General features: G+C 43.3%; 2 protein-coding genes across 2 annotated transcripts in view; one reads left to right on the top strand and one right to left on the bottom strand.

The window, feature by feature from the left end:
- The window catches only part of PXMP4 (peroxisomal membrane protein 4), a 10,724-nt gene extending 8,120 nt beyond the window's left edge, over positions 1-2,604 (bottom strand). The window contains exon 1 of the mRNA XM_077111156.1: positions 2,356-2,604. Within this exon, the coding sequence (XP_076967271.1) occupies positions 2,356-2,468 (113 nt within the window). The 5' untranslated portion in view covers positions 2,469-2,604. The remainder of the gene's footprint in view (positions 1-2,355) is intronic.
- Positions 2,605-14,938: 12,334 nt separating this feature from the next.
- On the top strand, positions 14,939-70,857 carry ZNF341 (zinc finger protein 341). The gene is made up of 15 exons (XM_077111140.1): positions 14,939-15,199; positions 22,173-22,283; positions 24,192-24,388; positions 27,683-27,832; positions 31,053-31,304; positions 36,125-36,320; positions 37,672-37,762; positions 39,349-39,542; positions 41,154-41,344; positions 46,835-47,043; positions 53,160-53,256; positions 55,265-55,397; positions 67,658-67,769; positions 68,043-68,113; positions 69,626-70,857. The coding sequence occupies exons 1-15, from the start codon at positions 15,169-15,171 to the stop codon at positions 70,153-70,155; spliced, it is 2,565 nt and encodes an 854-aa protein (XP_076967255.1). The 5' UTR covers positions 14,939-15,168; the 3' UTR covers positions 70,156-70,857.
- Positions 70,858-72,089: the final 1,232 nt, after the last annotated feature.

Genomic DNA, 72,089 nt, shown 5'->3' with positions numbered 1-72,089 from the left:
TTCCCCCTTTTGGTCGAGAAGGTTTTCTCAATCTCTTGAAGCTGAGTCTCAGCTCATTTTAGCATTTCTGTCCTATGTTGCCAGGAAGGTCCACACCCCTGGGAGTCATGTCCCACGTAGACAGGGCAAGGGTGGTGAGTTTGCTTGTCATGTTGGCTGGAGAGAGAGGCCACATCTGAGCAACAAAAGAGGTTCTCTTGGGGGTGACTCTTAGGCCTCATTTTAAGTAGGTTTGACCTATCCTTTGTGGGGTTAAGTTTCATATGAACGAACCCCAAGACTTGGGGCTCAGCCTATAGCTTTGGTTGTCCATACTGCTTGTGAGAATATCAAGAATTCAACTTAGGGAGGTTGAATTTTCCCCTGTTCTCACCATTCCCCAAAGGGGACTTTACAAATACTTTTCTACTCACTGATCAAATCGCTCTGGGATTCATCGGCGCATCTCAGTGGCAGAATTCTTGCCTGTCATGCCGGAGACCCGGGTTTGATTCCCGGAGCCTACCCATGTGAAAAAAAACAAAAAACCAAAAAACTCTCAAGAATAGATGTGATTGCTGTAATTGTCACTGTCGTTTAATTGTCTGTCTCCCCTCTTGGACTTAAGTCTTTACTGATGAGGGCGGCATCTCACCACTAACCACTAATGTGACTGCTACCTTAGAGCACCCCTGTGGGGGTGCATTTATTGTTTCCATTTTTCAAAGGAGGAAACTAAGATCCAGGAGAGCTGAAGAGATTCGCCCAGGATCACCCAGCTTTTAAATTCTGAGCCCAGGGTCCTGACTCCAGCGATTGCCTGTTCTGGCTGGGAAAGTCTCCTGGGATCGCAGGAAGACTTGGAGTGAGGGCAGGTATACAAACTCAATATTGTGTAATGCCTGCAGGCACCAGGGCCTGTGTGGCTCCTGCTTTTTCCTGAGAATGCCTTGGCAATCATACTAAGGTGTAGGTGATAAGGCTCAACAGGTAATGGTTTCTCTCTGATTCTGGGTGCCCACAGATGCCATCCTCTGGAGTCAGGCATCCGTGTTTTGAATCCTGGCTTTGAACCCTGACTAAGTAATGTGACCTGGGCAATGAGTTTACATCTCTGAAGCTCAGTATTCACATCTGGAGATAGGGACAATGGAAATACCTTGACCACTTCTTCACTGACTCAATAAATATTTATCAAGAGCCTAGTATGTACCAGTAGCCAAGAATACTATCTTTAAGAAGCTCCCTTTTTATACTGAGAGAAAGACAACGAACACGATTCATAAGGGAACTCTTTGGTGTGTCAGATGGTGACAAGTACTGCGGAGAAAAATAAAGCAGGAAGAAGGTGAAGAGTTGGGGATGGCCTCACTGAGGAGGTGACACTTGAGCAGAGGCCTGAAAAAGGTGAGGCAGACACTGTGGATATAGCAGACATAATAGCCAACAGCTTATTATAAACCAGGACCTGAGTCACACGTGTTGAGTCACACATGTTGACTCAGTCCTCTGACAGTATGTTATATGTATATTATCTTCATTTTACAAAAATTGAGGCTCAGAGAGGTTAAATGACCTGGCCTAGGATGCCACAGGCTGGTGGCACCAGGATTCAAATTGAAGCAGATTGCTCCAGGGTCCACAACCTCACCACCATGCTGTACTGCCACTGGGACTCAATTCCAAGAGGACACAGCTCTTTGGTTAGTTCTCTGCTGTGTCCCCATCATCTGGCACAGTAGTCCTTTAATAAAAGGTAGCTCTTTTGCATGAGGTTTAAAGGAGGCTGAGCTCTCCTCCAAGTACCAATAATCCCAAGACCTCCTTCAGATATGGTGGCCAGGGCATGAGCAAGTATTTGCCACTTCTTTTACATATGCTGTCACTCCTGAGGCGCAGGAGCCACGAGTCCCCGTGTCATTTGGGAAACTTAGCACTGGAGTCATACAGAAGAGGCATGAGAAGTGGGATGAAAGCCCATGGGGCAATTCATTGGGGAAGCACAGACAGGAGGCAGATCGGACCCCTGAAGCCACAGAGGCCCACGAGCACATAGCAAAGCAAAGGCAGGTGAACTGGTCCAACTCGGAGGAGAGAGAGAGAGGCTGGCATGGAAGGCGATCAAAGCAAGAGGGACAGGTTGCAAAGCACGGAGTATCCCAGATACACGGAGTGGGAGTCACAGCTCAAAGCTAAAGAAGGCGCTTGGAAGCTAAAACCTAGCACCCATTGAGCACAGAGTGGACGCTGAGACCTAAACACACACGAAGGCTGCCCACGGGTACTCAAGGCAGCGGCGCCTGGCCTCGAACCCGAGCCTCGGATCCCATCCAGACCCGTCCCTCAGCTCAGGCCCGGCGCGACGGCCCAACTCACACCGCCCCGTTCCGGAAGCCCTTGACCACGGCCAGCGCAGCGTGGTAGCGGCGCTTGCGCAGCAGTAGGTTGATGGCGAAGAGCAGGGCCTGCAGCTGCCGCGGAGCGTCCATGGCACCGTTTGCTCTCCGGGCCAGGGGCACAGAACTGGACGCGCACTGACAGCCCCCTGGCTTGACAGCCCCCTGGCTTCACAGCCCCACAGAGCCGTCCTCCCTGCCGCGGCGCTGCACCCACTGTCAATCACTCGTAAAGAGCCAATCCAATCACTCAGCGCTCTCGTCTCAGGAGGGAATGGTATGTCGTCTTATCGGAATAGCGGTCTGATTGGAACAGAAGGGAGAGCTTGTAACCAATCACACAGGGCCCCGCCTCTCTCGGCCAGAAAACCATTTTTCGGTTTACTTGTAGGCTTGCTAGGAAGGAGGCGTGTTGCCTGCGGGCTTGGAAGGAGGCAAGTTTCCTGAAAGTGGACAGCCCCTCTCTGGAGTTGAGATGGGGTGACTCTTAGATGGTCACAGGGGAAGGAAGCTAAGTCTCATCTTTACACATGCCAGCTCTGATTGGGTAACAATGACCATAAGGCACCCTCCGTGTATTTATAATAAATAAATTTAGTATTAAAATCTAAACCCCTCCTCAAAACCCAGCGTGATCTGGCTCCTGCCTCCCTCTCTAGTCTCACCTCCCACCACTTGCCCCCATTCACTCCTCTCCAGCTAAATAGCCTCCTTGCTGTCCTTAGAGCATGTCAAGAACTCTCCTGCCTCAGGACATTTGCACTTGCTGTGTCCCTGCTTGGTATGCATCACCTCCAGCTCTGCCCATGGCCAACTCCTTCTCAACCTTCAGGTCTCAGGTCAGATGCCACTTCCTCAGAGAGGCCCTCCCAGTTATCCCACCTAGAATAGCACTGCTGGCTCTGACTCAATTACACTGTTATATTTTCTTCATAGTACTTTTGAATTCTTTGAAATTATGGTTGCTACATGTTTGCTGCCTATTGCTCCTACCACACTGTAAATTCCACAAAGGCAGAAGCCTCTTTTGTCTCATTTTCTGCTATAATTCCAGCACTTAGCACATGGTAAATGCCCCAAACACGCTTGTTGAAGCAATATACAGTTTCAGGCTGTCATCTCCCAGAGCATTGAGGGATGACATTTACCTATGACACCACTGTGTGATGGCTGTGACCCCTGAGGGTGACCTGGGGCACTTGTGCCATGTGGTATTTATCCCTGATATTATTGTCTGGGTCTGGGTCAGGACTGTTAGTGAAGAAGGTAATTGTGCTGAGCCTTTTTAATCACTAAACAAAGACTTTCTGGGTTTTTTTTTTGTTTGTGTGGGTGTGTGGGTGCATACACGCGTGCTTGTGAGCTAGTTTATTCTGTTAATTCTTTCTCCGAAAATAATGAAAATACTAGATAAAATATAAAAATATCCTCTTAAAAACACCAAAATACTTAAAAGCTGGGGAATGTCTAGGCCAATTGTTGGATGAAAGCCAGTAACCAGACGGTTATTAGGAAGATGGGAAGATTGGAATTATGGGGCACCAAAGCCACATGTGGGCATTTGCCAGTTTTGAACCAGTAGGCTTCAGTTCATCGATCACACAGGGCGAGAGGGACAGAAGTGCAAATCTTGGGCCTGCCCATGGGGAGGCTTATAGCAGAGTCTCTTCATATTAAGCTGAGATTTCAAAGGATTTCACCCTCAAATCTAATGTGATATGACCCTGCTGCGCACATGACACCACTGGCCCAGAACTGCTGAAAAGGCTGCCTTGCTGCTGAGCAGAACAGTTGAAGAAAAAGGAAAGGGAAATTTTTTCAAATCCCTTCCTTGGGCGGGTGTGACTATTGATAAGGCCTTTTGCATCCTAAGGACAGAAACTGGTAGCCTAAGAAATCTCAAGCCATGAATTGTGGCCTGACTTGAGGTGATAACTGGCAGGCAGAGCCCCCAAACCCTTGGCTAAAGCAAATGGGAAGTATCTCTGGAGAAGGCTATATCCATCTTTGACTTGAGGAACCGCTACAAATAATTTTTTCAAGGGTAATGACCAGCACACAGTCAGAGATAATCAAGCCTCCAGCACAACATGAAGAAGATTCAACAAGTACATCAGACAGCAGAAACAGGTCAATACAGATTTCAAATACTATATTTCACACACGGGCTTTAAAAATTGTGCTCACAAGATTTGATAACTGCAAGGAACAGAAAACTCTAAAAAGCAGTATGACAAATTTGAAAAGGAACCGAACAAAACTTCTAGAATTATTACTTGCTACACCTACCAAGAATCGCTCACCAAGTTCTGATATAAGGCTCACCATGAGCAGAGGGTGTTTGAAAACTATTCAGTTCGGCATGTTTTTCCTGGTCTTATATTTTATTAAGCCATTTATCACAGTGTTCTAGTTTGCTAGTTGCCAGAATGCAATATACCAGAAACAGAATGGCTTTTAAAACGGGGAATTTAATAAGTTGCTAATTTATAGTTCAAAGGTTGAGAAAATGTCCAATTAAAACAAGTCTATAGAAATGTTCAATCAAAGGCATCCAGGGAAAGATACCTTGGTTCAAGAAGGTCGAAGATATTCAGGGTTTCTCTCTCATCTGGAAAGGCACATGGCAAACATAGTCACAGTTTCTCTCTCAGCTGGAAGGGCACATGGTGAGCAAGGCATCATCTGCTACTTTCTCTCCTGGTTTCCTGTTCCATGAAGCTCCCCGGGAGGCGTTTTCCTTCTTTATCTCCAAAGGTCACTGGCTTGTGGGCTCTCTGCTCTCATAGCTATGTCATTCTTTTCTGCTCTCTCTCAATCTCTTATTCCCCAAAATGTTTTCTCTTTTATAGGACTCCAATAAATCAATCAAAACCCACTCAAATGGGTGGAGACATGTCGTCACCTAAACCAGTTTAACAACCACTCTTGACTAAATCGCATCATCCAGGGAGATGATCTGATTACAGTTTCAAACATACAGTATTGAATAGGGATTATTCTACCTTTAAGAAATGGGATTTTGATTAAAAGCTGGTTTTTCTAGGGGGCATACATCCTTTCAAACCAGCACACACAGTGATGAAGAACATTTTCTGCCCTCAAGCAGCTGCCAGGGTGCAAAGGTTAAACAGTTACCACAGTGGAAACACTTATGCTCAGTGATGCGTTTTAATTTTTTACGACTCTGAGTTCCTCAGGGCAAGTTCTGTTTATTTACCTAAAGAAAGTCCATTTATTTATTTAACAAGCACATACACATGTATGTAGGGCTTGTTTCCTAAGAGCTTTATTAGCACTTCATACGCATAACAACTCTATGAGGAACGTACTATTACAATGCCCTTTTAACTGATGGGGAACTGAAGCACAGAGAGGCAAAGTAATTTGCCTAAAGTGATACAACTGACTTGGAGTCAGGATTTGAATACAGGCCTTTTGGCTCCAGAGTCTCCCACCTTAACTGGTAGGCCTTGTGGCCTCCTACCAAAAACAACAAACCTGACAAGATTCCAAGACACAGCTTTGCTTTGTGTGTTCTTATTTTCTTCCCCTTGCAGCTGGGAGTTTGGTTGAAGCGGCTTATGCTACCGTAAGAAAACATGGTCTTTAATAGTTAGGCCCACCTGATCTGCATCAAACAGAGAAACAAGTCTCTTTGTCTGGGTGAGAAGGTGAGTTATTACAGGTGCACATTTTAAGGAATGGAGGGAAAATTTTCCAAGCCCAGTCAACGGTGAGAAAAGGGGTCTTGGGTTTTTATAGTCCAAGGAGACAAAGAATTGACAAGGGTCCAGAGAAAAACAAAATAAGAAAGTACCTCCTTCATTCTTGTTTGGTCAGCACGTACCTGTTTTAGGGCCCCATTTCATTCCTGCAAGCAGAGCAAGGGAGGATTTTATTATTGTAACAGAAAAGGAACAGAGACCAAGTTAAATCAACAGCAAGCTATATCAACAAGGACTTTTTATGCTTAAAATAACTCAAGGCTGCTTGAGTGAAAAGATCTATTGAGTATTTTTCTTAACTATCTGGCTATCCCTAGAGAGAAGTTACATTTTCTGGAGTGGCTAGAGCACTCATTGTGGAAGAGAACACTGGAAGTTCCCCAGACTTTCCCTTCTCTATACCTGGTCCCAGGCTTTTGAAATAACCACATTACTCACCTCAGTAATCTCTAAGCTGTGATTTATTTGCTCAATGCCAACCAATTGGCCCTGGGAGAGTGGGACAAAGAACTGGCAGATATGGGTAGAGAAAGAGAGGGAAGTGACAAGTGGAAAGTCCTAACCTTCTACCTTAATACACTGGAAAAAGAAGAGCAAATTAAACCCGAAGTAAGCAGAAGGAAAGAAATAAAAAAAGAGTAGAGCAGAAATTAATGAAACAGACAACAGAAAAGCAGCAGAGAAACATCAATGAAACCAAAAGCCAGGTCTTTGAAAAAATCATATCTTTAATTGGAGTGACAAAAGAGAGAGAGAGAGAGAGAGAGAGAGAGAGGGAGAGAAGACTCAAATTGTTAGAATCAGAAATGAAAGGGGGGTTACTATTTCTTACCCTACAGAAATTAAAAGAATTATAAAGGAAATTATCAACAATTGTATGCCAAGAATTAGATAAAATGGAAAAATTCCTAGAAAGACACAAACTTCTGAACCTATCACAAGAAGAAATAGGCAATCTCAAGCTGTAAATAATGGAGTCAGAGAAATTTTCAACCAGCTTTGCTCTGAGGATATAACAAGAAAAGTATTGAAATGAATTTTAAAGAAAATAATTTAATCCATTTCAGAATTTAAATGAATTTCATCAGGTGAAATGAGCCAGGACAGGTATTCAATCTTGAGAACTACACAAGGCATCCTAAAAGTCTAAGTGCAGTTTAAGCTCTAACTACTTAAAAGGTTACTATCTGCTATCATCAAACATAGCTACTTAAACTAAAAATTTGTTATCCAAAAGACAAAACTGAAATTTAAACAGCTAACTTTCCAGACGATGTCTTCTGTGACTTTGCAACATTTGTGTTTCTGAGGTTATTAAGTTTAAAACTGTTCTAAAACTTTTGGGATACCTTTGATGTGGTAGAAATGTTAAGAACAAGAAATTAGTTCCATGGACTTACTGCACTCTTTTTATAAAGGCCTTCTTCTATGAGTACCGAATGAAAAATCAGCCGCATGAAACTACTTCTTGTCTCATCTCATGATTCTTTGGCTGCAGAAATGGATCAGCCAATGTATCAGTTAATTTTGTTATTCTAGAAATAAACTCGTGTCCACTTTTCAAAAAAAAAAAAAAAAGAAATAGGCAATCTGAATAGGCCCATAACAAGTGATGAGATTAAAGTAGTAATAATAAAAAAAACTAACCACATTATCACCACTATTATTCAACATTGTGTTGGAGGTTCTAGCCAGAGCAATTAGACAAGAAAAAGAAATACAAGGCATCAAAATTGGAAAGGAAGAAGTAAAACTATCACTGTTTGCAGACGATATGATACTATACGTCGAAAACCCCGAAAAATCCACAACAAAACTACTAGAGCTAATAAATGAGTACAGCAAAGTAGCAGGTTACAAGATCAACATTCAAAAATCTGTAGCATTTCTATACACTAGTAATGAACAAGCTGAGGGGGAAATCAAGAAACGAATCCCATTTACAATTGCAACTAAAAGAATAAAATACCTAGGAATAAATTTAACTAAAGAGACAAAAAACCTATATAAAGAAAACTACAAAAAACTGCTAAAAGAAATCACAGAAGACCTAAATAGATGGAAGGGCATACCGTGTTCATGGATTGGAAGACTAAATATAGTTAAGATGTCAATCCTACCTAAATTGATTTACAGATTCAATGCAATACCAATCAAAATCCCAACAACTTATTTTTCAGAAATAGAAAAACCAATAAGCAAATTTATCTGGAAGGGCAGGGTGCCCTGAATTGCTAAAAACATCTTGAGGAAAAAAAACGAAGCTGGAGGTCTCGCGCTGCCTGACTTTAAGGCATATTATGAGGTCACAGTGGTCAAAACAGCATGGTATTGGCATAAAGATAGATATATCGACCAATGGAATCGAATAGAGTGCTCAGATATAGACCCTCTCATCTATGGACATTTGATCTTTGATAAGGCAGTCAAGCCAACTCACCTGGGACAGAACAGTCTCTTCAATAAATGGTGCCTAGAGAACTGGATATCCATATGCAAAAGAATGAAAGAAGACCCGTATCTCACACCTTATACAAAAGTTAACTCAAAATGGATCAAAGATCTAAACATTAGGTCTAAGACCATAAAACAGTTAGAGGAAAATGTTGGGAGATATCTTATGAAACTTACAATTGGAGGCGATTTTATGGACCTTAAACCTAAAGCAAGAACACTGAAGAAGGAAATAAATAAATGGGAGCTCCTCAAAATTAAACACTTTTGTGCATCAAAGAACTTCATCAAGAAAGTAGAAAGACAGCCTACACAATGGGAGACAATATTTGGAAACGACATATCAGATAAAGGTCTAGTATCCAGAATTTATAAAGAGATTGTCCAACTCAACAACAAAAAGACAGCCAACTCAATTACAAAATGGGAAAAAGACTTGAACAGACACCTCTCAGAAGAGGAAATACAAATGGCCAAAAGGCACATGAAGAGATGCTCGACGTCCCTGGCCATTAGAGAAATGCAAATCAAAACCACAATGAGATATCATCTCACACCCACCAGAATGGCCATTATCAACAAAACAGAAAATGACAAGTGCTGGAGAGGATGCGGAGAAAGAGGCACACTTATCCACTGTTGGTGGGAATGTCAAATGGTGCAACCACTGTGGAAAGCAGTTTGGCAGTTCCTCAAAAAGCTGAATATAGAATTGCCATACGACCCAGCAATACCATTGCTAGGTATCTACTCAAAGGACTTAAGGGCAAAGACACAAACGGACATTTGCACACCAATGTTTATAGCAGCGTTATTTACAATTGCAAAGAGATGGAAACAGCCAAAATGTCCATCAACAGAAGAGTGGCTAAACAAACTGTGGTATATACCTACGATGGAATATTATGCAGCTTTAAGACAGACTAAACTTATGAAGCATGTAATAACATGGATGGACCTAGAGAACATTATGCTGAGTGAGTCTAGCCCAAAACTAAAGGACAAATACTGTAAGGTCCCACTGATGTGAACCGACATTCGAGAATCAGCTTGGAATATATCATTGGTAACAGAGACCAGCAGGAGTTAGAAACAGGGTAAGATAATGGGTAATTGGAGTGAAGGGATACAGACTGTGCAACAGGACTAGATCCAAAAACTCAAAAATGGACAGTACAATAATACCTAATTGTAAAGTAATCATGTTAAAACACTGAATGAAGCTGCATCTGAGCTATAGGGTTTTTTTTTGTCTGTCTGTTTGTCTTTTTTTTTTCTTTTTCCTTTTCTTTTCTTTTTTTTTACTATTATTATTATTTTTATTTTTTTCTCTATATTAACATTCTATATCTTTTTCTGTTGTTTTGCTAGTTCTTTTCCTAAATCGATGCAAATGTACTTAGAAATGATGATCATGCATCTATGTGATGATGTTAAGAATTACTGATTGCATATGTAGAATGGAATGATTTCTAAATGTTGTGTTAATTTCTTTTTTTTTCTTTAATTAAAAAAAAAAAAAAACTAACCACAAAAAAAAACCCAGGTCCAGATATCTTTATCAGTGAATTCTACCAAACATTTGACATTTGAAGAATTAAAACCAATTCTTCACAAACTCTTCCAAAAAAATAAAGAGGAGGAAATACTTCCAAACTCATTCTATGATGAGGCTATTATTACCCTCATAGGAGAACCAACCAAAAACATCACAAGAAAGGAAAATGACGACCGATATCTCTTGTGAACGTGAATGCAGAAATCGTCAACAAAACACTAGCAGCCACAGCCTTCTTTTGCAGACATGGAAAAGGCAATCTTCAAATTCATATGGAATAGCAAGGGGTCCTAAATAGTTAAAACCATCATGAAAAAGTTGGTGGACTCAAACTTCCCAATTTCAAAACTTTTTACAATTCTGTTCTGTCAGCATTATGGGAGACCTGCCAGTGTGTGGATAGAGGCTGCAGTCACATGTTCTCACCCAGCTAAGCTCCTACCTATGTCCCTGGCTGGTCTGGGCTCTAGGCACCGCCTCCATGGAGACCCTGCCACTCTGGCCAGGCCACAGCCAGCACCACAAGAATTGGTTTCATGAGGCATCTACTTATGCCGTGGCCAGTTGCTGCAGGGCTCCAAGCAACTGTGCATCCCCACAGCTACCCTTCCTAAACAAATAGGGGTCTTTCAGCTGATGTGTCCACTGGCATTTATGATGGCTGGACCAGCATTGGAAGTGGACATGTCCATAAGACGGTGGTGAGCACAAGTTGGAATCCATACTACAAAAACATGAAAAAGTCAATGGAAACTCCTATTGTGCATATTTGAAGGTGTCATGCATAATACCTTCATATTTAAAGGTGTAATAGGGTTCTCTAGGGAAACAACTGAAAGGATACATATGTATGTGTGTATGTAAATATTACGAGATTTATTATAGGAATTGGCTCACTGGACTGTGGTATTGGCAAGTTTGAATTCCTTAGGGCAGGCTACAAGTTGGGAACTGAGATGTGTTTTTTCATTTGTTTGTTTGTTTTGCGTGGGCAGGCACCAGGAATCGAACCTGGGTCTCCGGCATGGCAGGCAACAGTTCTAACCTGCGGAGCCACTGTGGCCCATCCAACTGTGATAATTTTGATGAATTCCCCAGGAGAAGCTGGCTGGCTGCAATATAGACATTTTCTTTCTGACTGTTGAAAGTGTCAGTGTTCCCTTTAAAGTCTCCAACTGACTGGATGAGACTACTCCCCTTGCTAAAGGTAATCTCCTCTGATGATCACAGATGTAATCATCTGTAGATGCAATTAACTAATCCATGAAATATCTTAACTGTAACAATCAGGTCAAGCTTACTTGACCACTGGACACTTAGCCCAATTGACCCATGAACTTAACCATCACGGAAAATATCATGCATGCCTTCAAAGAGGGGAAATCCTCGATGCTGAGCCACCGTGGCCCACCCAGAATTACCAAAACTTTTGAAATTCAAAGAAGACAATTTCTTCCAGGTTCATAAAAGCAAAATAATGGCCAAAGCTGAAAATTTATCTTATTTATTCATTCATTGTTTTCTAGTATTTCATTGCTCATAATTATGCAGTTTCATCTTGGTTATATTTTTTAAATCAATTATTTTTCTATAGCTGTGAATTAGTTTAAATAATACAAAGTAATTACTATATTGTGATTCAACTGTTAAACCCATCATGCCACAACACTAAGATGATTCAGTTAATATTCAAAATTCTTTTTTAGGGCGGGCCGCGGTGGCTCAGCGGGCAAGAGTGCTTGCCTGCCATGCCGGAGGACCCCGGTTCGATTCCCGGCCCCAGCCCATGTAAAAAACAAACAAACAAACAAACAAAATATAATAAAAATAAGAAAATGTTTAAAGATGTTTCCCTTTCTTCCTCCCTTCCTTCCTTCTATCCTTCCTTCCTTCTCTGTCTTAAAAAAAAAAAAAAAAAAATTCTTTTTTATGTAATATGTTGATTTTAAAAAGTCTTCCAAAGCTCTCTATAATGTACCACTAGACAGGTCTTAAGTCTTCTAAAGATGGGAAATAAAATGTATATAAGTGTATGACTGAAAGACATGTCACTATTTTGAGATAACATATATAATTCTCATGGTAAAATACCAGTATTATGTACTTGTATAGCATATGCTGCTAAACAAAGAAGGCTTGTAGAAGTAAATGCATTAAAAACAGGTTTGGGGTAGGCCATGGTGGCTCAGCAGGCAGAGTTCTTGCTGCCATATCAGATAACTGGGTTTGACTCCCAGTGCCTGCCCATGCAAAAAAAACAAAGACAGGTTTGGTGGTTTATTAAAAATTCATACTTTTCACCCCCAAGAGAATCTATTTTGTTGCTCAGATGTGGCCTCTCTCTCCAGCCAACACAACAAGCAAACTCACCATCCTCCTCCTGTCTATGTGGGACATGACTCCCAGGGACGTGGACCTTCCTGGCAACGTGGGACAGAAATCTGAGAATGAGCTGGAACTCAGCATCAAGGGATTGAGAAAAACCCTAGAATGAGCTGAGACTCAGCATCAAGGGATTGAGAAAACCTTCTGGACCAAAAGGGGGAAGAGTGAAATGAGACAAAGTGTCAATGGCTGAGAGATTCCAAACAGAGTCTAGAGGTTATCCTGGAGGTTATTCTTATGCGTTAAGTAGATATCACCTTGTTATACAAGAGGAAATGGAGAAGCTGGAGGGAACTGCCTGAAAGTGTGGAGCTGTGTTCCAGTGGCCATGTTTCTTGATGATGATTGTATGGTGGTGTAGCTTTCACAGTGTGACTGTGTGATTGTGGAAACCTTGTGTCTTGTGCTCCTTTTGTCTGCCTTGTCAACGGATGAGTAGAACATGTGGAACGAAGGTGGATAATAAGGGGAACAAATGTTGGAATGGATTTGGTTTGAAATGCTAGTGATCAATGGGGGGGAGCAGTAGGGGGTGTGGTGTGTATGGTTTTTTTTCTGTTTTCATTTTTATTTTTCTGTTGTCTTTTTTTTATTAATTAAAAAAAATTAACACAACATTTAGAAATCATTCCATTCTACATATGCAATCAGTAATTCTTAATATCATCACATAGATGTATGATCATCATTTCTTAGTACATTTGCGTCGATTTAGAAAAAGAAATAGCAAGACAACTTTCTGTTGTCTTTTTGTTTCTTTTTCTGGGTTGATGCGAATGTTCTGGGAGGTGATCATGATGATGAATCTGCGGCTGTGTGATGATATTTTGAATTACTGATTATATATGTAGAATGGAATGATCACATATTGGGAATGTTTGTGTTTCTTTCCTGTAATTTTTTTCTTTTTTAAAAATCGGTAGAAAAATTGGAAAAAAAAAGAAAGTGCCTAACCTCGATATGAACTGGAAGTCCTCAGGAAGCCTTTATGTACCTGTTTCTCCTAGGGAGCAGTTCTCACCTCTGTTGAAATTAAGGCCATTAAAATACGAGTTGTTTCCAACCAAAAAAAAAAAAAAATCAGACTTTTGAAATAATTATCCATTAATATAGTTTATTCTAGACAAGAGGACCTGTGAAGTTTCACTTTAATTAGCTGTTTCCTTCATGAGGTGAAATCATTGTGCTGTGTTCCTCTTTGTATAGACCTGCCTCCGTTCTAAATGGTCTTGAATTGAGGGTCCCTCCTCCCACTGTTCTGTTTGTCTATTAAGGCAAAGACAAATGAGTGTTTTTCAAATTCAAAATGCGGTCTCATTTTGCGTTGGGCAACACTTTTCTCTTTTTTAAAAGGAGATTTCTTATCACCAATCTGCAGTAACCAAAACAATGTGGTACTGGCATAAGGATAGACATATAGAACAATTCAATAGAATTAAAAGCCCAGAAATAAACCCATTTATCTGTGGTCAATTATCTTCAACAAGGGTGCAAATCCATTGGGTGGATTAGTGCTTGGTGCTGGTGCTAGGACAAGTGGAGAGCCACATGGAAAAGTTGGACCCTGTTTTCGTTTTCATGGCTGCCAAAGCAAGTACAATGCAAACGAGTCAGCTTAAGCAATGGCAATTTATTGGCTCACAGTTTTGAGACTAAAAGAAAGCTCAAATGAAGGCATCATCAAGGCGATGCTTTCTTCTTTTAGACTGGTGTTCTGGGGCTGGCTGCCAGCAAACCTTGGTCACTTGCTCCTCTGTCACATGGCAATGCACATGGCAGCCATTCCTACTGCCCTCTTCTCTTCCAGGTTCTACTGACTTCCAGCTTCATAGCTGGAAGTTCTCAATTCAAGACCTTTTAGAACTGAGGCAGGTCCATACAGAAGTGGAACACAGCATAATGATTTCACTTCATGAAGGAAACAGCTAATTAAAATGAAATTTCACAGGTCCTCATGTCTACAATAAACTGTATTAATGAACAACTATAAAAGTCATAGCTTCAAAGCTTCTTTCTATGGCTTTCTCTGTGTGAATTTCATTCTCTTACAATTAACTCTAGTATAGGATTACGATCCATCCTGCAGGAGGTGGGTCGCACCTTAACTGCAGTAACCTCATCAGAAGGTCCTATTTACAATGGGTTTACACCCACAGGAATGGTGTGTTTATCTGGGGTACATAGCTCCAAGCTGCCACAAGGTGGGTCCTGTGTTAAGTAGAGATTGGGATCCCCATGACAGAGATGAACGTTCTGCATGAGGTCGAATCGGGAGCGGGCGACGATTTGGCAAAAGTGGGGGGAGCATGTGCAAAGTGAGAAGAGGTCCGTGTTCCAGAGTTCAAGATCTCACATGCAGTAGGGACAGTGATCTGCGTCACGCAATTAGCGAGACAGGTCGCCTGAGGCAGGATTGGGGTCACAAATAACAGCGTTAGGAGATCCCGTGTTGCGCAGGGACGGGGTCGGTGTTGCAGAGCTGGGGGGTGGGGCTCCACGGAGCCAGTGTTCCGGTCACCGGGGCTGGTTTTCCAGAGGTGGGGGCTCTGCGGTGGCTCCCGGGCGCCCCCTTGTGGGCCCGACCCCGCCGGGCCATCGCCTCGGTTCCCACAATGCTCGCGTAATCCCACTTTAGCTCCGTGGCTGCGCCGGCAACAGTAGCTCCAAAATGGCGCAGACGATCTTCGAGGCCCTGGAGGGTGAGCGACTGCGAGGCCCGGGAGGCGGCTGTTCCGCATGGCGCCCCCTCCCGCCGCGTCCTCCCAGCGCCGGACCCAAGGCGCGCGGCGGCCGCGGGGCGGAGGGCGCCGGGAACGGAACAGCCGCGGGGCGGGAGGGGCGCGAACGGGGAACAGCCGGGGGAGCCGAGGCCGAGGGTGGAGGGCACCGGGACCGGAACAGCCCCGGGAGCCGAAGCTCGGCGCGGGGGTGGGTGGGGTGGCAACGAGTCCGGAACAGCCTCGGGAAAGAAGGCTCAGCAGGGAGGGCGCACTGGGACCGGAACAGCCGGGAAAAGAAGGCCCGCCGTGGGGGCAGGGGCGCACCGGGACCCGAACAGCCTAAGAGATTAGCAGGTCGGGAGTGGGTGGGGCGCGCCGGGCCGGGACGCCGCGGCGTGAAGGCCCCGCCGAGCGTGTGCTCTGAGACCTTTACGGCCGCGCCTCTGAGGCCCCAAGCCCGGTGCCGAGAGAGGGTTTCCCGGAGAGAACCGTTGAGGATGGGGTTGGAGAGCAGTCTGGGTCTGGAACTTTCCGGTGGCTGGGGGTCACTCCGCGTGCCGGGAGGGCCCCTAGTGACTGCTCTGAACTGGGCGGTGGCGCGGAAAGAACTCCTGAGCGCCACTGTGCCCTGTGCCGGAGTGCAGTCTCTTAAATGCAGAATAGGAGCGATGAGGCATGTGCTAGGCCGGGACGCGGTGCTCACAGACCCAAACCAGCAAACTGTGCACCATGGTGAAGTGCAGTGTTACCCAAACGAAGAAACGATGGGTGCCAGCGGTGTGCTCTGCCCCTAGGCCCAGAACCAGCAAGCTCGTGCATACCGACTGATTTTCCTGCGCTCTGCAAGATCTTGGGAGGGAGGTGCCCCCAGGCTCAGAGAGTTGTGCAAAGCCTTGAAGACAGCATCACTGAGGCCTTTCTGTGCACCTTTCGAGGAGGAAGGGCAGCCTTAGCAGCTTAAAGGGTGTGACACAGAGCAGACACCAGAAAGAACACAGACACGAGAAATTTCTTGGAGAGAGTTGATGAGTGTACAGATCAGTAGAGTGCAAATTGAAAGTGGACTGAACTGCAGGAATGTGGCCCAGGCTTTGATTCCTGCCATCCCTTAAGAGATCTCAGCCACATCCCTTCATTTCCTGGAAGACCAGAGTTTTTCCATGAAATGGGTAACCTCACCACCCAACTGGAGGGATTCGGTTTCCAGGAATATTCATTGAACCAGGCACAGTCTCCTAGACACAGCCTGGGGTTGGGGCAGGAGGAGGTGGGGAGAGAAATTAAAGGAAAAACAGAATAATAGGCAAGGTAAATAGTACAAAATGATAACTTCAGCTGGCACTTAGTGCTATAGCGCTAACAAGTAGGGATTCTGGGGAGCCAGAGTCAGTTTATGAACTGGAGAGACAATGAAAGGGGATGAGGCCTGTTGTCTCAGACTCCATGGACTTCTTCGTTTCAGTTTTTTCTACAAGAATGTTTTCATGCATTGAGTAATGAAGAAATTAAAAAGTAGAATCTGTTCCCAGGATAGTGTAATGCGTACTGGGTTAGAAGAGGAACCAGGGCTGTGGAAATCCAGAGATGACCCAGTGAGAAAGGATATCAGAAAGTCCCAGGAAGTGGGAACTGCATTGGCAAAGCCCTGGACAGGGCAGGGTAGAGGGGACCTTTTCGGATTCACAGAAGTCCAGTGTGGGCAAGCAGTGAGATATGAGGCCTGCGTAGATTTGATGAGCCTTCTGAATTTTATCTTGGAATCAGCAAGGAGCTAAGGAAGCAACACAATCTGATGCATGTTGTATAAACTTCACCCTGGGTGCTCTGTAAACAGACTGGAGGGGGCCAGGGTGACAGTTGGGAGGCTATTAAGGAGGTTGCTCCTGTCATCCAGCTGAGAGCTGCTGGTGACCTGGGCCGGGGGGGGCAGCTGTGGGGACGGAGGGAAGCAGAATAGGCAGACTTGCTGAAGAATTAGAAATGGGAGTGAGGAGAATAGGTTGAAGGAAGAATCAAGAGGGACCCCAGGGATTGTGGCTGGGGGACAGTGGTATCCTATAAAGAGTCCCAGAAGAGGAACAAGCTTAGGGGTGAAGGGATGAATAGTTTGAGTTCAGTATTAGGCTGCATTTTTTAAAACTACATTTCTTACTTTAAAATAATTATAGATTCATATGTAGCTGTAAGGAATAATTCAGCAGGATCCCATGTACCCCTTATCCAATTTCCTCTAATGCTAATATCTTGCAACACTGTAGTACGTCAAAACCAAGATATTGCCACTGGTATAGTCAAAATGCAGAAGAGTTCCATCACCGCAAGAAGTTGCCCTCTTAGAGCCATGACCAACTCCCTACCCTACCTCGCCATCTTTCGCCTCTAGCAACCTCTTTATCTGTTCTCCACTGCTAACATTTTGTCATTTCATGACTGTTACATAAATGGAATCATGTAGTATATAACCTTTTAAAAAATCTTTCAGTGTAATTTTATTGAGATATATGCACACAACATATAATCCATCCAAAGTAGATTCAGTGGCTCACAGGGTCATCACATAGTTGCGCATTCATCACCATAATCAATTTTAGACCATTTTCATAACTCTGGAAAAAGAAATAAAAATAAAACCCCAAACAGTCCATGCCCCTTAACACCTCTATTATTATTAATATGTTATATTATTATTGTATATTATTTGTCTTTATTACTCATCTACCCATACAGTGGGTAAAGGAAATGTCAATCACAAGGTTTTTACAATCACATAGTCACATGATAAAAGCTATATAGTTAATATAATCATTACCAAAGATCAAGGGACTACAGTTCAATAATTTCAAGTATTTCCTTCTAGCTATTCTAATATGCTAGAAACTAAAAAGAAGTATCTATATAATGAGTCATAGTCATTTGTTAAATCCTAATTTCTCAGTTACACCTCCCCCCTCTCATTTGATGATTCTCTCAATCGTCAGGGATATCTGGGTAATAACCATTTTCACTTCTACGTGCTGGAAAAGGGTGTTCAGTATGTAACCTTTTGATACTGGCTTTTTTTCACTCAGCATATTTTCCTGAAGATCCATCCAAATTGTTTTTATCAATAGTTCCTTCCTTTTATTACTGAGCAGTATTCCATGGTATGTATGGATGTACCACAGATTGTTTACCACTCACCCATTAAAGGACATCTGGAATGTTTCCAGATTTGGCTATAATGAATAAAGCTGCTCTGAACATTTGTGTATGTGTTTTTCTGTAAAGGTAAGTTTTCATTTCTTGGAACAAATGCCCAGGAGTTAATTTGCTGGATTGTATGCTTATTTTTGTAAGAAACTTCCAAACTATTTTCCAGAGTGACTGTACCATTTTACTTTCCTACCAGCAATGTGTGAGTGATCCAATTTGTCCACCAGTATCTGGTGTTATCACTATTTTTATTTTTAGCTATTTTGATAGGTGTGTTGTGATAATTCATTATGATTTAAATTCTACTTCTCTAATGGCTGATGATGTTGAACATCTTTTCATGTGCCTATTTACCATCTGTATATCCTCTTGAGTGAAATGTATGTTCATGTATGTTGCCCATTTTCTAATTGGATTGTTTGTTTTTTTTACTATTGAATTTTTTGTTTGTTTGTTTTTTGGGAGGGTGCATGGGCCTGAAATTGAAACTGGGCTGGGTCTCCCATGTGGCAGGTGAGCATTCTACCATTGAACCACCATGCATCCTTTACCATTGAGTTTTATGAACTCCTTATATATTCTAGATACTAGTCCTTTGTCAGATATGTGGTTTGCAACTGTTTTCTCCATCTGTAGCTTGTCTTTTTATCCTCTAGGCAAATAGGCCTACACCCACCTTCATGGAGATGGTACAAAGTTGTTTCATATTTGGAATGGAAGGATGGGAGGAGTGGTCTGGCTGGGAATAAAGATTTGGAGCTGTCTGTATTGGTTATCTCCTGCTACCCAACAAACCATCTCAAACATAGTGGGTTAAAACAACACTCATTTACTAGCTCATGATTCTGTGGGTCTACCATTTGGGCTAGGCTCAGCTGGACAGTTCTTCTGCTGATCTCACCTGGGCTTAGTTATACCACTGTGTCACTGGACAGGTCAGCTGGGAGTTGATTGGACTCAGATATGCGTATTCACATATTGAGTATTTGGCTGGGGCTACAGGGCTTTATGTCTAGCATCTAGCAGGCTAGCCCAGGTTATTTCACATGTTGGTTGGATTCCAAAAGCAGCCAGCCCTGTGCACAAGCACTTTTCACACTTCTGCTTCTGTCATGTTTGCTGATGTCCCATTAGTCAAAGGAAATCCATGACCAAATGGATTCAAAGAGTGTGGAGATAGACTACACCTTTCAAGGAGAAGAGTGGCGAAGGTGTGAATGCATTTGGAAGGGAGGAGTTTGTGGCCACTTTTTGTTGTCTGCCACAATTTTGCTCCTCTTTAGAGTATGAGGAAAATGCTCACTTACTCGCAATTTTGTATAAAATGGTAGATTTACTGAAGTTCATTCAAGGGAGCACAAATCCCAGAGTAGAACTCTGGATGTTGAGCTAGACTGGGGTTGAGTAAGGCTGCCCAGAAAGAATGTCAGAGGGACCCCTAGAATAGGAACATTTAGAGTGTGAACAGGAGAAGAAAAATAGAGGCTGAGAAGGAGCAACCAGACAAATGGGAGAAGATCCAGGGAGGATGGTGTCCCAGAGCCAGGTGAGGACTGTCAGATGCTGCCAGATGGTGTTTGGCATCCATGGGGAAAGCAGTTTTGGTGGAATGGCAGAGGCCTAGGCCCCACTGGGGAGGGTGGAGGAGGGTTGGGAGGTGAGCAGAAGAGCCAGAGGGTGTAGACCCTCACTGGATGCTTGAGATTGAAGGGACGAGAGATGGGAACATGGTTCTGGAGAGACCTGAGCAGGTGTAGCTGTGGTTGGGAAGGAGAGGTAGCAGGCATAGTGTGGGGAGAGGGGCCAGTTGGTGGAGAGCGATTACTGAAGGGGCAGGAGAGGATGGAGGGAAGGCACCCTCTGGGTTATGTGGAGGGAGGCGATGGGCCCTGCTGGACACTTAGGAGAGAGGAGGCCTGTCTGCCACCCAGTGACACAGCTGGACAGTGGACTAATGTGAACCTCAACAGTGATGAATGATTGGAAACCTGAAAGAAGTCATGTCTTGAGTCCCCAACCAAAAATTTCATTTGTGCTGTTTATTGAGGAACTGAATAGGCAAGAAAACAAGGAAAGCCTTGAGTGCCAGCAGATTTATGGGGTATGGATGGGAGACTCAAGAACATGATTTCTGGAGGGGCTGTATCACTTAGGATTAGACTTAGCCGTGACTGAGAGGGAAGCCCAAAGTAGCAGTGACTTAAATAGCATACAAGTGTATTCTTCTTGTGTGAAAGTCCAGAGGAAGGCAGTCCATTCTCTGAGGTTCTCCAAGTCCCAGAATCCTTCCAGCTTTTTGCTCTATAATGTGGCTGCATGGTCTAGGAAGGTGGCTCAAGTTCCCATCATCATATTCTTGTTCTAGAAAGCCAGGAGGAGAATGAGACAAAGAAGAGGGTAACAAAGCAGGCAGCTTTTTTTTTTCTTTTTTTAAATTAAAAAAAAATTTTATTTATTAATTAAAAAAATAAATAAACCAAATAAAACATTAACATATATAATCAGTAACTCACAATATCATCACTTAGTTGCATATTCATCATTTCTTAGAACATTTGCATTAATTCAGAAAAAGAAATAAAAAGACAATAGAAAAAGAAATAAAATGAAAACAAAAAAGAAAAAAACAAGATTACACCTACCATACCCCTGACCCCTCGCTTTCATTGATCACTAGCATTTCAAACTAAATTTATTTTAACATTTGTTCCCCCATTATTTATTTTTATTCCATATGTTCTACTCGTTTGTTGACGAGGTAGATAAAAGGAGCATCAGACACAAGGTTTTCACAATCACACAGTCACATTGTGACAGCTGTATCATTATTCAGTCATCCTCAAGAAACATGGCTACTGGAACACAGCTCTGCATTTTCAGGCAGTTCCCTCCAGCCTCTCCATTACATCTTGAATAACAAGGTGATATCTACTTAATGCATAAGAATAACCTCCAGGATAACCTCTCGACTCTGTTTGGAATCTCTCAGCCATTGACACTTTGTCTCATTTCCCTCTTCCCCCTTTTGGTCGAGAAGGTTTTCTCAATCCCTTGATGCTAAATCTCAGCTCATTCTAGGGTTTTTCTTAATCCCTTGAAGCTGAGTCTCCGTTCATTCCAAGATCTCTGTCCCACGTTGCCAGGAAGGTTCACACCCCTGGGAGTCATGTCACACGTAGAGAGGGGGAGGGTGGTGAGATTGCTTGTTGTGTTGGCTGGAGAGAGAGACCACATCTGAGCAACAAAAGAGGCTCTCTTGGGGGGTGACTCCCCAATTTTAAGTAGACATGACCTACCCTTTGTGGGTTTAAGTTTCATATGAACAAACCCCAAGACTGGGGGCTCAGCCTATAGCTTTGGTTGTCCACACTGCTTGTGAGAATATCAAGAATTCAACTTGGGGAAGTTGAATTTCTCCCCGTTCTCACCATTCCCTGAAGGGGGCTTTGCAAATACTTTTAGCAGGCAGCTTTTAAGAAAACTTCCCAGAAACTGCCAAATAGCATCTCTACTGACATTCCTTTGACTAGAACTTAGTCACTCTAGCTGGAAGAGAGGCTGGGATATGTAATCTTTATTCTGGGCATGTTTCCAGCCAAAAATCTTGGGTTCTCTTACAATAGAAGTAGGAGAGAATGTATTTTGGGGCAGAGCCAGCCATCTTTGCCACTAGGGCCTTGCGCTGGGTCTGGCTCCTGAGGGTAAAGTCTGAGTAGGATGCTGGGCTTCCTTCCAATGAGGATGCATTCCTTTTTTTCAGGGATGGACAATCAGACTGTCCTGGCAGTCCAGTCGTTGTTGGATGGCCAAGGAGCTGTCCCTGATCCGACAGGCCAGAGTGTCAGCGCGCCCCCTACCATCCAGCCGTTAGGTGAGTATCTTCTCAGATTCAGCAGCAGGAAGGGTGAGTGTCCCACCCCCCACAAGAAACAAGTGGGATTTACAGTGGGGGCTGGGAGTGAATTGCCCATTGTAGTCCCCAGGAGGTCCTCTGGCTCTGAAAGTCCTCAACTTCCTCCTGGCTGCATTACCAAGCATACACCATCCTTAGCTCTGAGGACACTGTCTCTGGACCATTTAGTGAATATTAGGGACATGGGATCATGACACAGGGAATGGCCAGGAGCCCTAATGCTTGGCAGTTCTTGTACCTTTACCCTGAAAGTCATTTCTCAAACTCCCTTCTATAGGAAGAATAGCTGGGAACAAATCTCTACAATTTATAGCCCAGGCCACTGAGACATGGAGAGAACTCCATGTGAGTTTGTGTATTCATTTATCCATGCCTAAAACTTTTTTTTTTTTTGGGTGCATGGTCCGGGAATTGAACCCAGGTCTCCCACATGGAGGGCGAGCATTTTCCCACTGAACCACCTGTGCACCCCCCAGAACATTGTTGTGACCTTCCTGGGATCAGTGCTGGGGAGAGAGGTATATGTATGGGCTTGCTTACATATTCCTGTAGTTCCTAGCTCTGTGACCTTGGATAAGAGAGTTAACCTCTCTGTGCTTTAGTTTCCACATTTGTAATATGGAAATAAAAATGCCTACCTCATAGGGTTCTTGTGAAAGTACTTGGGATTTAGTTTCAGCTGTTATGATTGAGAAATGCAAAATAGTGGTATGTACAAGATTGAAGTTCATTTCTCTGTCACATGAAAGTTCTGGGGTGGATATAGTGAAACTCAGACCCCTTCTGGGGTGGGTATGGTGAATACCAAACCCTTTTCTCTTGTGGCTCTGCTGCCTTCAACATGCAATCCAGGATGGCTGATTAAGCTCCTATTTTCATCTCCACATTCCAGCCAATGTGAAGGGAAGAAAGAAGTAAAAATCATGCCCCATTCTTTTAAATAGAAGTTACATAGACAGTGTACATCTGCTCTTGTCCCATTGGTCAGAACTCAGTCACATCAACACACCTAGCATCAAGGAAGCCTGGGAAATGTAGTCTTTAGCTAGGTGGCCATGTTCCCCACTAAAATCTATATTACCATTTAAGGAAAGAGTGAATATTGAGAAACAATTAGACTTTCCTGTCACACATGTCAAGCTATGGACACAGTGCATGGTTGCTGGTTGGCTTTCAGTAATGGGTGGTGTGAACTGTAGCTAATTGTTCAGTTTTTCATTCATCCAATCAACGTCCATTGAGCACCTCCTATGTGTCCAGGAGTTATTGCAGTTATGGCTATAAATAAGATGTATTTCTTTCCCTCAGGGAACTCAGTCTGGTGGTGATGGGGCAACTGTGATAACAGAGGCATGCCCAGAGAAAGGATCTGTGGTCTCTTGGAGCAGGGGACATCCAAGCTGTGCCTTGCCAAGTCCATTGTGTTGAGAGAGGCATTCTTAGTGTGTGTGTGGGGGGGAATGGAGGACAGTGAGTGCAAAGACATGTACAAGGTAATCCCGTGGCCTTTTAGGTACTGATGAGTTAATTCAGGCAGGATAAATATTCTACATTTCTCAACTTTGAAGCAAATCCATTTTACTATTTCCTGGATTGTTGATACTTTGATAAGTGTGTGCAGATAGTTGGATATTCCTGCAGGTGCCTGTGTGGTTTTGAAAGTTCCTAGGAAGTACAAAATTGATGCTCAGTGCACTCATGTTGAGTCCTGGAGTGCTGTTCAGATTTGCCATTCTCAGGTCCAGCTGCAGGTATCCTCCCCTTTCTTACTGCAATGCACCCTGACTTATTCTTGCTTTTTTCTTTTTTTCATTACTCCCCTTCTTCTGCGGCCCCTTCCTGCTACTCTGCGGGTGTGGCCCCTAGATGACGAGGATGTCTTTCTCTGTGGGAAGTGTAAGAAGCAGTTCAACTCACTATCGGCGTTTATGACCCACAAGCGGGAACAGTGTCAGGGGAATGCCCCACCCCTGGCCACAGTCTCACTGGCCACCAATAGCATCTACACTCCTTCCGTGGCACCCACAGCAGTCCAGCAGGCCCCGCCTCCTGCCAATCGTCAGGTATTCATTCATTCATTTGTTTGTTCATTCATTCATCCAGTAAATATTTTTTGAGTGCCTGCTATGTGCCAGGCACTGTCCTGACCACTAGGGGTGCAGCAATGGACAAGATGGGCAAGACAAACAAAGTCATTGCCCTCGTGGAGTTGATGAGATAGACAGTTCTCAAACAACTGTATAAAGACATACTTTTTTACAGGACGTTAAGTGCAGAGAGATAGGTGGTGCTCAGACAGGGGTGGAAGGTTTTGCCGTTTTGTGTATGGTGCTCAGAGAAGGGCTCTGTAAAGATGTGACGTTTGAGTGGAGGGGGAGGTGAGGAAATGAGCTGTGTGGCTAGTTTGGGAAGAGTATTCCAGGTGGAGGGGTCAGTACATGCAAAGGCCCTGAGATGGAAATGTGCTGGGTTTATTTGAGGAAAACAAGGAGGTGCAAGTGACTGGAGCTGAGTGAATGAGGAGGAGAGTAGGAAGCCATGAGGATAGAAAGGTTCGCCTGAGGACTTTTACTCTGAGTTAGATGGGAAGCACTGGAGGGTTTTGAGCAAAGAGAAGACAGGGTCTAATTTACGCTTTAACTAGTCACTCTGGCTACTCCTTGGAGAATAGATTTTGATGGAGCAAGAGAGAAAGCCAGGAGACCTTAAGGCGGCTGTTGTACAAATCCAGGCAACAAGTGAAAGTGGCTTAACCAGGATGATAACAGTAGTAGAGTTGGGGAAGTGAGATTTGGGGAACATTGTGAAGGTGGAGCAGACAGAATTTGCGGGTGGATTGGGTATGGAGTGTGAGACAAAGAAGGTTCAAGGGTGACTCCAGAGTTGGAATTCCCATTAACCGAAATGTGGAATACTGCAAAAAAGGTCTTTGGAGGATGTCAGGAGTTCAACTAGACACATTGGATTTGAGATGCCTATTGGACTTCTAAGTGAAGCTGGCAAAGATGCACAAATATGAAGGTCAAAGGAGAGGGCCAAGCTGAAGGTATCTGGAGAAGCTTCTGGAATCTTCAGTGAGGAACACAGTTCTGGAGCAAAGACACCCTGGCGGGGGGCTTTTCAAAGGGTTGAAGAATTCCTCATAAAGGAATCTGGGCATGTCCCACGATGCCAGGTCAAGGGGCTGAATTTTGAGCTTCCTCTTCTCTCCTTATTCCTTAAAATATTATGTTCATCCATTAATTTCTACCATAAAAATAAAAGTATCCATCCCCCTTGACCTACAGGATGTGTAGACTGAAACTTTCAAGTTGCCAAGAAGCTCTTTCCTTACTTTCAGTTTTTTTCCCTTGGTGCACAATCCAGAAGCATGATTTCTGGGTCAAATGATAAGACTTTTTGTTTTCTGATATGATTTGCTTTCCAAAGGACAGGGCAATTTGTACTGCTGGTTTTCCAGTACTCTTACAGTATTAGCTACTTTTAAAATGCATAGCTTGGTTTATTAATTTTTTAATTAGAAAAGTAACACGGGCTCATTATAGATGAATAAATAAAATGCTACAATAGTATATAAAGGAAAAAATCTTTCCCCAATTATGGTTCCCCGGCAGTGCCATCATTATGTATATGTACAAATAAACACAAACGTGTAGGATTTTTTCCGTCCTCAGAAGTAGGATCATGCTATATATGCTATTACCCAGCTGGCTTCATTCACTTAGTGAGATATTCATATCTCAACCTCAATCCTGATTCACATATTAACACAGTGTGTACTGTTAATATCACCTCCTCTTGCTTTAAAGGTAATTATAGTAATGTGTAGGTTGTTTCTAATTTTTTGTAATCACAAATACTAGCTTTTAACTAGGTGTGTGTTAATAGTTGTGGGAACATCTCCCACCCATTTATAATAGGGTAAATGTCCCCTCATAGCCCACCTGGTAAATTACTTTTTGACCTTTGGGGAAGCCACATCTGCTTGATCGTTGATTATCTTTTGCAAATTCCATTTCCTCATCTGTAAACTGGAAAAAAAAATACTACAGAGGAGAGAATGCGGTAAAGATTATCCAAGACTCTTTGAGAAGACGGTACAAACATAAGGTTGAAGACAAAAGAGAATATAATAATTTTCTTATTCCTTAATTATAAGTTTTATTAGCAAAAAATATAACCCCCCTTTTTGTTTCCCAAGATAAGGAGAGAGGGAAATCCCCCCCAGTCCTGGATAAGGAAATAACTTTGCACACAGTAGGTTATGAGCTAATGCGAACACCCCTGCTGCAGTGGTTTGGATGACAGTGATGTGATTGCCCGTTGTTCATCTCAGCCTGACACATGCGACATTATAAAAATATGAACGGACCAGGTTCTGCAGGGCCTCTCTTGGCCATAACCTGAGCCATTTCTCTAGCCTGCTTGGCTGAGGACATCCTGTCTCAGAGCAGGAACTCTGTGCTGTGCTGGGGCTCAGTCACTGCTGTGACCTAGGTGATGCCAAGGGCCTGCAGGTAAAACAAAATGAAGGAAAGCACCCTTTCCATCTGCTGAGAGGAACAATCTCTGCACAGTTGGCGCTTCCTTTATGATAGCTACCTTTCAACCTTGCTGTACCCCAAGAGCAATACTATTATTGTTATTATTAATTTCCACATTTGCAGATACTACCTCTTTCCCTTTTCTTTTACAAAAGTTTCATGTTACAAATAAAGGGCCCTTAGGCACTCTTCCTCCTCACCCCACCCCCCAGGTAACTGTTGATGATTATCCTGCTCAACCTTTTCAGATACTTTCACGTACTTATGGAAGTACCTGCAGGAATTATAAGGTATTTCTTATTTTAGGTTTTTAAAAAATAAGAATGTATAGCCTATCTATTATTATGCAGTTTGCTTTTTCATGCATTATTATTATTTATTTATTTTGCCTGCTGCATAGTATTCAATGCCATGACTCTGTTGCATTATTTTTGGAGCCATTCCCCTGTTTTGAGCATTCAAGTTATTTCCAGTTTTCATTATTCCAAACAAGGCTGTGTGAAATATCTTGCTCATGGGTTCCCTGTGGACATGTGCGAGTGTTTTTCCAGGACCGTTATCAGCGAGTATTTCTGCTGGTCATAGGATATATGCCTTACAGGGAGGTGAGGCTTGTTCTCCTCATTGGGCAGGTGAGGAAATGGAAGGTTAGGGAAGCAGGGTGCCTTGCTCTGGGTCCCACAGCAGGGAGCAGCGGGGGTGGAAGGGGAGCTCAGGTCTGTGGGCCTCCTGAACCCGGGCCTTTCATGTCGCACCCTCAGCTTCCTTACGTGGGTGGCGTAGTCACATCCGCTGTCCTCCTCTCGCTGGCAGATCTCCACGTACATCACAGTGCCCCCGTCCCCGCTGATCCAGACCCTGGTGCAGGGGAACATCCTGGTGAGTGATGAGGTGCTGATGTCAGCCATGTCGGCCTTCACGTCCCTGGACCAGCCCATGCCCCAGGGCCCCCCACCCGTGCAGGTAAGGAGGGGCGGCTGCTGGCGAGGTCTTGATTCCAGGTCTACATGTTGATACCTGCAGATTCCAAATCTTGTGGAAAGAAGGGCGCTTGGTCCCAGCTCTGCCCGATGATGAGGGACTGTCAGCCTCCCCTTGGCCAGCCCGGCTGTGGGTGGGGAAGCTGCCACAGTCAGCTGGGGACCCAGAACATGACTCTGGGTTTACAGCTATGCCCCAGGGGTTTTGATTCCTGCTTTATTTTTAACAAAAATGGTCCATGTCCATTAGAGAAAAAATTAGAAAATACATACTAAAAAAATGAAGGAATTTTAAAAATCATTTGTAATCTGGAAACCAAAGAGAAATGGAAATTATAACGTGAAATTCTTGGTTGGATCCTGGAAAGAAATACTATAAAGGCATTATTGGCACACTTGGGGCAATTGCAATACGGAGGAATTGAATATTTTAGATAATATTGTAACGATTTTAAATTTCCTGATCACCAAACTGTGGTTATATAGGAGAAAGTCCTAGTTCTTAGGAGATACCAACTGAGAACAGTAGTGAGGAACAGAGTACCATGACACCTGTAACTAATTCTCAAGTGACTCAGCAAGGCACAAATATATATGTCCTCGTATGTGCGTATCTACAAAGAGGGAGAATGCAGATATGGATGGCAAAGTGGTAGCAGTTGGTGAATTAGGTGAATTGTAAAAGGGTGTTCATTGTATTCTTCCTGCAACCTTTCCGTAGGTCTAAAATTTTTCAAAACATAAGCTGGGGAAAGAAATAAATAATTAGGTAAGCCATAATCTCTCCACCCAGAGAAAATACTACCAAAATTTTGATATTGGCTTTCCTGACTTTTGAATGCAAATAGGGATATAAACAGCCTTTTATATAAATATATTTATAATTTACATGTCTATATAAATGGGTCATGCTTAAGCACCATTCCTAAACTTGCTTTTTTTACTTTACCTTTCATTTAATGTCATTCTCTGCCTATGCTTATAATTCTGTATCTGTGTTTCCTAAAATGTTCCTCAGAACAGTGGCTCCTTGGGGTTTTTTAATAGAAAAAGGCCCTCTCATCAAATCCCTGTGATGGAGGTATTCTGTACTACTTCTTAGGGTATTTATTGCAGTAAAGACATATTTTTGATTTTTGTCTACCCAAACTTTTTCCCAAATATTTGACCACAGAATCTTTTCCCTATTGAAACAACAGTTGTTAGGAGCACCTTTTATGAAATACTGCTCAGCATCATCTTATAAAGGGCACAAAGAATTCCATTGACTAGATGGGAACTCTTTTTATTTAGCCAGGTTTCTATGCACCTGTAGGTCATTTCCATATTTTGCTATTATAAAAATCTGTGATATCTAATATTAGGGATTCCCAAGTCAATAAGCCAAACCCTTATCTTGAGGCTTGCTCTTGTAAAGCTAATTTCTATAGCGGAGAAGCTAAGCCTGCCTATAATTATCCCTAAGAGTTACATCCAGAAAACCTCTTTTGGTGGCCTCTCTCTCTCTCTCTCTCTCTAAGCCTAACTCTCCAAGTAAAATCATTACCTTCTCCCCTACATGGGACATGACATCCAGGGGTGAAAGTCTCCGTGGCAACGTGGGACATGACTCCCAAAGATGAGCCTGACCCTGGCATGGTGGGATCAACAAGGGAGTCGCCTTCCTGACTAAAAGGGAGAGAAGAAATGTTATAAAATAAGGTATCAGTGGCTAAGAGAGTTGAAATAAAGTCGAGAGGCTATTCTGGAGGCTGCTCTTATGCAAGCTTTAGCTTGATATTGCTAATTACCACATTTTGCCAAACCCCAACCAACATTATTCCTCTTAACCCTAAAGAACACCTAGGGCTCTATCTGAGATTCTATAAACGTTTCACACTCTGAGATTACTTTTGAGAAACTCCAACCTCCAGATGGGTTCCTAGGCCAGATAGGTTTGGCAACCCAGAGGGGGCCAGCTTCACCAAGAACATTAACTAATTCCATCCCCCTATCCCATGTTGTTGACACCCCTTTCCAACATGAAGAAGTTAGAATGCACATAGCCCAAATACCCCTAAAGATTAGGGGAAGGATCAAAAGAAAATGAAGAGTTATAACAGAGAAGATAGGTTTTTAACAATGAGTATGACTGCTCAACCATTATATTGATACTTCTTTTAGTCTTCAGTGTCTTAGAGCAGCTAGAAGGAAAAACCTAAAATTGTGTATAACCCATACCAAACTCTGATATCTGTTCTGTAACTACTTGCTACAATGTACTTTGAAATGTATTGCTTTTTTGTATATATATTTCACAATAAAAAATGTTTAAAAAATAATAAACACAAAAAATTGAGTATAAGATTTTTTTTTAAATCCTTGATATCTTTATACAGATATCTTTGCCCACCTGTTTTATTATTTTTGTAGAATAACCTCTAGAAGTCAGTGACTGTGTTTCAGGAGTCCCAAGACGAGCCACACATTGGAACCCAGAGCAGGTGGTGCTCGCAGCTGTGGTTTATTACAGCGAAAGGATGCAGAGCAGGATCAGCAAGGGACAAAGACATATCAGATGGAGTCTGGAGGAATCTGGGCACAGGGTTCCAAAGTCCTCCCTCCTGGGGAAGAAGGGAGAAACTACACAAAATGTGCTTTTTCTCTAGTAATGAAGTGCAACAGCGTGTGTGCAGGGTTTCTGCCCAGGGTAGCCTGCTTAAGACTCAAAATTCGGGATTTTTATTGAGGATTGGCACATAGGTCGCCAGCCACAATTACCAAAATTTCAGATTCTCGGAAGGGAAAAATCACCGTAAATCACATTGTTTGTACAAAGAATCTAGTCAGGCTGGGTTCAGTGCCCTAGGTGGGTAGAACAGCCATATCAGTGTGTAGGGAACTTGCCAAAAGACAAGTTCTCAAATGCTAGCTAAGGGCCAGTCCTGCAAGCAGGCCTTCTAAAAATAGCAACATATGTTATATTAACTCTTTCTTACATGGGCTGGGTCTGCTAACTTTCATAGAGAAGAGGGATAGCAACCCCAGTCTGACACCTGAATTCTCCCATGACTTTGTTTCCATGCCTCTGTCAGCCTGGTGCTCTGAGCTGTCCTGTGAGTTCTTTCCACATGGCTGACTGAGGCAGATATCCTTGCTCACTAATGAACAAGACAGCTGGTATCAGGAAGCTATGCCACTTTCATTTTCTCTTCTGATTTCAGAGCAGCCTGAACATGCATTCTGCACCCAGCTACCTCACCCAGCCTCCACCCCCTCCTCCACCCCCTCCACCACTGCCCCCACCCCCACCTCCCCAGGTCCCCCCACCCCCACCCCAGAGCCTGGGCCCCCCCGGGCGCCCCAACCCTGGTGGGAATGGCGTGGTGGAGGTGTACAGTGGCACTGCGCCCCTGACTGGGAGTGGAACAGTGGAGATCCAGGCATTAGGGATGCAGCCCTACCCGCCACTGGAGGTGAGCAGAGGCTGGGGGGTGGGGGGTGGAGGAGGAGAAACTGGTCATGGTCATCATGGGTAACCTTGACCTTTCCTGAGTACCAGCTTTGTGCCGGACATTGTGCTGGGGATACCGTGGGGCGTAAAACCAGACCCAGTCCCTGTCCTTGTGGAATATACTGCATCTTGGGAGAGAAGGACCTTAAAGCATGTGATACATGTAAACACAAACCATGATAAGGCAGTATGAAGTAGAGGTTGTAGCAGAAATATAAGTTGCCTTCAAGTAATATTCAGAACAGTCAGGGAGTACCTGCCATTTGGGAAGAAGATTCCAAAAAATTATCTGCCTGAGCGTCTTTTATACTTTTTAACAAACTAGATGTATCAGTTAGCTATTGCTGCGTAACATGTCTTCACAAAATCTCAGTGGCATATAGCAAAAAGTGTTTATTGTTCACGTGTTTACAGTTGGTCAGCTGAGCAACTCTGCTGATCTTGACTATGCTCACCCATGTGTCTGAAGGTTGGCTTGCCATCGGCTGTTCCAAGATGGCCTGGGCTGGATATCTCAGCTGTGTTCCACATTTCTCATCCTCCAGCAGGTTAGCCTAGGAATGTTCTCATGAAAGTGGTGGAGGTACAGTAACGCAAGCAGAAATTTTCACAGCCTCTGGAGGCTTAGGTGTATAACTGTAACACTGTCACTTTTGTTGGCCAAAGCAGATCACAAGGCCAGCTTAGATTCAAAGGGTAGGGAAATAGACACAAAGAGAAGTTGCAAAGTCACACCACAAAAGGCGTGAATTCAGGTTGGTGTAGAGAAGTGAGCCCCTTAATACAATTCGTCTCCCATATTAATTCCCCTCTGAGGTGAGCTATAGGCAGTGTGTTCTCAAAAAGCTGCTAGTTCATAGGGCCTTCCAAGACACCAGTGCTAGAGAGTATGGTTATGATAGAAACAACCTGCCTACACTTGAGGTCACACTGGCCCAGACTCACCCAAGAATTCAGCCCTACAAATATACCCTGTCACACAGTATCTACATGTAGAGGACCCAGGTTAGTGGGAAAAGTCCACCACAAGGCACATGCTATTGTGAACACCTGAAAGGGGATTTGCTGTCGCATAGGAAATAAAATAGGCTTCCATAAGGAATTTGTTGAATTGAGAAGTTAAGTTGGTGTGATGCTGAAAGGACGATGGTGACCTGAGGGGGATGGGGAGGGCAACTCAAGGAAGCTGCCATTGTTTATTTTTCTATGCAGATGAGGGTGCCGCTTCTTTTTTTCCCAAGCCAAACTGTATCTGGGCTCATTAAAGAGACTTTTCATAAACAGTCATGGTATTCCAGGCAGGACATGAGTAGACAATCATTAACAGTATAAAACAACTTTTATACTGTTATAAAACAGTATGAAAGTCTTCATCTGAATCTCTGAACAGGGAAGGTTTAGCATGAGGGTTGACATTTCACATTTAGCATGTTGTTTAACAACTTTTCACAAGCCAATCCTCACTTTCAGGAAATGAAAATAGCAGAATTTTCGATTTGAAGATCCACAACCTAATCAGCCACTCACTGCTCTTTTGAGGGATGCCATCTCAGGGGCCTCACTGGAAAGTCCAGATTGCCTGGCATTCTTCTAACTGATTTTTTGGGTCAGGCCTCAACAGATGTCTGGCCTTAAGGGAGTTAAATCTGTGCTGAAGGCTGGGAGGGAAAAGGGGACATGAGGACATAAAACTGAATTTTCATTTTTCTATACCACAAGCCATTTGTTCCAAAGTGGCTAATGTGTGTCAACATCAGGGAATCCCTTCTCCTGGAAGTAAAAAGAAAATCTCTCAAAACCAGGAGGGGGAAGGTGTTTTCTCCCATATCAGTCCAGTTCCGGAGACCTTCTTATCAGTGACATTTGCCCCTTCTCCAAAAAACAACAATGAAATGTTCTATGTGTTAACAGCATAACTTAAGAAAAAAGGTAAAATAAAATTCTGCATTTTTATAAAATAATAAAAAATAGCATTTCAAACTGTGCAGTTGTCAGAAGTAGACAGCTATCAACAATGCACATCCTTCAGTCAGCATCTTCAGCACCTTCGGCTTTCTGTGCCTGGTCTGTTTTGGCATCTCCATCTTCTACAGGGTTATTCCCACCCTTGCTAGCATCAGCTTTTCCCTTTTTCCCTCTGGGTACCTTCTTTCCCTTCTTTGCAGAGGCATTTTTAGGCTTGAGGAGCTTTGGAGTTCTGGCTTTGGAGAAGCAGGTTTAGCAAATAACCTTGTAGATCTTCTCTGTGGTTCATCCTTCACCTTGGCTTGATCTCTTTTAGCATCTCCTTCAGCCTTTTTCTTGGCATAGTGGGGACAGTGGCGGGGGCAGGCACTGGACATGAGCACTGGTGCCTGGATTTTGGCCGGTCCAAGGGTTGTTCTCATCTGTTCTTACATGGGCAGGCACTGGGAATCGAACCCAGGTCCTCTGGCATGGCAGGCAAGCATTCTTGCCGCTGAGCCACCATGGCCCGCCCTCATCTGTTCTTTTTCACACTGCTCTGAGGGTGTTTTTTGAGGGCGGAGCCTGAGGCTTATTTGACTTTGCATCCTTAGCATCTAGCAGAGCACCTGGTCTGTGCTACATCTGTAGTAGGCATCTTAAATAGAGCCCTCTGACCTCCATTTCCTATTCTCTGAGATGGGAACTCCCCTTGCAACGCTGTTATGAGGAGGATAACAGCCTAGCCCAGGAGCATTCATGCAGTTGCTCTGTAATGGCTTGTACGAGTGAGTATATTCACTCATGTGACAACTATTGATCGAGTGCTGTATCGATCAAGGTTTGGTTAGGAAGATAGAAACTATTCTAGGAATTTCTGGAAGAGTAATTGTAATACGGGAAGTTAGGTGCTGACAAAGCTGATGGAAGGACTGGAGGAGAAAAGTTGGGATAAGTAGGCACCACGAACTGCCAAAACAATGACCCAGGAGCCTTTCTGCACCCAGAGGTGGGAAAAGTGTGGGACTCTGATGAACTAGCTGCCCTGCAGCCCTTGGGAGGGGAACAGGGAGTCCAGCCAGCCACTCCACAACTCATGACTGCCAAAGCCTACAGCATCCCACCGCAGCTGCTGGAGAATAGTTTCTGCCTCTCACTGCTTTCCACACTGCATGCAGATGCTTCTCATGGGCAGAACCCAATCTGTGTGCACAACGGCTGGCAAAGGAGTCTGGCATTGTAGTTCTCAAGTTACCAGCCCCTGCATTTCAGGGGAGAGGAGAGGCAGGTGTAGGAATGGCATCAAGGGCCAGCCAACAGGGTCCCACAGAAGTGCCTGTTGGTGCCATAGCAGAACCTCTGTAAATGAATTCATTCATTCAACAAATATTCATTGTGTGTCCCCTCTATTGTGTGCTCTAGGCTTGAGGATAGAGTGGAACAAAACATAACAAAAATCCCTGCTCTAATGGAAAAGATAGATGATAGACGAGATAAATCGGTAAAAGACCTAGTTTGTAATAGAGTGGCAAATCTAAAAAGAAATATAAAGCAGAGAAGGATAGGATGTGGAATTTTGGATAGGAGAGCCCAGGAAGGCCAATAAACAAGGAATAAATTAATGAAAAAATGACTTCACACTATTTCAGTGTCATGACGTAAGCTTATTGTTAAACTGAGTTTGAATGCCCGATGTCCATTACCAGTGCTGGAAAACCGTTGGTGTGTGTTCTAGTTTGCTAGCTGCTGGAATGCAATATACTAGAAATGGAATGGCTTTTAAAAAGGGGAATTTATTAAGTTGCTAGTTTATAGTTCTAAGGCCGTGAAAATGCTCCAATTAAAACAAGTCTATAAAAATGTCCAAATTAAGGCACCAACAAGAGGTCACTTTCATTCAAGAAAAGCTGATGAAGTTCAGGGTTTCTCTCTCAACTGGAAAGGCACATGGCGAGCGTGGCGATGTCTGCTAGCTTCCTCTCCAGGTCTCTTGTTTCATGAAGCTTCTCCAGGGGCATTCTCCTTCATCTCCAAGGGTCACTGGCTGGTGGACTCTGTAGTTCTCCTGTCTCTGCTGCTCTGGTCATTTTCAAGCTTTCTCCAAAATGCTTCCTCTTTTAAAGGATTCCGGTAAAGTAACCAGGATCCACCTAGAATGCCTGGAGTCACATCTCCCTCTATTCAAAATCTAATACCCACAATTGGACAGGCCGCATCTCCGTGGAGATAATCTAATCAGATTGCCGCTCTATAGTGCTGAATAGGGATTAAAAGAAATGGTTGCTCCCACAAGACTGATTAGGATTAAAATATGAATTTTCTAGTGTACATAAATCCTTTCAAATCAGCACAATGTGGCATCTAGTGGTTAAGAAGTAGAGTAGGTGGTAAGGGTGCAGACCTGTCTTTGACTTCTTGATTCTTTTGGCTAGCAAACTAGTAATAATAATAGTGATAATAACAGCTAATGTTTATTGATTGCTTACTATGTACCAGGCACTGTTCTAAGATCTTTACGTGTTAGCTCATTTAATCCTCACAACAACCCTATGAGAGGGGTATGTGATGAATCCCAATATACACATGAGGAAACTGAGACAGAAATGAAGAAACTTACCCAGGATCACTTAGCTGATAAGTGGCAGAGCCAGGGTTTGAATTTGTGCAGTCTCTGGTGTTGGGGGTAATTGGAGTGGCTGAGCCAGGTGAAGGGGTTAGGATGGTGGCGGTAGGTGGCGAGTGGCTGCGATCGGCCAGGGCCACAGTGGGCCCCTGTAGCTGGGGCAGCTCTACTCCTCCCTTCCCAGGGTCCCTTCCCTGACTGTGTTGTCCTTCTAGGTGCCAAACCAGTGTGTGGAGGCTTCAGTGTACCCCACGCCCCCAGTGTACAGCCCCGGCAAACAGGGATTCAAACCTAAAGGACCAAACCCCACTGCCCCCATGACCAGCGCTACCGGGGGCACAGTGGCCACCTTTGACTCCCCATCAACGCTGAAGACCCGACGGGCCAAAGGTGGCAGTGGACTTCCAGAAGGTGGGACCTCAGCCTGCCTTAGGTGTCTTTCCTCAGCATCAAATTTCCCATAGTCTGCTTAGTTTTTGTCTTTTCCTTTATGGCAGTTGGGATTAAATTTGGCTGCAGGTAATAGAAAATCCAAAACAACAGCAACTGAAACAAAATGGAATTCTGTTTCTCTCTTGTGTGAAATAAGGCCAGATGCAGGCAATTTGGAGATGGTATGACTGTTGGTCACCAGGCCCCCTGTTTTTTTCTATCTTTCTGCTCCTTTATCCCAAGGCTTTTATCAGGATGCCTCATCATCTGAAATGGCTGCTGCCACTCCCGTCAGTTCTATATTCTAGATAATAAGAATGAGGGAGAGCAGAAGAACACATGGATATATCTCCCAGCCATGTTGGTTCTTTCCAGAAGTTCTGTGAGATACATTTGCTTGCATTTCATTGATCAAAAAGTAGTCACATGGCCATACCTAACTGCAAAGGAAGCTTGGAAACATCTCTTTTAGCTGGGAACATTGATGTTCCCATTACATAGGGAATTTATGAGGAAGGAAGAAGGGGAGAGTGGATATTGGACAGGCAAGCAACAATGTCTGCCACACTTCGGAGATGCTGAGTATGAGGGTTGGACTGGTATCAGAAAGCAGGAGGGGGAGAGAAATATGGAATTTTCCAAGGGCTTTCCAGTCAACCGACCTCTTCCTTTCCTTCCACAGATGTGTCGAGCATCTGTGTGCCAGGCTCAGTATGAAGCATTCAGAATCCAGTATCTTGGTTTATGATTTATCTGCCCATACATTACTCACAGTTTAATAGGAGAAACAGGCAGGGAGTAAATAAATATTTATGGGTTGTATTAGGAAGGAGATTAACAGGGCACAGTGATTGAGAATAACTGGGAGGAGGCTGGGAAGTGATGCTACTTAGATAGAAAAGACTTCCCTGAGGATGAAAAGGAAGCAAGCTTGTGGATATCTGAGGGACAAGCATTCCAGATAAGAGGGAACAGCAGATATAAAAGCCCTGAGGTGGAACCATGCTTGGAAAACTTTTAAAAATTAGCAAGGTAGATGGATAAACAGAATTGATGAGTAGGAAGCAGGGAATGCAGGACCCAGCCGGCCATTACAGAACTTCGGGTTTTATGCTGGAGCAGAGGAGAGGCTTTGAGTTACTTGGTCTGTTCTCCAAGCTGGAGCATGTCCTGAGCTTTTCTATCCTGGGCACCACTGAAAAATGTAGACCTCCTGGGATGTGAGCTGTCTGGTCCCAGGTCCGGGGAGTAGAGTGGCTAGTGGCTGCCCTTGGCTCCTTCAGCTGTGCCCCCAGCCTCATCATCCCTCTCTTCTCATTTTCTCTCTCAGCTGCAGGGAAGCCAAAGGCTCAAAAACTCAAGTGCTCATACTGTGACAAGTTGTTCACCAAAAACTTCGACCTGCAGCAGCACATCCGAAGGTACTCAGGTGTGGTAGGGCAGGTGGCCCCTGGGCAGCCCTGGCTGGGGCAGGGCGCCATCTGCAGTGGAAGCGAAGCTCACTTCTCAGCCTCTCAGCCTGGGTGGTGGCCAATGCTGTCCTGGTTTTCAGGCCTGCAGTCCAGTTCAGAATGGTTTTCCCTGTCCTCACGCGGGAGCAGGGTAAAGAATCTTTGAAAGCTATGGGGCCTGTCCATTGACCTGGGGAAAGTCGGAGAAGGATGGTGGGGGATTTACATTGCTAGGATGGTTAGGGCCTTGGCAGGTGTGTGGGGTGCCTTCGTCTTTACCTCTGCTGGAAGGCCTGAGCTTCATGGGCCACTATGCCCTGTAACTATGACCTTCAGGGTTAACCACAATACCAGAGTTCCTGCAAGGAACCACTCTGAGCCTCAGATTTTCCATCTGTAAAACAGAGGGGTGGACTTGTTTGGTGTTTCTTATAGAGTGGGATACCCTAAATCACACAAGGTGATTTTTAGATGGCTCACGGATATGGTGTTGAAAAGTTCGGAAAGACATAGTGAACAAATTATTCTCCTTTCTGTCCTTGGAGAATCAAAGGAGTCTCAATTTGACTGTAATCTACTTTCTAACACTTGCTGCATATTTGCTAATCTCCTTTTATAACACAGTAGGAGGCTACAACTTCAGATTCCAACCGTAGCAAGCAACAGCTTTTCCCTAGTCCAGGGTTTTTCAACCTTGGCGCTATTGATGTTCGTAATCAGATAATTCTCTACCATGAGGTGCTGTCTTGTACACTGGAGGATGTATAGCAGCATCCTGACCTTTAGCCTCTAGATGCCAGTAATCCCATATCTCCAGTTGTGACACCTAAAATTGTCTCCAGACATTGCCGAATCACCCTCGTGGGAGACCCCACTGTCCAATAGAACTTTCTGCAATGAAGGAAATGCTCAAATCTCCACTGTCCAATATGGTATTTACTAACCCTATATGGCTTTTAAGCACTTGAAATGTGGCTAGTGTGACTGAGGAACTGAATTGCTAATTTGATTCACTTTGATGGACTAAAGTTAAGTAATTCCACGTGGCTTGTGCCTACCATATTGGACAATGCTGCTATTGTCTTAATAACATTATTTTATGATTGCTGCATTTGTATTTTATGTTTATAGCAGGTGATTTTCCATGTTCAAAAATAATAAGAAGCTTCCTTTTAAAATTACTTGTAAGTTTTTAAAAAATGAGTTTTTTGAAGAAAAACATTAAAGGATGATACAAGTGCTGTGCTGTATCAGCTAGGATGTTTTCTCCTGCAAATAACAGAAACCCTCATTTAAGTGGGTTTAAACAACTAGGAAATGTATTATCCCACTGTATGAGAGGGCCACAGAGGTCAGCTCCAGGGCTGGTTGATTCAGCAGTGTAGCAGTGTCATCAGGGGCCCAGCCCTTCCCCCTCTTTTGTCTGCATTCCTCAGCACGAGGCTTATCCTCTTGGTGTCGGGGTGGTTGCCAGCAGCACCTGGATGCTCTGTTTGCATCGTCCCGGCGACTCTGAGCCCCTGGTCTGATGCTGACAAGCCTTGTCTCTCCCACAGCCACACTGGTGAGAAGCCCTTCCAGTGCATTGCCTGTGGCCGGGCCTTTGCCCAGAAGTCTAATGTCAAGAAACACATGCAGACCCACAAAGTGTGGCCCCCGGGGCGCAGCGGTGGCACTGTCTCTCGGAACTCTGTGACTGTGCAGGTCATGGCTTTGAACCCCAGCAGGCAGGAGGATGAGGAAAGTACAGGTGGGTGGAGGTGAGGGGTGCCACTCTTCCCACCCCAATCTTCGGTAGCCTTGCAGATTTTGTTGCTAGCTGTGTGACCTTTGGCAGACTTGGCCTCCCTGAGCTTCTGTGTGATTTTCTACAGTGAAGTGGAGGATAAAGGGAGGGACAGCAAGTATGCAATCTGTGGTGTTACTCTAATCCTGTATCGGAAGTAGACATCACTAATCAATCACCCACCTTCTCTGCTGAGCCTGGATCCTGCCTTAGAATCTGTTTTTACAATGCTCTGAGCAGTCACTATTCATTGATCAGTAATTGAAAACCTATTTGACTCCTGTGGGCAGATGGTCTCCAAGATCCTCAGTATTTGGGAGGATTTTCATCTGAGCCATCACTTGTCTCTGAGCTAATGATTCTATCCCTGATGTTAGTTTAGATCCCCTTTTACATGGGGGCTGTGGACTTACTAGGTAAGTCCAATAGAAATACAATACAAGCATATAATTTAAAATGTTCTAGTAGCAGCATTAAAAACAGCAAAGAAGAGGATGAGATTAATTTTAATAATACTATATTTTGTTTAGAGACCAGTATATAAAAAATATTATCATTTAAACATGTAATAGAAATTGTTATTGAAATATTTTACATTCTTTTCTTTTAATGCTAAGTTTTCAAAATCCAGTGTGTATTTTACATTTATGGCACATCTGAATTTGGACTGGCCACGTTGCAAGTTCTCAGTAGCCACATGTGACCCACAGCCACCACAATGGAGAGTGTAGGGCAAAAGAAGTCTCTTTGTAGCCCCTTCCGGTGCAGCCCCAAGGCTCAGCACCACCAGCCACGTGCCAGCTAAGGAAGGGGGTGTTTTGTTGCGCCACTTTTATTTTATTTCCTTCTATCAGTGCTTCCTGTTGGAATTGCCTTAATGTGTGTTTTGCCATTCTGTGTGTTTTGTGAGCTACATGGGGAAGAAACTTTTTTTTTTCCTTTCTTTCAAAACCCCAGCAGTGCCTCACAGCAAGAATTCAACCACTTAGTGAACACTTATGGAGGCCCAATATGTGCCAGGCCCCTGGGCTTCCAGAGATGAGGTGATTCTCCTGATTTCAGAGGGAGTGAGGAATAGCTGAGTGAGGGAGGGACAGCTGGACACATGGTTACAGTTAGAACAAGATGCTGGGGAGGCAGTATATGTACAGCTAGGAGGGATATTCAGAGCTTTTAACAACTGTGGAGAGGTCTGCAAGGCCAAGGGGAAGGACAGGGAGGGAGTTCTTGAGGCAATAACTTTTCCAATCCGTGTGCAGATAATTCAGTATTTTATCATCCTGAACACTGTATCTGTGCATGTCAGCTGAGAACAGGTGCAGTGCCTTGAGCACGGTGTCCAATGCCAAGCACTTAGTGGTGGCGGGAGAAGCAGCAGAGCATACAGTGGGTGCTCTGTGGCTCCTTCTGGAATGGCCTCGTGGTTTGTATCCAACACCAAGCACTTAGTAGGTGGTGGGATAAATACAACAGAGCACATGGTGGGTGCCCTATGGATCCTTCTGGAATGATGTGCCTCTCCATTCTGACTTTTCTGCTCTTTTCAGTGACTTTCCTCCTTGGCTTTCTCCACAGGTTTGGGCCAGACCCTGTCGAGCACCCCACAAGCCCAGACCTTGCCCTTGGCAGATGAGGATGATGGGGACAAGCTGGAGACCAAGCAAGTGGTGTTCATCGATAGCTCCTACCTGTGCCAGTTCTGCCCCAACAAGTTCAGCACCTACTTCCAGCTCAAGTCCCATATGACTCAGCATAAAAACGAGCAGGTAGGTGGGTGGTGGGCAGCAGGGACCATGGCCACCACTGCCACCACTGCCATGAGCCCTGGCTGGTGCTGGGACCCTGAACACTGCCTAGAAGAGGATGGGAAGTGGGTCTCGGTTGCCCTCAGATGCCATCTCATCACCCAGGATGGGCCAAGCCCCTCCTTCTCTCTACCTGGGAAGGGCCAGCTTTGGGAGGAGCCCCTCCTCCTGAGGGTCATGTGATGAAAGGAATCAGGTACAGGAAAAATTCACAGTACCCTGAGAAGATCCAATGTCTAAAAACCTACTTAAGAGGATTCAGTACCCCAGTCTGTTTTTTTAATTAAGATATCCATGTACCATACAATTTACCTCTTTAAATTATGCACTTCAGCAGTGTTTTAGTTTATTCACAAAGTTGTGCAGCCATCACCACTATCTAATTCCAGAACATTTGTGTCACCCCATAAAAAAACCCTGTACCTATTAGCAATCATTCCCCATTCCTCCACCCCTGACCACCACTGATCTACTTCCTGTTTCTATGGATTTGCCTGTTCTAGACATTTCATTTAAATGGAATCTTATAATATGTGGTCTTTTGTGACTGGCTTCTTTGACTTAACATCGTGTTTTCAAGGTTCATCCATTGAGGTAGATATCAGAACTTCATTCCTTTTTATGGCTGAATGATATTCCATGGTATGTTTGTATCACATTTGTTTATCCATTTATCAATTGATGGACATTTGAGTTGTTCCCACCCTTTGGCTATTGTGAATAACGTTGCCACAAACATTTGTGTACAAGTTTTTGTATGAATATATGTTTTTATTTCTCTTGACTATACTCCTCAAATGGAATTGCTGGGTGATACCATAACTCTATTCTAGTCTTTATTTTTTAAAATAACTTTTATTTTTTTTTCTCTCTGTAGAAGTACCATGTACCTGATAGAGAATTGGAAAATTCAGAAAGGTCTAAAGAATGTATGGTTTAACATTTCCTAAGTAACTATTATGTGGTGGACACCCTGCTAAATGGTTTACATTGAATATTTGAGTCAATCCTCAAAACAGCTTAGAAGTTGGTGTTTTCCGTATGTCCATCTTGTAGATGAGGAAACAGAACTGAGAGAGGTGAAGTGACTTGTCTAAGACTCAAAACCAGATCAGTTTGACTCCAAACCCCGTGCCATTTCTTGGCAGTAGGCCAAGAAAACCCCTCACGCATAGCACTGTAACCCGGAGACAACCCTAATAATGCAGTGTAAAATGCGGTATATTTTCTGACATTTCTGTGTTTATTTATTTTTTAATTATCACTGGGATCATGCATATACATATGATTTTGAATTGTACTTTTTTTTGAGATAGCTTTTTTATTTTTTACTGTTTATTTTGAAATAGTTTTAGATCCACAGGAAGTCAAAAAGATGGAGCAGAGAGGTTACATGATCACAGTACAGTTCTAAAACTAGGGAAATGACACTAGTGTAAAGTGTGTGTATAGTTCTGTGTCATTTTTTTACCTGCGTAGGCTTGTGTCGGCACCACCACAACAAGTTACAGAATTATCCCAGCACCACAAAGATCCCCCTTGGCAGTCGTCCTTGTCCTCCTCCTCCCGCTGCCCCTAACCCCTGGCAACTCTGGTCTGTGCCTCATCTTTATAATTTTTTTATTTCGAGAATATTTTATGAAGGGAATCATACAGTATGTGGCCTTTTGAGATTAGTTCTTTTTTTTTAAGTTGGAGAAATTGTAGGTTTATAGAAAAACCATCCAGAAAACACAGGGTTCTCAGATATGCCCCTCACACACTCACAACTTTCCCTCTATTATTAACACTTTGCACTAATGTGGCACCTTTATTACAATTAATGAAACAATATGACTATAATTATTCTATTCACTATACCATAGTTTACATTGGGGTTCACTGTGTTAATCAAGCCCTTTTTTTTTTAAGAAATTAGTTTCTTTCTTTCTTTTTTTTTCCCACTCAGCATAATGCCCTTGAGACCTACACTTTTTTTAAATGCCTGATTTTATATTCTGAGCATTTTCCCATGTCATGATTCCCAAAATCATAATTTTTAAAAAATTTTTTATTGATACAACAATGTACAAGCAATACATTCTTTTTTTAAATTTTTTTTTTTGAAACATAACAACATACAAACACGAAAATTCTTACCATATGATCATTCATTCTTGGTGTTTAATTAGTAACTCACAATATCATCCCATAGTTGTATAGTCATCATCGTGATCATTTCTTAGAACATTTGCATCAATTCAGAAAAAGAAATAAAAAGAAAAAACTCATGCATACCATACCCCTTACCCCTCCCTCTCATTGACTAATTTTTTTTATTAGTCAATCTACCCAGATAAGATGAGATTAGTCTCATCTACCTAATATTTTTTAGCCTTTGTTTCCCCTATTTTTTCTATACTCCTTACCACTCCCTTTCATTGATCACTAATATTTCAGTCTACTAAATTTATTTGAACATTTGTTCCCCCATTATTTATTTATTTCAATCCATATGTTTTACTCATCTATCCATGCCATAGATAAAAGGAGCATCAGACACGAGGTTTTCACAATCACACAGTTACATTGCGAAAGCTGTATCATTATACAATCATCTTCAAGAAACGTGGCTACTGGGACATAGCTCTACAGTTTCAGGCACTTCCCTCTAGCCTAATACACCTTAATCTAAAAAGCTGATAGCTATATAATGCGTAAGAATAACTTCCAGGATAACCTCTCAACTCTGTTTGAAATGTCTCAGCTACTGACACTTTATTTTGTCTCATTTCTCTCTTCCCCCTTTCAGTTGAGAAGTTTTTCTCAATCCCTTGATATTGAGTCCCAGCTCATTCTAGGATTTCTGTTCCACATTGCCAGGGAGGTTTACACCCTGGGAGTCATGTCCCATGTATAGAGGGGGAAGGCAGTGAGTTTGCTTGCCATGTTGGCTATGAGAGAGAAGGGCCACATCGGAGTAACGAAAGAGGTTCTCTGGGGGTGACTCTTAGGCCTAATTTTAAGTAGGCTTAGCCTATCCTTTGCGAGGATAAGTTAAAATCATAATTTTTAATGGCCTATTTTTTTTTAAATCCCCTGTTGTTAGAATGTACAATATTTCCTGAATCTTGCTATTATAGACAGAACCATCTTGAACATCATTGTAATCAAATTTTTATCCATATCTCCAAATTTTCCCAGTGTACTAGATTCTTAGCAGGAGACCTAGTGATGCTAAGATGATGGTCACTCTTGTAGGCAGCAATCCAGCACTGCCTGTGTGCAGAAGAGGTTACCTTTTCTGTATCTTTTTTAGGAATCAGGAAACCTTTCCCAGAAATCCTCCACAAATCTCATTAGCCAGAGCCAGATGCCCTATCATTTAGGAATGCGTTATTGTGCCATAAATAATAGATAATAGGCTTAATTCATAGGATTTATTTCTCACATCAAAAGAAGCCCACAAATAGGCCATGCTAGGCTTGTATAGAAGGTCAAAAATGTTATCGTGGACTCAGACTCTTTCTAGTTTTCTGCTCTGAAATGCACAGTAAGTAGTTTTTCTTTTCAAGGTTGCAGGACAGCTGCTATACCTCTACGCATTGCATCTGAATCCCAGTTAGGGTAAAGGAGAAAAACTGAGGGGATTTCTCCTAGGAAGCGTTTGCCTTTTTGATCTGGGGGTGATGCCCTCAGCAGAGACTACTTACTATATGTCATTGGCAAGAAGGAAGTCAATGGCTGACTCTAGTTGCATGGGAGCGAGGGGGGTCAAGTGTTTTAGCCAAGGATGTTACCACCCTAAGCAAATCAGGGTTCACTCTGTGAGGAAGAAGGGGCGTGTGGAATTGTGTAAGGAACCAAGTTGTGTACTATTTGTTAGAGAGTAATTTTCAAAATGTTAAAAACATAATTCTCATACAAACACAGAGTTCATGAGTCAGGATTTTACTTAATTCACTAATCAGGGAACTGGCAGGATGGCAAAGCCAGTTCAAAAGAGGATATGAGCGATTGAAATCTCTACCTGTATATAACTATAGCGGTGAAAAAAGCAAACACTGAAATAAGACTGCTAAATGAGATTCAAATCTGATTAATGTCTTATAAGGCAGTGAAAACCATGTCCCTTGGAGTATCTTCTCCACCCTAACAAAAATCACTTGTATCTGGTCAGTTTTCTACAAGTTAACGTTTAACCTTACAGAGTCTGGGTTCTAGTGAATAGTGAGTCAAAACAATGTGCACCCCCAGACAGGCCTGAGAGCGCAGTGCCCCTTAGGCAGGCTCATTGATGATGCTCTGAATAACAGTGCTCAGGGTAAGGGGCCAGGGCTGCCCCATCAGCATTGCCTGGGCGCTGTTAGGAGGTGCATTTCAGGGCCCCAAGCTGCTGAGTCAGAAACTCTGGGAGTGGCACCCAGCAATCTGTGATTCTGATGCAGGCTCAGGTTTGAGAACCAGTACTCTAGTATGAATAGAAAGGACATGCAGTCATCTTTTCACCACATATCCAAGTTGTGGATAATTTTTCTAAACATCCTCAGGCAGTTCAGAGCCTGAGGCAAGGGTAATTGGGCCATCATCACTGGCTGAGAAAAGAGGACCCTCTAATCAAAATAAAACCAGGAGAAGGTGCAAGCATAGTTCAGTTGCAGAATTCTCACCTGCCAGGCAGGAGACCTGAGTTCGATTCCTAGCCCATGCACTTCCCAAACAAAAAAATAAGCAAACAAACAAAAAAACCAAGCAAACAAAATTCAACAAATGGTGCTGCGATAAGGTGATACTCACAAGGAAAAAGAATGAAATGTGACCCCCATCATACAGCATACAAAAAAATGAATAAATAAGACCAGGGCTGCAATCAGTGGATGAATGGAGAAACCAAGTGTGATATATGACTATAATGGAATACTATTTAGCTGTAAAAAGACTGAAGTTCTGGAACATACTACAACACGGATGAATCTTGAGAATGTCATGTTGAGTGAAACAAGCCAGACATCAAAGGACAAATATTGGATGATCTCAATTATAAGAAATAACTAGAATATGAAAATTCATAGAGACAGAAAGAAGACTACAGGTTACCAGAGGTGGGGATGGGAAATGGGGAAGTATTGCTTAATTGGGGCAGAATTTCTGTTTGAAATGACGAAAGAGTTTGGGTAATGGATCCTGATGATAGCACAACCCTGTGAGTGTAATTAATACCACTGAACTATATATTTGAAAGCAAGTTAATATGGGAGATGTTATGTTGTACCACAACTAAAAAAAGATACACAAATCCTCCTCCCCTATGTCCTCCCACCTCCCCACCCCTACCCCTACCTCCCGGTTCTTGTGGCAGGGGAGCAAGGGAATGGCATTGTTTGATGCACATGCTACAGGGTAGGGGGCGGCAGTGGAGGCAGCTGTCCTCCACTTCTGTCTCCCCTCACATGCCCTGCATCTTCCCTCAAGGTGTACAAGTGTGTGGTCAAAAGCTGTGCGCAGACATTCCCAAAGCTCGACACGTTCCTGGAGCACATCAAGAGCCACCAAGAGGAGCTGAGCTATCGCTGCCACCTCTGTGGCAAGGACTTTCCCTCGCTGTACGACTTGGGGGTACACCAGTACTCCCACAGCCTCCTGCCGCAGCACAGCCCCAAGAAGGACACTGCTGTCTACAAGTAGGTGCCTGCCCCACTTCTCTCTTCCCTGGAGGGCAGGCAGGGAGCCTGGGGGCTGCGGCCATGGTGGCTCTGCCTACTCAGACCAGCAAGGCATCTCAGAGGGGAAACCGAGGGTTCAGGTTGGGGTCCAGCAGTCATACTCATTTGTTAAACCCAGCCTTCTCTGTATAACTCCACCATCACCTTTGATCTTTCTCCTATTCTTTAGGGGTATTTGGGCTATTCCCATTCTAACTTTTCCATTTTGGAAAGGGCTGTCAACAATATGGTATTGGGGATAGGACTAGTTGATGTTCAGGAAGGGCTGGTCCCTCTGCATTTCAGGACTTATCTGGTCCAGGCACCCATCTGGAAGTTGTAGGTCTTGGTAAGTCACCATAGTGCATGGAATCTTTGTAGAATCTTGAATGATTCCGTAGGTATTCTTTGGGATTGGCAGGAATGGTTTTAGTTCGAGTTTGGCAAGTTATGATAGGTAGCAATGTCTAACTGAAACTTGCGTAGGAGTGACCTCCATAGTAGCCTCTCGACTCTATTTGAACTCTCTCAGCCACTGATACCTTATTTGTTACACTTCTTTTCCCCCTTTTAGCCAGAATGGCGTTGTTGATCCCATGGTGCCAGGGCCAGGCTCATCCCTGGGGGTCATCTTCCATGCCATCAGGGAGACTTTCATCCCAGATATCGTGTCCCACTTAAGGGGGAGGGCAATGATTTCACTTGCAGATCTGGGCTTAGAGAGAGAAAGGCCACATCTGAGCAGCAAAATAAGTTCTCCAGAGGTGACTTTTAGGCATTCCTAGAGGTAGGCTAAGCTTTTCTGCTGCGTACATAAGCTTCAGATTAGCAAGCCTCAAGATCAAGGGCTTAGCCTATTGATTTGAGTGTCAAATCCCTCCATTTTTGCTCTGCATTCATTTTGCAGTGCATTTGCCCTGTGTCGTCTGAGAAGAGCAACCCCACAAAACCCAGTGCACAGTGCATGGGGATAGATATTAGTGAAAACAAGGAGGGCTGGTGGGGGGGACACTCAGCCAAATTCACTATAAATATTTCCACGTTAAGATGGCTTGCTTTCCTGCACAATGTTGTAATGCAGGGACTTGGCTAACGACCTCTGTTACTGGGGCCCACCCTATAACTCCTGGGTAAGGCTCCTGGAGTTCAGAGATAAGCTAATACAGACCTTGAGCTTGAAAAGCATAGGCTGCTCAAGGGAGACGAGCTTGGAAATACACACATACACTATGCTATAATAAAATGTTTTCATAGACATAGTAGGGAAGCTGTCCCACGAACAGTAATACCTGAATTGAGTTTTGAAGGATGAAAAGGAGTTTTCCAGGTTGACATGGGTTGGGATGGAGTGTATTTCTAGCAGGGGAACAGTGAGTGTAGAAATAAAAAATAAAATAGCAGGTGACTTAGAAGGCTTGTTGTGCACAAGGGAAACAGGAGAGAATACATAGATGAGGCATGAGGGAGAAAGTAAAGTTATTCCATGAAGGGTGTTATAGCAATCACAAGAGCTTTGAGAAGTTGGCAGGGGGTTGGGACTCAAAAAAAGAAATGTAGGGCAACTTGCCCTGAGGAGACAGAAATGTGGCCAGAGAGAAAGGGAAAATGGGCGAAATTTTGGCCAGTCAAAAGGCAGTATATTAGTTTCTAGGACTGCTATAACAAATTACCATTAACTGGGTGGCTTAAAACAACAAAAACTATTCTCTCACAGCCCATGAGTCTAAAAAACTGAAATCAAGATGTGGGCAGGGCCATGCTGCTCTGAAGGCTCTAGGGAAGAATCCTCCCTTGCCTCTTGCTGGCTTCTGGTGGTTGCTGGCCAGCCTTGGCCTTCCTTGGCTTGTAGCTGCATCACTCCAGTTTCTGCCTTTATCTTCACATGGGTGTCTTTTCTCCGTGTCTGTATCTGAATCTTCCTTTCGTTTCTCTTATAAGACACCAGTCATTGGGTTTAGAGCCTGCCTTGATCCAGTATGACCTTATCTTAACTTGGTTAATCTGCCAAGACTCCATTTCCAAATAAGGTCGCATCGAGGTTCCCAGGCTTGGGACTTGAACCCATCTTTTAGGGGGACACTATTCAACTCCCTACAGGCAGTGATGAATAATTCCCGTTTGTAGTCAGTTTTTTGCTTTTGCCCTTTGAATCTGTGGATTATCTGTGAGTTTCTGGGGCTGTGTGGATCTCTCAAGTGATGGGCCACTTAAAGAGAAGGACGTACCTACTAGGCACCAAGCTCTGACTTAGGGACACTGACCCACAATTCCAGATTTGGGGTAGTACTCTCCCTATTTGAAGAGGAGGACACTGAGACTCAGAGAAGAGATGTGACCTCACGCCATACAGCAGTGTCAACACCAAGCTGGGATTCGAGCCAAAGCCTGGGCCCTTGGAAGCTTCACAACTCTGGTCTTGGAGTTGGCAGACCAAGGATTGAGCCAGTACTGATGGCTCTGTGCCTGCAGTCACTTCTCTCAGCTTCTCTGGCTGGGATCAGAGTGTCAGAAGCTTCTCTGTAGCTGTTGGGGCTGCTGTCCTGGCTAGACAGTCAGTACTGAGGAGGTCAGCCGCCATCTGGATGGCCTGAGGTTGGAGTGGTGTCATGGGTGAAGATAAGGGCTCTGGAGCCAGCCTGCTTTGTGCTCAAATCCTGGCTGGACTACAGACCTAACAGGTGACCTTGGCAAGGCTTTCAGCCACTCTGGACCTCAGTATCTTCACCTGTAAAATGGAGATAATGACTGTGCCTGTCCTGATTGGATTATTTGCAAGGATTAAGTATGACAAGCATAGACTTAGACATGGTGCCTGGAACATAGTAGATGTCAGTAAATGATATTGCTGCAATTATGATGATGCGTGTTATTTAGATATCGATTTGGCTGCATGCAGTAGAAACCCAAAATAACAAGAAGAGGGTTTATTTTTCTCTCACAAAAACGTTTGAGTGGGTGTGGAAGCATCCTCGCGTTTTCAGAGGTATAGGTCCGTCAGTCTGGTTGCTCTGCCCCCTTGAGCCACACTGCCTTGCCCTTCCTGTCTCCTCGGGTGCCTCCCTAGACCCCCCAAGTGAATTTCATGCACAGCATCCTATATGTGCTAATATTTAATTTTCTTTTTAAAAAGATTTGTTGATTTTTTTTTTACTAATTGCAAAAGTAATCCATCTACAATGAGTAGAAAAGGAACCCCTCCTCAAAAAAAAAAAAAAAACCCTCATCAAAAAATAAATTCTTACCACTCAGAAATGACCACTATTAACCTCGTGGTATGTGTCTTTGGGTGTACATCTGTGTCAAACATGTAGATAGAAACATCACAGGCTGTAGTTTGAGTCAGATCATCTAAGACACAGCAACTGAATTTGGTAAAATTCATCACATCATCTTCCTGTTGCACCACTTCCAACAAACAGACTGAAATTTTAGTGGGATCATTCTAGACTTTGGTTTTGTCACAAAGAACTTTTGTAATGAAAAGTATGTGTTTCCCATGTAAAAACAAAACAAAACATGAAAGTATAATGTGGTGGGGGGACCCTATAACATGGGTATCTCTGCATTTCAGCACAAATAGACCTGCCTTATTCTTTTAAACAGCTACGTAGCATTTCATCATACATGAATGTGCCATAATTCATTTAACTGGTCCCTTATTGCTGAATAGCTGGATTATTTCCAGCTTGATGTCATTACAGATGATGCAGTAGGGAACAGTTTTGGATATACATCTTTGCTCCTTTGTAAATAAGTTCTTAGAAGTGATTTTGCAAGGCCTATGGCCAAAGGTTTTTTTTTTTAAGATAAATTACTTACTTCAAAAAATAATATGTGCACACAAAACAGTATTTAAAAATTACAAAGGGCATAGAGTAAAAAGAAATTCCCTGATCTGCCCTGACCCACTTCCCCATTCACTGGCAGAAAGTTTTTTGTTTTTTTTTACTTTTTATTTGACATAATTTCAGACTTACAGAAAAATTATGAGAATAGTACAAAGACTTCCCATATGTACCCTTAATCTAGATATGCCAGATAATCTAGAAATCTTTACACATTTGCTTAGTCATATTCTAAACTATTAGAGAGTAATTTGCAGGCATGATACCTCTTTCCCCTTTTCTGTCTGTGTGTATTTCCTGAACACAAGGATAATCCCTTACAGTGTAATTATCAAAGTCAGTGAGTTAACATTGTTCATCGATAAAATTCTGTATCTCATTTAAGACTTTCAATTTTTTTTTTTTCAAATAGTTCCAATAATATACTTTAGAAGAAAAGAAAAAGTCTTTTTCTGACCCAGGATCCAATCCAGAATCATACGTTGTGTTCAGTTGTCACGTTTCTTCAGTCTTGTTAAAAACAAAGTTCCTCATTCTTTGTCTTTCAGGACCTTGGTGTCTTTGAAGAAAGAGTACAGGCCAGTTATTTGTAGAATGTGCTCAGTTTATCTGATGCTTGGATTCAGGATACACACTTTGGGCAGGAATATCACACAGTGATGGTGTGTCCTTCTCAGTGCACCATAGCAAGAGGCACAGAATGTTGATTTGTTCCATTTCTGGTAATATGACCTGCATGACTTAGTTAAGGTGGTATTTCTGGCAGGGAATTTTAGTTTTAATAGTTCTTGGTAAACTACCTCCCTAACCAACTGATGGCTCTTCCCTGCTGTAGCATGTGGGACGCCTGTCTTCACATGCTTCACAGCAGCTTGTTAGGTCTTTCTCAGCTCTGCTCTTTCCTCCATTTCCTCTTTCTCTCATGCCACCTGGAAACCTTTAGCGTGTGGTTATCTGAGAAGCCTGTGTAGTCTAAGGGGCTCCCCTGGGCCCCTGTGAGCACAGCCTGCCTGGCCTTGGTGGCAGAAGGCAGGGCCCACATTTCTGCTCTGTCATTTCCTTATTGGTGTCTCATAAACAGGTCCACTTTCTGGCAGGTGTTTTCTTGGTAAGGAGATGGCTGGATCTTTTCTTCCTTCAGGGTGGTTGTAGTCTGAAGCTGCTGTCTTGAAGGCATGCTAGCCGTAGTGATGTTACAAATAAAGATCTTTCAAGAATGTTTGTATGTTTGTTAAGATTTTACAATAAAAATATTACAAGAAAAAAGGACTAAAGATCTTGCTTTTAGTGCTTTGTGGGTTGTGAGCTGTTTGGCCTGGTGTCCTTTGACTCTTGTGAAGAATCTTAAATTGAGTGAGAGGCAGGCCCATTTGGGATTCTTACCCCCATTTTATGTCTGAGGAAACTGAGGCTCAGAGACAGGCAGGAGCCCGTGTGGATCCCTGCTTGTCTGACTCTCATGTGACAGCTTCTCTTGGTGCTTAGAGCCGGGTTGTGGACAGGACAGATAAAGTCCCTGAAACCAGAACTCACTTGTTAGTGGAGGAGACAGATATTAACCAAGTAACAAAATAAATAAAATAACTTCAGATAATAAACGCTAAGAAGAAAATAAAACTGGGTGACTTTATAGGAGTGGCCAGGATGAAGAGTGGAGGAAACTTGAGGCAGGATGGTTGGGGAGGGCCTCTCTGAGGAAATGACGCTTAAGCTGAGACGGGAAGTATAAGGAGGCGCTTCCCGGGGGAAGCCTTGGGGGAAGAATGTTGTGGGAGGTGCAAAGGCCCTGGGGTGAGAATGAGCTTGGCATGTTTAAATGACTGGAGGAGGCCAGGGCAAGTGGAGCAGAGTGAGCCAGGTGGAGAGTGGAGAAAGCTGAGGTCTGACAGATGGGAGAGGGCAGGCCAAGCTGGAGAGTTATAAGCAAGGGCACAACTTGATCTGAGTTTCATTTTTTAAAGGCTGCCTCTGGCTGCTCTGTAGAGAAGGGACCACAGGGGGCAGCAAGGAAGCTAAGCTTAGGGACCAGTGAGGGGCTGTTGCACATGTCTGAGTGACAGATGATAGCAGCTTGATTGGGATAGAGATGGTGGCAAGTGAGAAGAGAGGATGGATTTGAGAATGACATAAATCTAGGCTGGGTTTGTGCTTCCTGATGTTGGCCCTGGAAGTGGACTGGTTCCTGCACCTGCTGGGCAAGCCAGGTCCTCCCATGCTCCTTTCTTACCTCTCCTACTCCTTCCCATTTAGGTGCGTTAAATGCGTCAACAAATACTCCACCCCTGAGGCCCTGGAGCACCACCTGCAGACCGCCACGCACAACTTTCCCTGCCCGCATTGCCAAAAGGTGGGTGCCACTGCCCACTTTCCCAGGGCCGGGCTGTCAGAGGGAGCATGATGGTGCTGGAAGGAATAGCTCACCCTTTCCTTTTCCCTGCCTACCTCAGTGTGTGCCAGCAGTGCTCAGGGTTGCATCCGCAAGTGACACTTCATTTTTGAAGAGTAAGAACTCTGCCTGGCCTGATCTACCCATGGGAGGTAGGGCCAACTGCTGAGCCAGGTTAGGCTAAGCTGCTGCAGGCTGAGACCTCTCCGTGGGCCCAGGTCCAGAGTCCGAACAGAGGCCTCTCAGCTTACTGATTTATTATTATAATTGTTATTATTTGTTCTTCTTTTCAGTGAATTTGGAATCCCTCACTAGGCCTGGCCCTTTAATATCATCAAATATCCAATTGTCTCAAAAACATCAGAATTTTTAAAAAGTTGTTTGTTTGAATCAAGTTCACATTTTGTGATTTGTTGGCATAAGAAGAATTTCTTTTCATCTACAGGTTCCCACTACCGTATCCCCTCCTCACCCCCTTTTTTTCTTTCAATTTATTTTTTTAAGAAAATGGGCCATTGGTCCGTGGAGTTTTCTGCAGTCTGGTTTTTGCTAACTGTATCCCCTGATGTATTAACCTGTTTCCTTGTTTTACTCATTTTCTTACAAGTTATGGGAAGATTTTCCAGGACAGCCCTGGTTTCACTTCTTCAGCCTCATTGTAGCTGTTTCTATGATAAACCTTCACTTGAGGCTTTGGAATGTGTGGTACAAGTAAAAGATGTCATGATTTATGCCAGATGCTGTTCTGAGCATTTTATATGAATTGATTCATTTAGTCCCCACCATAACCCTAGGAGGTAGGTGTCCTGTTATTATCCCTGTTATACAGATGTGGAAATTGAGGCACAGAAAAAAAATCACCTAGCTAAGAAATTGTGGGGCTAATATATAATTAGGCAGTTGGGTCTGTGTTCTTGATCACTTCTCTGAAACAAATGAAATGAAAATATAAATTGAATGAGAGAATGTATGTCTTTCCTATGCCTGGGGAAGAAAAAGATCTTAGCTTTCATGTTTTTTGACTTTTTATTATCTTTCTATTCATTTTTAAAATTAGTTGTCCATTTATTCATTCATTTCTTTTTAAAAAAATTTTTTTTATTAATTTACAATTAAAAAATATGACAAGAAACACATATGATCATTCTGTTCTACATATATAATCAGTAATTCACAATATCATCACATAGTTGTGTATTCATCATCACGGTCATTTCTTAGAACATTTGCATTGATTCAGAAAAAGAAATAAAAAGACAACAGAAAAAAATTCATACATACCATACCCCTTACCCATCCCTTTCATTGATCACTAGCATTTCAATCTCAAGTTTATTTTAACATTTGTTCCCCTATTATTTATTTATTTATTTTTAATTTGCTTTTTAAAATACCGAAAAACACCAGACAAATGCAAACATTCTTATTTTGATCATTCTGTTCTACATATATAATCAGTAATTCACAGGATCATCACATAGTTATTCATTCATTTCTTACTTGTCAGTTGTTTCATTCAGCCCTGTGCTGGGAAATTGAAATCCCTCTCTGCCCTCATGGAGCTCCCTGAATAACCAAAGGGCTGTAATTCAGGGGTTAAATGCTGTCCCTGAGCACTATAAAATGTGGATGAACATTCAGGGGAGTAGTTTGCTTTGCTTGATGCTGCTGGAGTCAGGGAAGATTTTGCAGAAGTAGTGAAGGGTCTTGAAGGATGAGTAGGAGTTTGTCAGGCTAAGAGAGAAAGGCCCTCTGGGTAGAATGAATAGTCTGGACAGAAACTCAGAGCACACATGCTTTGGTTGGGCTTATAGGTGAGTAACAGGAGCCATAAGTTCCTGAACTTACATGAACCCTGGCTCTGGTGTTTCCATAGGTGCTGAAATGAGGGGCCCCTTGAGCTCAAAAGGTAACTAGGGTAGGGAGGCCTAGAGAACCAGATCTGAAGCCAGCGCCTCTCTGTCTCCAGGTGTTTCCGTGTGAACGTTATCTGCGGCGTCACTTGCCCACGCACGGCAGCGGGGGCAGGTTCAAATGTCAGGTGTGTAAGAAGTTCTTCCGGCGGGAGCATTACCTCAAGCTGCATGCTCACATCCACTCAGGTGTGTGCCCGCCTCCCACCCAGTTGCCCCCCAGCCCCCTTCCATCCCACTCCCAGTTCCCCTTCCCATCCCCTTCCTGACCCCTCAACTTCCTGTCTTCTCTTATGAGCCAGGGGTTCCTTGGAGTTGGGGGGAGGATTTGTGACTCTGCCCCCTAAAAGTTAGCCCCGCTCAGACCATTCTGGGCATCAGCCCATTCTAGATGAGGGCACTGCTGTCATTGCAAAACTCTCTCATGCAAGCCTGAACAAAACCCTGGTTTCCCAGTCAAGACACATTGAATTTTATTTTCTTTTAGTCTTTAAATGTTTTTTTTTAATTTTAATTTTAAAACAGTTTTCAGTAAGCTTTTTTAATTGAAAAAGATAAAATATTGAAAAGAATTCAAAGATGGGGAAAACCTGAGGAAAAATTCTTGACCGTAAAAAAGCATATGTAATAGAAATTAACATCCCCCACCTAGATTACTACTTCAACTGTGTTTACTTTTTATTTTAATGATCTATGGTAAAAATAACATTTTATATGGCCGTCCAGTATACACTTATAGGCACTCAGAATATGTTGAAACAAAAGTTTCATAAAGCTGTATTTTCTATTCTGTTCTAATTTTCAATATCAGTTTTTAAAATAACTACCAGCAGGTTGTAACTTGAAGTTTGTGGTTTGAAAAACACTACTAATTTCCCTCCCCAAAGGCAATGGTTATTAGCAGTCTAGTTTGGGTCATTTTAGTGCTGTTTTGTATTTATTTTTAAATACCATGCTTGTTTATTTTTATACAAATTGACATATAATATCTCATATATTGTGTACGTTTTTTCTTTACTTATCAATATACCTTGAAGATGTTCCCTAACAGCACCTTTTTTCAGCTATATGGGTCCCTTGGCAAGCTTTTGGGAGTGTATCTATGGTATATAGTCCTAACAGTAGAAATGCTAGGTTAAAGCATATGCATTGGTAATTTTGATAGATATCACCAAACTGCTTTCTAAATTGTTTTTTTTAACAATTTTTATTGTGAAATATAACATATACACAAAAAAAAGCAATAATTTTCAAAGTACATTCTAACAAGTAATTACAGAACAGATTTCAAAGTTTAGTATGGGTTACCATTCCACATTTTCAGGTTTTTCATTCTAACTGCTACAAAACACTGAAAGCTAAAAGAAATATCATTACAGTGATTCAGCAGTCATACTCATATGTTAAATCCTATTCTTCTCTGATATAATTCCTCCTTCTCCATCGATTCTACTCCCAATGTATATGGATATTTGGGCTATACCCATTCTAACATTTTCGTATTGAAAAGGGGTGTCAACAATATAGGATAGGGGGATGGAATTAGTTGATGTTCTTAGAGAGTCCGGCCCCTCTGGGTTTCAGGATTTATCTGGCTTAGGAACCCTCTCGAAGTTATAGGTTTCAGGAATGTAAACTTAGTACATGAAACTTTTTTAGAGTCTCAGAACACTAGGTGTTCTTTGGGGTTAACAGGAATGATGTTAGTTGGCGTATGGCAAACCATGGCAATTAGCCATATCTATCTGAAGTTTGCATAAGAGTAGCCTCCAGAGTAGCCTCTGGACTCCATTTGAACTCTCTTAGCCACTGATACTTTTTTTGTTGTTGTTACATTTCTTTTCCCCTTTTTAGTCCAGAAGACATTGTTAATCCCTTGGTGCCAGAGCCAGGCTCAACCCATGTCCCCCGTTATCAAGGAGACTTTCACCCATGAATATCATGTCACATATAGGAGATAGGATAATAATTTTCTTTGCAAAGTTGGATTTAGTGAGAGAGGCCACATCAAGGCAACCGAAGAGGTTTCCTGGAAGTAACTCTTGCATAATTATAGGTAGTCTTACCTTCTCCGCTGCAGAAATAAATTTTATAAGGGCAAACCCCAAAATCAAGGACTTGGCCTATTTTCTTAGGAGCCCCTAATATTTGAGAGATTGCCAGAGGTTTCCCAGATGAGAAAATTTAATATGTCCATATTTTTTTCTCTACTCCCTCAAGGGACTCTACCAATACCTTTTAATTTTCAGCCCACCATAGTCTGGGATGTCTCTGGGTATTACATGAAACTATGCAGAATTACAAGGCCTCGTTCCCATTCTGGGCTCCATGAGTTTTGAGTTGTTTAAATGAGCCACACAGACAGATTGATTTAGATTATGTGATACAGAAAATTTAGGTGATAGACATAATAAATCTCTCTGCCCTTGGTCTCATGCAGTAGGTGAACCTTTAGAGTACATGCACTACACCATCTTTTACCCTGTATTCTGATTTACCTTAGTCCCAACCACATCAGCTTGATTTTTATCTCTAAAAGTCTAATCTCTTTTTCAGTTATTTTAACTATTATATATGTAGCAGTGCTGACTTTCAGAGTTGCAGAACTCCATTTATGAGTATTAGGTGTCACAAAGGTACTAAAATTCCAGGGAAATACCAGTTATTCTAGTTTGCTAGCTGCTAGAATTCAATATACCAAAAACGGAACAGCTTTTAAAAGGGGGAATTTAATGAGTTGCTGGTATACAGTTCAAAGGCCGAGAAAATGTCCCAATTAAAACAAGTCTATAGAAATGTTCAATCTAAGGCATCCAGGGAAAGATACCTTGGTTCAAGAAGGCCGATGAAGTTCAGGGTTTCACTCTTAAGTGAGAAGGCACATGGGGAACACAGTCAGGGCTTCTCGCTAGGCTGGAAGGGCACATGGCAAATACGGCATCATCTGCTAGCTTTCTCTCCTGGCTTCTGGTTTCATGAGGCTCCCCGGGAGGCGTTTTCCTTCTTTATCTCCAAAGGTCGCTGGCTGGTGGACTCTCTGCTTTGTAGTGTTGCTCTCTCTGAATCTCTTATTCTCCAAAATATTTCCTCTTTTATAGAACTCCAATAAACCGATCAAGACCCACCCAAATGTGTGGAGACATGTTGTCCCCTAATCCAATTTAACAACCACTCTTGACTAAATTACATCATCCAGGGAGATGATCTGATTACAGTTTCAAACATACAGTATTGAATAGGGATTATTCTACCTTTATGAAATGGGATTTATATTAAAACATGACTTTTCTTAGGGGGCATACTTCCTTTCAAACCAGCACACCAGTTTATTTAGCTCAGTGTCTTAGAATCTAGAAATATATTTACTGTTACAGACTAAGTATGGCTGCTATAAGAGCTTACAATCTAGGTTCCAATTTTCTTAGAAGTATTTTCTGAAAGAGATCATAGTATATTTATTCTTTTGTTTCTGGCTTATTTTGCACAACACATTGTCCCCAAGGTTCATTCGCTTCATTGTGTGCCTCACAATATTCCATCAAAAATATATCACAGTTTACTTTTCAGCTTCTCAGCCGTTATACCCTTCAGCCTCCTCTATTTTCATGGATAATATCCAAAATAAACAAACCATGTCTTACGGTATCCTCACTTGGTTGTACAATCAGCAGCATTCTTAATTTTACACTATTTTCATTGGCCCAAAAAGACAAAGAACTGATAAATACGGGTTCATCAAATATCAAATAAAACTTCCCCTTATCTCTTGTCCCTCTGTCCCAGATATACATCCCTTGCATTGCTGTGGTACTGCTGCTGTCTTCCTATTAACCGTGGGCCATAGCATGCAATATTAGTTTTCCCCCTAACTCCCTTGATTTTTGACTCTTAAGATCAGACATTTGAAGGAGTTCATCCAAGAACTTATTAATAATTTTGGAGTTAAGCAGTCAGACATATGGCACTATACATCCCCTTTCAATTATATTCTCCTTCAATATGGCAATGTTACTTATAATCCCACTAATTAGCTACCATCACTTCTATCTGTTCCCTTACCTTTAAATTCACCTTCATTGGGTAACCTTTCCCGTCTCTAGCCACTGTAAACCTCTAGGTCCCTTATACTCTACAGTGTAATTCTCTGAGATTACCTTAACCAGAGTTATAGTAATGAAATCATACAGTATCTATCCTTTCGGTCTGACTTATTTCACTCAACATTATGTCCTCAAGGTTCATCCATGCTATCATATGCTTCAGGGCTTCATTTTGTCTAAATGCTATGTAATATTCCATTGTATGTATATACCACATTTTGTTTATCCACTTGTCTGTTGATGAGCACTTGGATTGTTTCCATCTTTTGGCAATTGTGAATAGTGCCACTGTGAACATCAGTGTGCAAGTATCTGTTCTTGTCACTGCTTTCAGCTCGTCTCATTGTACACCAAGTATTGGTATTACCAGGTCATAGGGCAAGTCAATATTTAGTTTTTTGAGGAACTGTCAAACTATCTTCCACAGCAGCTGCACTGTTTTATATTCCCACCAGCAGTGAATAGGTGTTCCAATTTCTCCACATCCTCTCCGATATTTGTTTAATAATAACCATCCTTATACGTGTGAAATGATATCTCATTGTTGTCTTGATTTGCATTTGCCTTGTAGCTAATGAAGATGAGCATCTCTTCATGTGTTTTTTAGCCATTTGTATTTGCTTTTCAGAAAAGTGCCTATTCATATCTTTTGCCCATTTGGTCTTTTTTTTTTTTTTTTTTTTTTAACGGAAAGAAAAAAAAATTAACACAACATTTAGAAATCATACCATTCTACATATGCACTCAGTAATTCTTGACATCATCACTTAGATGCATGATCATCGTTTCTTAGTACATTTGCATCGGTTTAGAGGAACTAGCAACACAACAGAAAAAGATATAAAATGTTAATATAGAGAAAAGAAATAAAAGTAGTAATAATAGTAAGAAAAAATAAACCAAAAACAAAAAAAACCCTATAGCTCAGATGCAGCTTCATTCAGTGTTTTAACATGATTACTTTACAATTAGGTATTATTGTGCTGTCCATTTTTGAGTTTTTGTATCTAGTCCTGTTGCACAGTCTGTATCCCTTCAGCTTCAATTACCCATTATCTTACCCTGTTTCTAACTACTGCTGGACTCTGTTACCAATGACGTATTTCAAGTTTATTCTCGAATGTCCGTTCACATCAGTGAGACCATACAGTATTTGTCCTTTAGTTTTTGGCTGGACTCACTCAGCATAATATTCTCTAGGTCCATCCATGTTATTACATGCTTCATAAGTTTATCTTGTCTTAAAGCTGCATAATATTCCATCGTATGTATATACCACAGTTTGTTTAGCCATTCTTCTGTTGATGGACATTTTGGCTGTTTCCATCTCTTTGCAATTGTAAATAACGCTGCTATAAACATTGGTGTGCAAATGTCCGTTTGTGTCTTTGCCCTTAAGTCCTTTGAGTAGATACCTAGCAATGGTATTGCTGGGCCGTATGGCAATTCTATATTCAGCTTTTTGAGGAACCACCAAACTGCCTTCCACAGTGGTTGCACCATTTGACATTCCCACCAACAGTGGATAAGTGTGCCTCTTTCTCCACATCCTCTCCAGCACTTGTCATTTTCTGTTTTGTTGATAATGTCCATTCTGGTGGGTGTGAGGTGATATCTCATTGTAGTTTTGATTTGCATTTCTCTAATGGCCAGGGACATTGAGCATCTCTTCATGTGCCTCTTGGCCATCCGTATTTCCTCTTCTGGTAGGTGTCTGTTCAAGTCTTTTTCCCATTTTGTAATTGGGTTGGCTGTCTTTTTGTTGTTGAGTTGAACAATCTCTTTATAAATTCTGGATACTAGACCTTTATCTGATATGTCATTTCCAAATATTATCTCCCATTGTGTAGGCTGTCTTTCTACTTTCTTGATGAAGTTCTTTGATGCACAAAAGTGTTTAATTTTGAGGAGCTCCCATTTATTTATTTATTTCTTCAGTGCTCTTGCTTTAGGTTTAAGGTCCATAAAACCGCCTCCAGTTGTAAGATTCATAAGATATCTCCCTACATTTTCCTCTAACTGTTTTATGGTCTTAGACCTAATGGTTAGATCTTTGATCCATTTTGAGTTAACTTTTGTATAAGGTGTGAGATACGGGTCTTCTTTCATTCTTTTACATATGGATATCCAGTTCTCTAGGCACCATTTATTGAAGAGACTGTTCTGTCCCAGGTGAGTTGGCTTGACTGCCTTATCAAAGATCAAATGTCCATAGATGAGAGGGTCTATATCTGAGCACTCTATTCAATTCCATTGGTCGATATATCTATCTTTATGCCAATACCATGCTGTTTTGACCACTGTGGCTTCATAATATGCCTTAAAGTCCGGCATCACGAGACCTCCAGCTTCGTTTTTTTTCCTCAAGATGTTTTTAGCAATTCGGGGCAACCTGCCCTTCCAGATAAATTTGCTTATTGGTTTTTCTAATTCTGAAAAATAAGTTGTTGGGATTTTGATTGGTATTGCATTGAATCTGTAGATCAGTTTAGGTAGGATTGACATCTTAACTATATTTAGTCTTCCAATCCATGAACATGGTATGCCCTTCCATCTATTTAGGTCTTCTGTGATTTCTTTTAGCAGTTTTTTGTAGTTTTCTTTATATAGGTTTTTTGTCTCTTTGGTTAAATTTATTCCTAGGTATTTTATCCCATTTGGTCTTTTGTTGTTGAGCTGTATAGTTTCTTTATGTACATAGGCTATCAAACTTTTATCTGATATGTAGCTTCCAAATATTTTCTCCCATTTAGTTGGCTGCCTCTTCACCTTTTTGACAAAGCCACTTGAAGCACAGAAGCTTTTAATTTTAAGGAGTTCCCCATTTATCAATTTTTTTTCTTTCATTGCTTGTGCTTTGGGTGTAAAGTTTAAGACGCTATCTCCTGTTACTAGGTCTTGAAGACCTATTACTAGGTCTGCATTTTCTTCTAGGTGTTTTATGAAACTGACCGTTATATTTAGGTCTTTAATCCATTTTGTTTTTGTTTTTTCTTGCATGTGTGTGTGTTTTGGGAAGTGCAGAGACTGGGATACAAACCCCTTTAATCCATTTTGAATTAATTTTTGCATAGGGTATAAGGTAGTGGTTCTCTTTCATTCTTTTGGCTATTGATATCCAGTTCTTCCATGCCCATTTATTGAAAAGACTGTTCTGTCCCCGTTCAGTGGATTTGGGGACCTATTGAAGATTAATTGACCATAGATTGGTCATTTATCTCTGTACTCTCTATTCAATCCCATTGGTCAATACTTTTGTCTTTGTGCCAGTACCATGGTGTTTTGACCACTTGTGGCTTTATAGTAAGGTTTAAAGTCTGGAAGTGTTAGTCTTCCCACTTCACTCTTCTTTTTTAGGATATCTTTAGCTATTCATAGTGTTTTTCCCTTCCCCAAAATTTTGATAGCTAGCTTTTTCCAAGTCTTCAAAGTAGGTTGTTGGAATTTTGATTGGTATTGCATTAAATCTGTAGATCAGTCAGTTTGGGTAGCATTGACATCTTCACGACATTCACCCTTCCTATGAGCAGGAAATGTCTTCCCATCTATTTAGGTCTTCTTTGATTTCTTTTATAAATGTTTGTTGTTTTCTCTATACACATCCTTGACATCCCTAGTAAAGGTCATTCCTAGATATTTGATTCTTTTGGTTGTTATTTGGAATGAAACTTTGTCCTTAATTGTCTCCTCAGTTTGGTCATTACTTGTGTATAAAAACATTACTGATTTTTGTACCTTAATCTTGTAACCCGCCACTTTGCTGAATTTGTTTATTAGCTCAAGTAGCTTTGTCATAGATTTCTCAGTTTTCCAAGTATAGGACATGTTGTCTGCAAATAATGAAAGTTTTACCTTTTCCTTTCCAGTTTGGATGCCTTTTATTTCTTTCTCCTGCCTGATTGCTCCAGCTAGTACTTCTAGAACAGTGTTGATTAAAAGTGGTGACAGAGAGCATCCTTGTCTTGTTCCCAATCTTACGGGAAATGCTTTCACTCTCTCACCATTAAGTATAATGTTGGTTATATGTTTTTCATATATGCTCTTTATAATATTGAGGAAGTTTCCTTTGATCCCTACTTTCTGAAGTATTTTTATCAAAGAAGAATGCTCAGTTTTTGTCTAATACTTTTTTGGCATCAATCAATATGACTGTGTGATTTTTTTCCCTTTCAATTTCTTAATATGCTGTATTACTCTGATTGATTTTCCTGTGTTGAACTACCCTTGCATTCGTGGTATAAACTCCACTTGGTCAGGATGCATAACTATTTTAATGTGTTGGATTCAGTTTGCTAGTATTTTCGTTGAGAATTTTTGCATTTATGTTCACTAGGGAGATTGGTATGTAGTTTTCCTTTCTTGTAGCATCTTTATGCAGTTTTGGTATTGGAGTGATGTTAGCATCATAAAATGAGATAGGTAGCGTTTCTTTTTCCTAAATTTTTTGGAAGAGTTTGAACAGGGTTGGTTTTAGTTCTTTTTGTACTGTTTGATAAAATTCTCCTGTGAAGCCATCTGGTCCTGGACTTTTCTTTGTAGGAAGATTTTTGATGACTGTTTGAATCTATTTACTTCAATTGGTTTGTTAGGATTTTCTATTTCTTCTTGACTCAGTGTAGTTAGTTTGTGTGTTTCTAGGAATTTGTCCATTTTATCTAAGTTGTGTAGTTTGTTGGTGTGTAGTTGTTCATGGTATCCTCTTATAATTTTTAAAATTTCTTTGGGATCCGTGGTTATGACCCCCTCTCATTTCTGGTTTATTTGCATCCTCTCTCTTTTTTTTTCTTTGTCATCCTAGCCAGGGGGGCCATCATTTTTATTGATTTTCTCAAAAACCAACTTTTGGTTTTGTTAATTCTTTCTATTATTTTTTGGTTCTCCAGTTCATTTATTTCTGCTTTAATCATTGTTATTTCTCTTTGTCTATTTTCCTTGCAGTTGGTTTGTTGTTCTTTCTCTAGTTCCTCCAGCTGAGCAGTTAGTCCTCAATTTTTGGTCTTCTTTTTTTAATATTGGCATTTAGGGCAATAAATTTCCCTTTCAGCACTGCCTTGCCGCATCCCATAAGTTCTGATATGTTGTAGTCTCATTATCATTTGTCTCCAGATATTTAGTGATGTCTCTAGCAATTCTTCTTTGACCCACTGATTATTTAAGGGTGTATTATTTAATCTCTGTATATTTGTGAAAGCTCTGGTTCTTTGGTGGTTAATCTCCAGCTTCATTCAGTTGTGGCCAGAGAAAGTGCTTTGGATAATTTTAATCTCATTAAATTTCTAAAGACCTGTTTTGTGTCCCAGCAAATGCTTGATCCTGGAGAATGTTCCATGAGCACTGGAAAGGAATGTATATCCTGGTGTTTGGGGGTGTAATGATCTATGTATGTCTATTAGGTCTAATTCATTTATCACGTTGTTCGAGTTCTCTGTTTTCTTGGTGATCCTCTGTCTGGTTGTTCTGTCTGTAGAGGAGAGTGGTGTATTGAAGTCTCCCACTTTTATTGTTGAAATGTCTATAGCTCCTTTCAGTTTTGCCAGTGTTTGCCTCATGTACTTTGGAGCTCTTTGATAGGGAGCATAAACATTTATGACTGTTATTTCTTCTTTGTGAATTGTCCCTTTTACTAATATGTAGTGTCCTTCTTTATCTGTTATGATGTCTTTATATTTAAAGTCTATTTCTTTGGGTTACAACTTGCATAGAACATCTTTTTCTATCCTTTCACTTTCATTCTATTCATATCCTTGGGTCTAAGATGTATCTTGTGTAAACAGCATATAGATGCATCATATTTTTAAATGCATTCTGCCAATCTGTATCTTTTAATTGTTGAGTTTAGTCCATTAACATTTAAAGTTATTACTGTAAAAGCAGTTCTTGAATCTACCATCTTATCCTTTGGTTTTGATTTGTCAGATCTGTATATTCTTTTCCCTTTCTCTGTTTTTATTCTTTAAATTACCCTTACTGGTACTCTTCAATTCTGTGCCCTCCTCTAGACCTCCCTCTCCTGTCTTTATTTTTTTTTTTCAGCCAACAGAACTCCCTTTAGTATTTCTTGTAGGGCAGGTTCTTGTTGACTAGTTCTCTCTTTGTTTATCTTAGAAGATTTTACTCTCTCCCTCAGTTTTGAAGGACAGCTTGGCTGGATAAAGAATTCTTGGCTGGAAGCCTTTCTTGTTCAGGATCTTAAATATATCAAACCACTGTCTTCTCACCTCCATGGTGCCTGTTGATTAGTCTGAACTCCATCTATGCATGCCCGAGATCCCCGGGCCTCCGTGGGTAAAGGGGAGTGGGACTAGAACTCCACGAGCCTCCCTCATCTGCCAGCCATTGGATTGGCCCCACTCCACATCCCACCCTCCTTCCTGGGGTGGGGGTATACCTGCCCTGTCTCTGACAAAACCAGGCCCCCAAAGCAGCCCACCTCAGGGGTGTGGTGTAGGTACTGTGCACTAACTAGTGGTCCCTGTGCACAGGGGTTCCAAGTCTGCTGCCCTCTGGGCTCTCCACAGGAACTCCTGGCTCGGGGACTATGAGAGAAACCTCCTAAGCCTACTGCAGGAGCTGGCCGGAGAGTAGGAGCAGCTGCTCCCTGGGGACCTGTGCCCCAACCCCCCACCCCACCCCCGTGCACTGCCTGCGCTGCGTGGGCTCGCAGATGAGAACACTCAAACCTCTCTCTCCATCCCAGTCTCTCCACTTCAGCTGCAGTCCCTTTTTTTTTTTTTGATGCTTTTCTTATTGTTCCATGCAGCTTGGGTGAAATCAGCCTACCCTACTCTGCCATCTTCCAGAAGTCCTGCTTTCTAAGTTTTAAAAAATTATTCTTAATCAAAAGTAATACATACTTATTGTGAAAATGGAACAGTATAGAAGTATATAAAGTAAAAATGTTTAATGCCCTTCAAGTCTTAATTGTTACTGACAGTTTGATGTGTGTCCTCCCCCTCGCAACTCTCTGTGCATATTCTGTGTATGTACAAACACACATGGCTTAGGGTTTTTTAGGGAGCATGTGGAGATTGTGTTTTTTCTAATGAAAAGGAAGCCGTGTTATGCTGTTCCCCAGCTTTCATTTCTCCCTGCTATTGTGTCCAGGTGATCTTTCCAGATCAGGAAACACAGATCAACCTTAATCGTTTTATGACTGCAGAGACTTCTATTGTAAGGGCCAGAATTTCCTTAACCACAGGGTTGGTATTTTTCAAAAGCACTTTATTCATTCCAGAGGGAGAACAAAGAGGAAATAATGGCAGGAAATCAAAAGAGCCTAGAAGCAGCCCTTTTTTAAAGGGCAAATTGTGACCCTACTGGAACTTGGCAGGCTTTTCCTGTGGGCTCCTCAGGTGACCCCTGACCCCATCAGGTGAGAGTTGTCCCTTCTTCCCACTACACACACATAGAGGACAGACCCCAGTTTACTTTCTCCTGCTGTAAGATAACCTGAAGTCACGCTGCTGAGCTGGAAGCTTAGCTCCCCCAAACACTAGGCACAGACCTTGAGTAAGCCACTCCATCTCCCTGAACCTTGGTTTTCTCAACTATAAAATGAGGATAATGATAGTATTTACCTCGTGGTTTGTTGCTGGGATCCCATCAGGTGAGATGTAATTCCCTCTTCCCTGTGCAGACTGCTTCAGTGAATACCGTGACCATCTGCCCCATTCCTCAGGCCACACCTCAGACACATCCTTGACATCCCCCTTCCTCTCATACCCACAGCAGTCTCTTAGCAAGAGCTGTTCATTCTACTTCCCAAACATAGCCTGTACCCAGCCAGTTCCTGTTATTGAACTAGCGTCCTTCCTGCCTCCACTCTCACCCATTATCCACATGCAGCCAAGAGAGCCTGTTAAAATCATAAGTCAGCTCCAGTCCCGCCTCTGCTCAGACCCTCTGCTGGCTTCTCATCTTGCTCAGGATAAAGGCCAAGGTTCCTGCCTTGACCTTCCAGTCCCTCCCAGTCTGGCCCAGCTATCTCACTGACCTCACATCCTGCCTCCTTCTCCAGCCACACTGGCATCTCCATTGTTCCTCAGGTACACCAAGCATGTTCCCCAGGCCTTTACACTTACTTTTCCTTCTGTCTGAGACTCTGTCCCCCAGATTTCCACATGACCACTCCCTAAACAACCTCAGATCTCAACTCGGTGTGATGCCTCATCAGAGAGGCCTTTCCTGAGCACCTTATCTACAATAGCTCTGTCTTCCCCTTGACCAAAAAAAAAAATCATGAGGAATGGTAGAGGCTGTTTTTTTCCAGGCCACCTCCCAGAAGGAATTGCTGGCTCAGCAGGCCACGTGGTGACCCCTGGGGTCCCTGTCCTTGTTTCCCTCCTGCAGGTGAGAAGCCCTATAAGTGCTCCGTGTGTGAGTCTGCATTCAATCGCAAGGACAAACTGAAGAGACACATGTTGATCCATGAGCCATTCAAGAAATACAAATGCCCCTTCTTGTGAGTAGAGGCTGGCACAGGTCAGGGAGCGGGTGGTTTCCTTTAGCAGGGGCCCCCAGGGAGGGCAAGACAGAAGAATGTCAGGTCTGTGGACCAAAGGCCTGCTCTCTTTTTATCCTGTCCTCTGGTCCCTGCCTGTCTCACTCTCTGCCCTGCTTCCTTGCTCAGTCCTTAGACTAGACACGGCTGTCCCTTATGTCCAGGGCCGGCGGCGGGATGGTCAAGAGGGTCCTAAGCCTGATGAGCTTCCCCTGACCAGGCTTTGGGTTCTAGGACACATACAGGCTGCAGTAAGGAGTTCAACCGGCCAGACAAGCTGAAGGCTCACATCCTCTCCCATTCCGGTAAGCAGCCTGAGGGGCTACCAGGAGGGGCAGGCCTGCCAGGAGGAGAAAGAGCAGACATACCCAGGGGGTTATTATCCCTGCCTGGAACAGTCCATCCAGTAGACTTTCCTTCATGTGGACTGTGAGCCAGCCCTGTGTTAGGGTCCTCAGGAAGTCCAGAAGTGAATCAGACACGGTCCTCAACAGACCTGGGAAGAGAACACTGGAAGTCAGAGGGTCTCCAGTATGATAGAGGTGTGGATCAGGTGTGGAGGGAGATCATATTCCAGGTCCAAGACATGGCCTGTTCCTGTCCTCAGAGGTTCTCAGAGGTTCCTGAGGCAGCAGCCTGGCTGGCTTTCCACGTATTTTTTCCATTTGGTCCAGAACAGGGTTTCTCATCCTGAGCACTTTTGACATTTGGGCCAAATAATTCTTTGTGGTGGGGGCCTGTCCTATGCACTGTAGGGTGCTTCACAGCGTCCCTGGCCTCCACCCACCAGATGCCAATAGCGTGCCCCCTCCAGTGACGATAACCCCAGACGGGTGTGGGCTGGAGATGACTTCGTAGTGGCCATAGAAGCATCAGTGATTTATTAAATGAGTGACTATTGAGAACTATAACCATGTGCCAGGAAGTCGGTGAGCTTGGGAGAGTCAGAAAGGCAAAACCTACCCAGCCATCTCGGGGAAGTTTAGTGCTTAGTGAGGGAGACCAAAAAAACACAATGAGCAAACAGATACATAACAGTAAAGTACACCAAGCATGGAGACAGAAATAAACAGGATGACGGCAGAGAATGAAAGTGAGGGATTAGGGAGAGCTTCCGTGAGAAGATGACTTGAAAACTGAGTCCTGAGGGATGAGAATAGCTGGGGACATGACTTCCTGGAGTGAAGAAGCAGCAAATGCAAAGTCCTTAGGCAGGGAGGAGATTGGGGGTGTGGGGGGGAGGCTTTTGAGGCAAGGAAGGGTGGGTGGGAGGCCTGGAGCCCAAGAAACGAGGTGGGTACAAGGATGGGTGGGGCGGAGAGGAAGACAGACTGGGGAGAAAATCAGACTGGACAGGATTTTGTGAGAAACTTGGGTATCACTGGAAGGTTTGGAACATAAAATGTCATGATCATTTCTCTTTTACAAAGATCTCTGGCTGCCCCCAGGGTAATGGACCGATGGAGCCAGGGAGGGAGCAGGCAAACTGGAGAGGAAGCTGCCGCTCTGGTCATGATGGCCTGAACTAGGTGGCAAGTTAGCCAGGGCTCAGAGATTGCCTGGCATCTCCATGCAAAGGGAAAAGCAAGTAGAGGCACAGAGGTAGGAGCCACCTTGGAGCATTTGAGGAGAGAGGGGAATGGCTGGCTCAGAGTGTTGTGGAGAAGGTAGGGGATGAGATTGGAGAGGGGGCAGGGCCGGATGGCACAGGTGCTTGTATGCCAAAGCAAGAGACGGACTTTTATTCCAAGTGCAGCATACGCCACTACAAGGTGAGGCCTGAGTAGCCCCTCACCAGTTTCCCCCTTGCTCCTCAGGCATGAAGCTCCACAAGTGTGCCCTGTGCAGCAAGGCCTTCAGCCGCCGCGCCCACCTCGCCGAGCACCAGCGTGCCCACACAGGCAACTACAAGTTCCGCTGTGCTGGCTGTGCCAAGGGCTTTTCCCGCCATAAATACCTCAAGGATCACCGCTGCCGCCTTGGCCCCCCAAAGGACAAGGATCTGCAAGCCCGGCGCACCCCCCGGAGGAGGGCAGCCCCCCGCAGTGGCAGCAGTGGCGGGCGCAAGGTGGTGATGCCCCTGCCTGACCCACTGGGGCTGGAGGAACTGAAGGATGCAGGGGCTGGAGTAGTGCCTGAGGCCACCCCCAGCAAGCCACCCTTCGCTGAGCCAGATGCCGTCCTTTCTATTGTGGTGGGTGGCACAGTGGGCGGGGAGCCTGAGCTGGTGGTGCCCGGGCATGCAGAGGGTCTGGGCTCCAATCTGGCTCTGGCAGAACTGCAGGCAGGGGCCGAGGGCCCATGTGCCATGCTTGCCGTGCCTGTCTACATCCAGGCCTCAGAGTGATGGACCCTTGGTGTTTGCTCCCCCACCTAGCCTGATGCTCGTTCTTGGATCGCGACCTCTTGGGGACAACCTAGAAGTCCTTCCCAATGGAAGTGAGCTGTCATTGGGAAACCTTTTGGAGCATCATTTCTAAGCCCTGGCCTATGGCTGCACTCCTGGGTCCCCTCTTCTGCCAGAAAGCCTTTCAGGATTCTGGGATCTGAGATTCTGTGGCTCTCACGCAGGAAGCGATGGCAAGAGAGACGGCTGGAACCTGAGCAGCCCCGGGTCTGGCTCCTGGGCTGGTCCCGGCAGGTGTCCTTCTTTCTCTCCTGAGAGAGAAGACAAGGCAGGCCCTCCCACTCCACTCTGGCTGCCTTTGGTAGGCCTGACATGGTCAGAGATTTATCTATCAGACCTTTTCCCACGCAGCTTCTTGTGAAATCCTTGAGACAACTCTGTGATGTAGGCATTTAGGAGGCAGTCGAGTGTCATGGTTAGAGTGCAGGTATCAGCCAGATCTGGCTTCAAATCCAAGCACTCATTTGCGGGGTGACCTTGGACAAGTCACTTCACCTCTTAGAGCCCCATGGTCCTCATCTATACAACGGGACTAATAATAGTACTACCTCATAGGATTGTCGTGGGGATCCAGGATGGTGAAAAGGGGCTCAGTATGGTACCCTGCACTCCAAAAATGGTCAATAAATGTTTTTATCACAATTGTGTGTCCAAATGGCTCAGGTCTGAGCCTTGGGAGTTTCTTTCTTTGCCCCTAGGTGGCTGCACTCCTTCCTCCAAGGCACCCGGGGCTGAGGGGTCCCGTGCCTCCCCCACATGTCTGATTCTTCTGCCTTGGCTGCCCCTTGTTAGCCATGAAGAGGTCATAAAGGAAGGAGCAGGCTTTGGTGCTCCGAGAACAGGCTTGTAATAGAATATGGCCCATGCAAACAGCCAGGGGAGGGGGTTTATACTCACTGTCGAAAATTCAGGATTCTGGGCCTCACCCCAGTCCTTCGGAATCAGAAACTCCCAGAGCCAGAAGTCCATTTTGAGCAGGCGTCAGGGAGTGCCGTAGATGCCCCCTTCTCCAGCACTCCCTCAGCTGCGTCTGTTTGGGGGTGGGATGGTCAGGGCCCCACCCACGGCCCCTCAGCTAGTCCATGCTCACCAGGAGGCTGAAAGGAAGAAAAGGGGCTTTGACTGTTTCCTCTATTTTCTTCATAACCACCCCTCTCAGCCAGGTCACCTCCATTACAGGAAGGGAAAATGAGGCTCAAAGATGGTACAGGGCAGTACAAGCAGGGTTGTCTGACTCAGTTTGATGACCGACTTTCCTTGAGGGCTGGCACATCTCTCAGACATCGGTAGGGGCTCAGGGCTGGAGGTCAGAGCCAAGCCCAGTTTCCCCAAGTCCTCAGGAGGATTACGATCCTGTGGGAGGGGTAGGTGAGCATCAGCACACAGCTGATGGGGATGAGGCCTGTCAGTGTGGCTAACCCTCAAAAAGGCCAGAGGAAGGAGTGGTCAGGGGCAGGAAGGCTCCTCAAAAGAGAAGATATTTGAGCTAGACCTCTGCATGGAGCGCTCTGATGGGTAGATTGGAGAAGTCAGTCCAGTAAGAAAAAGGCAAGCAAAGGCCTCAAGCCATGACAGTGAAGTGCTTGTCATATTACGGGGCTGATGAACGGTCAAGGGTGACCAGAGAGCTGGGGGCAGTGGGTGGATGATGATGAGATTCTTCTAGTGATGGACCCTCAGCCCTGTCAGGTGGGCACCATGACCTTTCTTAATCGCAGATGAAGAAATGGAGGCACAAGGAGGCAAAGTCCCTTGCCCAAGCCCACCAGCCAATAAGTGGCAAAACCAAGATTCAAGCCTGAGCAGCCTGCCTCCATGTGCTCTTAGCCACTTTCTTTATTGAAATATAGGTTGATGTGAAATCAGAGAGAGCT

The sequence above is a fragment of the Tamandua tetradactyla genome, chromosome 1, assembly GCF_023851605.1.
Source record: "Tamandua tetradactyla isolate mTamTet1 chromosome 1, mTamTet1.pri, whole genome shotgun sequence".
In the NCBI taxonomy this organism is placed as follows: Eukaryota; Metazoa; Chordata; class Mammalia; order Pilosa; family Myrmecophagidae; genus Tamandua; species Tamandua tetradactyla.
This window is presented reverse-complemented; position numbering and strand designations above follow the sequence as displayed.

Bases quoted from the DNA above. Each gene is read 5' to 3' on its own strand.
- ZNF341 (XM_077111140.1), top strand. From the start codon at position 15,169: ATGGCGCAGACGATCTTCGAGGCCCTGGAGG. The intron at 47,044-53,159 runs GTAGGTGCCTGC...CTTCCCATTTAG, and splicing joins AAGGACACTGCTGTCTACAA to GTGCGTTAAATGCGTCAACA. The intron at 53,257-55,264 runs GTGGGTGCCACT...CTCTGTCTCCAG, and splicing joins CCTGCCCGCATTGCCAAAAG to GTGTTTCCGTGTGAACGTTA.